The sequence below is a fragment of the Sceloporus occidentalis genome, unplaced genomic scaffold (genome assembly GCF_023333645.1).
Source record: "Sceloporus occidentalis isolate IW3139 unplaced genomic scaffold, rSceOcc1.0.p SCAF_171, whole genome shotgun sequence".
Lineage (NCBI taxonomy): Eukaryota > Metazoa > Chordata > Lepidosauria > Squamata > Phrynosomatidae > Sceloporus > Sceloporus occidentalis.
The window spans coordinates 5,001-62,330 of record NW_028317151.1 but is presented as its reverse complement, the minus strand read 5'-3'; the positions used below and the strand labels follow the sequence as shown (position 1 = coordinate 62,330).

At 44.7% G+C, this 57,330-nt stretch overlaps 1 non-coding gene across 1 annotated transcript; it reads right to left on the bottom strand.

Moving 5' to 3' along the window:
• Nucleotides 1-24,032: 24,032 nt before the first annotated feature.
• Nucleotides 24,033-24,162, bottom strand: LOC149279315 (small nucleolar RNA SNORA35). The gene has a single exon (XR_016278589.1). It is a non-coding gene; the product is annotated as a small nucleolar RNA SNORA35 (small nucleolar RNA).
• Between the last annotated feature and the right edge of the window lie 33,168 nt (nucleotides 24,163-57,330).

Here is a 57,330-nt window from a genome sequence, read left to right as displayed (position 1 = left end):
TTTCTCAACATTTGGCATTCCAAAAGTAGTCAAAACGGATAATGGGCCTCCATTTAACAGCCATACGTTTGTACAATTTTTGTAATATCTTGGATTCACTCACAGGAAGATAACACCCTGCTGGCCACAAGCAAATGGAATCGTAGAAAGATTTATGCTCACGTTAGGGAAGAGAATTAAAGCAGCTCATTTGGAGCATATACCATTGAAACAGGCACTGTACAGATTCCTGCGCAACTACAGAAATGTACCACATTCAACAACTAATGCTGCTCCTGCGCAACTACTTTTTAACAGAACCCGTCGCATTCGTATCCCTGATGTGGCTACACATACACTACCAGACAAATCTACTGTAAGATCAACAGATATGCATAACAAGGAGAAAATGAAACGGTATGCAGACAAGAGACGTCATGCCCAGCCATCATCTCTACACAGGGGTGATAAAGTTGTTGTACGTCAAAGGCAGCATAATAAGACTACTCTGTATGACCCAGCAGAATACTATGTAACTGCCAGGAAAGGAAGCATGGTTACAGCGGAGCGAGATGGACACTCTATAACAAGAAATGCTTCACACTTCAAAGCTATACTTACAGCAAATGTTGATGAACCATATCAGACCGGCGAAGCTATTACTGCACACAGTAATGCTCAAAAGGACATAAATAGTTCATTGGAAAACGATGGGCTCAGCCATACAAGACGCTATCCTGTGAGGGAAAGAAGAGCCCCATCAAGATTAATTGAGGAGGCATAGTCATGATAATTTAAATCCTACTTGGGGATTATTAACCTTCCAATAATCGTAATGTTGTAATGTTCATGTTTCAAAAGGGTGATGTAACATACAGTAAGCATCCCTTTAAGGGAAGAGGACTCTGGACAGGAAACAGGAAGTGGGGAATTGGCTTGCTGGGAGCTGGGACATGGAAGGAGGAATATGGTGATGTTAAGAAAATAAAGAAAGTTGCTGTTAAAAGTCATCTCTGAGTGTCTGCAGTTTATGACAATATTACACACACCCAAAATGACTTTTGGAATCATTAAAAAAGTGTTTGGAAGCCTTTGTCTTTTTGTTGGTATTGCTGTCTACCAAATGGCTTTTCAGGTTAGGCGCTCTCTTAAAATTACAGAGGGAGTGGGGGAGATTATTTGTTGTACACTCAAGTTGAGTCAAAGGATTTTAAGGTAGGTAGACTGCAATAGAGCAGCAGAAAATGCTAGCAGAATGCTTGGTTATACAGTAAGTGAGTACACTCCTCACATTTTTGTAAATATTTTATTATATCTTTTCATGTGACAAAACTGAAGAAATTAGGTAAAGTGATGGAAAATCCCCTCCAAATTTATCAATTCAGGTGTCCTGATTTCAGAAATACCTAATTTATATAGATTTTCCAGACTTTCCCAGCACCAGGGAGCATACTATTAGGTGTACAATTTTGTATAATTTTTATGCCTATGGCTTAACGGGTTTGGAGGTTGTGAACGGGGGCAGGAGGGTTATATTGGCTAGATGTTATGCTAGGGCAATGGGATGTAAGGTTTTTTTTAAGAATTTTTTTTATTATATATATTTTTTTAAAAAAAAATATTTTCATTTTTTTACATTTTTTTGTATTTTTTATATATATTTTTTTTACACAGTAATGGTTAGAGGTCCTCCTAGGGACCTCCTGAACATGCCAGTGATGTCACAATGACATCACAGCTCACATTATATTTTTTTTTTAGTATTGTTTATATTATTATTTTAATGATGTATTTAACCCCTTCGCGACCTTTGCCGGTTCAGGACCGTCATAACAAGAAGGTCACTAAATGACCTTTGACGGTCCTGAACCGTCAAAAAATTAAATAAGCTTAGAAAGTGATAAAGGATCACTTTCTTCGCTTAAACGGCCTTGCTGCAATGCCTCGATGTCGAGGCATTCAGCAAGGCCGAGATCGGCATCGGGGGCCATGTCTGGCCCCTTCCCGGGGCGTCAACAGCCGCCATACATTGTATGGCGGCGGACGCCCGTTTTAAAAGCGTTTAGGAGGCGATCAACGATCGCCTCCTAAACTTAAATGGTGTCGCTGGAATGCCTCGATCAGGAGGCATCCAGCGACACCAAACACTTACCGCTGCCGGTGATCTTCGCCATCAAGCAAGATGGCGGCGGCCCGGGAAATAAAACAATAAAGACGAAAAAGTTCGCTAGAGGGTCTCCAGACCCTCTAGAGAACTGGCTCCACTTGCTGGTTGAATACAGGTACTGCATTCAACCATGCAAGTCAATGGAGCCCAGCTTTCTAATCACTATGTGATTAGTAAAATATTAAAAAAAAATAAAAATAAATAAAAAAATGGAAAAAAAATTTTTAAAAAAATGTGCTAACATTTAAAAATAATTATGCAGTGATGTCACTAGATGAACCATCCAGTACCAGCAAAATGTGTAAAAAAAAAATATAAAAAAAGTATTAAAAAAATAAAATAAAATTAAAAAATAAAGTTTATTATTTTGAGCAAGTGCTAAAATTTCTCAAAAATCTCAACAAAGAGTTAAAATAAAAGCACTTCAAATACCCAAGGGGTGTCTAATATATAAAAAAAATGGCTGATGGGGTAAATTGGAGTGGCCTAGCTCAAAGATAGGGCATAGGTACAGACTGACCAAAATGGCGAAAAAAAGCGCACTTCCCAAATGTGGCATTTTAAATCTGAAACAACCCGACAAACCCATGCATGTCGGGTATCACTGCACTCAGGAGATGTTCCTGAACACACATTGGCGTGTTGTTTGACAGTGGCATATACCAGGACCTGTATATCTATAACTAAAGTACAATTTGTGTGAAAAAAAAATAAAAAAAATTACTATTACAAAGTTTGACAAAGTGTAGTTCTATAATTGGTGCATGGAAAGGGTTAAAATAACAGCATTTGGAATACCCTGGGGTGTCTAGTTTTCAAAAATATATGGTTTGAATGGGTTAAATTGAGTTAACCGGCTTCAAAGATATTCCAAAGAGGAGAGGGAGGCACAATGACCAAATGACCACCTGAATTACGCATGCCCCAAAAGTAGCCTTTTATCAGCCAAACAATCTGACAAACCCATGCATGTGGGGTATCGCTGTACTCAGGAGATGTTGCTGAACACATATTGGGGTGTTGTTTGACAGTGACATATACCAGCACCTGTATATCTATAACTAAAGTACAATTTGTGTGGAAAAAAAAATAAAAAAAATTACTATTACAAAGTTTGACAAAGTGTAGTTGTATAATTGGTGCATGGAAAGGGTTAAAATAACAGCATTTGGAATACCCTGGGGTGTCTTGTTTTCAAAAATATATGGTTTGAATGGGTTAAATTGAGTTAACCGGCTTCAAAGATGTTCCAAAGAGGAGATGGAGGCAGACTGACCAGATTTGTTAAAAAAGATTTGGAAATCATAAAACGCTGCTTGTACTTATTGCCCTATAACTTACAAAAAACAGCAAAAAAACATAAAAACATTGGGTATTTCTAAACTCAGGACAAGTAGTAGAATCTATTTAGCTAGTTTTTTTACTTGCTTTTTTAGGTGAGTAAAAGATTTTTCAAATAAAAGTCATAAAATGTGTTTTTTTTTCAATTTTTCACCATGTTTTTTTATTTTTTTTTATAGTAAATAAGATGATACGATCAAAATAATGGTATCTGAAGAAAGCCCATCTTGTCCTGAAAAAAACAATATATAACTTATGTGGGTACACTAAATGGGTGAGGAGAAAATTACAGCTGAACACAAGCACCACAAAAGTGTCAAAACAGCCTCGGTCCCACAGGGTACAAAACGAAAAATGAGCCCGGTCCTTAAGGGGTTAATATTATTTTTAAATGACTAACCGTTTTTTTTCCAGCTTTTCTGTTACAGGACGGGAGGGGGAGTGAGAGAGATGGTTTCTCATTCCCCTCTCCGCGATCCCCCTGCACCGATCACACTGTGATCTCTATGCAGGTCCTCACAGACCTGCATGGAGATCGCAGCGTCTCTGTGCCCCATCGGAAGGCAGGATATCCCTGCAGGGGTTACGTCAGCAGTGACGGAACCCGTGTTACAGTGTAACAGCTTACCGGCTTTCATGCCGGAAGCTGTTGCAGGAGAACGGACAGCAGAAAACCGGCAAAGCCGGCTTCTGCTGGCAGTGGGGAGTCCAGGCTGTCAAACGACAGCCTGGTCTCCCGTTCAGCGGCAGGGATGTGTCCCTGACGCTGCACGAAGGGCTGGGCGTTTTTTGGACGTCCCGGTACGTCTATAGGGGATTGAAGGGGTTAATGTCTAAACCTTCCCTTAGGCTAGGTTTCCACTTGGTTTTTTTTTTGCTAAAAACGCCCATAAAAACGCCAATAGCGCCACCTGGCGTTTTTTTTGTGAAAAAACGTTGCAGCCAGATGTTAGCTGTTCTTCAATAGGAAATCGCAGAATGCCATATCCACTTGGCGTTTTTCTGTTCGGCGTTTTTTCAGTCCTCTTTGGCGTTTTTCTGCTTTTTTGGGCTCTGTGGCAGTTTTTCAAAATCGCAGCATGTTGACACTCTGGCGTTTTTTGCAAGGAAATCTTGGCGTTTTTCTCCAATAGAAGTCTATGGGAGAGAAAAAACGCCATGAAAAAGCCATGTGGGTTTATTGCCTTGGCGTTTTTTATGGCGTTTTTTCCACAGTTACAATGCAGAGGATGGACCCAGTATCTGTGTGAACTACGAGAAATAGGCTGGAAACAAACAGTTTCACACAAAACAAAGTTCATATTGAATTCTACACCATTTGGAACAAACATGCCATTACAAACAAACATACGCAATGCATCAACTGGATCCTGCGTGCCAAAAGCAACAGCAAACAATTTGCACCATCATTTGGGGCCAATCTTCCTAGAGGAGCAGACATTCGGAATAAAGCACGCCTTACAAACCACAGAAAAGTGACAAAAGGGTCCGCCGGGGCGTTTAAGTAGAACTCTACCATGGAAATGACATCAGGGGGCAGATACTTGCCATTTATCCTAATCCCTTTTAGCTGGGTGAAACTTCTAACTTGTAAAGGCTGGAAAAACTGCCTAAGGTCAAAAAAAGCAATTTCCACAGAAAGGCTAAAACGCCAGAAAAAAATCCAGAAAAAAACGCCAAAACGCAGGAAAATGCAATGGCAGTTTTCTTGGCGTTTTTCATCAAGAAAAAAAACGCAGGACAAAAACCCAAGTGGAAACCTAGCCTTACGAAAAATTACTGCAGTTTTTTTCTGAAGCAATACTGCAGTTTGTTTGTAGAACAATGCAGTTTTTTGGACACTTTTAGGCTAGGTTTCCACTTGGGTTTTTGTTAGACTTGTGCATTCGTCTTCGGGCGAACATGAAAACGAGCACGAAGAGGCCGTTTTTTTGTTCGTTCCGAAGGAACGTAGAACAGAATACAGTGCCGGCAAACCGTAGGCGAAGACGAAGACTCACAATCACGAAGAATCGAAGATTCTTCGTGATCGTCTTCGTTTTTGCCGCGCAACCGCCAAAATTTCAAACAGGAGTGAGCTGATCCTCGTCTGTCCAATCAGCTCACTCTTGTGACGTAACGCTAAGGGTCTCGTCCAATGCCTGTGCTGCTGTTTTTTGAATTCTGAAGGCGCCTTTATAAGACCAGAGCTTGCCTGAGAGATCCATTCATTTTTCGCTGTGACTGCTTTGGCAACACTGCTGTGCTGCATCCGAGCGTTACAGAGAGAGATTGTTCTGTTCTGTGTGAGACTGGTAAGCCTTAGCCTGCCATTTCTCACTGTGTACTTCATCCTCACTTCAGTGCTACTTAATTAATATATTTAATAATAATAATTTGATTAATTTAATTTTTTTAAAATTAATTTGTCATCAACTTTAGTGTAAGTGCTGTTGAGTTGACAGTGCACCCAGTGCCTCAGTGGCACTGGGGTGCCCTTGCCCTGGGCTGGCACTAGTGCCTATTGCCTGTCCTGCTTAAATAAATTAAATAGAATTTATAAATTACAATTTAATAGAATCTATAATTTAATAGTTCATTATAATATTATATATATATATATATTTGTCAGTCATATATATATATATACTATAGTATACTAGTGTAGAGTGTACTGTAGACATTCATCTACTAGTGTCTAATTTAAAATCAGTAATATTAATTAATATAATTAATAATTGAATTCATTATAAAATTATATATATATTTGTCAGTTATAGTTAGTAATAGTATACTAGTGTAGAGTGTACTGTAGACATTCAGAACATCTACTAGTGTCTAATCTAAAATCAGTAATATCAATAATTCTCTAATTCTTTCTTATCTTAATAGTTAATTAAATTAGCTATAAATAAAAGTAATAATATTAATTAATTACTACTAGCGTATAGTTCAGCTAATCTTATTAGTACTGGTGCTGCAGCTCTATAGTTTGTGCTTTGTTTTAGCAACAGTAAGAGACCAAGTCAATTTTTCTTAATTAATCTTTCATTTTATTTCATTTGTTTTGCTCACCTCAGTCCATCAGTGAAGTGAACTTGTTGGGCTAGTGAGTGCAGCCGCATAAGTGCTGTGTTTTTTTTTGATCAGCAAGCAGTGACGTTAACTGTTTTGCAAAGATTTTCTCATTTATTTTACATTTTATTTCAATTTTATTAAAAGTACCCTTAGTGTTTTGCTCACCTCAGTCCATCAGTGAAGTGAACTTGTTGGGCTAGTGAGTGCAGCAAGCAGTGAAGATAACTGTTTTGCTGTGACATTTTATTTTATTTCTAATTCTTTTCAAGAAAAATTGACTGTGACGAGCTGTACTAAGCAAAGCTTCAAGCTACTAGCTGTAGTACTAAAATAATTCTAATCTTCTTTAATCTTAATCTATAATATATTATAAATAATAATATTCTAATTCATAATCTATAATATAAGTAATTCTAATTCTAAATTCTAATTCATAATCTATATTCTTCTATCTATAATACATAATATATAAGTAAATTAGTTCTAATCTATTAATATTATATAACTTAATATTAATTAATAAATCATATACTGAATCTGATTTAACCTCACTTTAGCTTAGTGGGTTTGAGAGCGTCTGCCTAGAGGTAGACTTATAGTAAGGAAATATAGCTTTAGGCTAGCATAGTGGTAGGCTAAGCTCTTAGGCCCGTGTAAATTCAAATTAAAAATAAAATACTGCTAGTTATTAAATAGTTAATCTTGAGTTAATAATTTCAATAACTTTAGGATTTTGGCAGATTGCACACAGCACAGTGCAGTAGTGCATAGTTTTACTTTTTAAGCAGTAGCACTGAAGAGAACTTCCTCTAATTTTTTTGTCTTTAATTCGTTTTTCCTTTTTTTTATTTTTTTATTTTTTTTTTTATAGTTTTTTAAACACTACACTACACTACACTACACTACACTACACACACAACACAAAATTTGAAATGGATCCTCCTTTTGGGACTAAGGAGGGACAAGCTCCATCTACCACCACCACCACCACCAGCACCACCACCAGCACCACCACCAGCTCTAAGATGCAGCCTTTGCGTCAGTCTAGTCGGCCAAGTAGGCCAAGCTCTCGCTTATCATTTGGGGAAGCATTGCTTGAAGGATCATCAAGTAAAGGAAAGGCACCAAAAGCAGGCAGTAGTAGTGCGGCTAGGCCCACAAGCTCTATGGTTTTTTACGGAAAGCCTAAAGCACCAGAAGCACGTTCAAAGTTAAAGGGTAGCACAAGTAGTACCAGCCCAGTGACTAAAAAGAAGTGCCTTTTGCCCCAAGCAGCATCTTCCCCATCCACCAGCAGCATGCAAGGTACCAAGCAGAGCCAAATTAGCAGCAAGACTCAGAGGGGTCCCAAACCAAAGCGATCTCATTCCTTTGTAGGGAAAACCACCACCACCACCACCCCCGCCTCTACCACCACTAGTGCTGCGCCTACTGTTCCCACTGGTACCGCCACGCCATGTCCTCCTAGTACCTCTAGCAAGCCACCAAGTCCTTACAAAATTTTTGTAAAGACAGTTAGAGAGAGGGCTACACATAGTGGAACTCCACCTAGCGAGGTAGCAGAGGAGCCTGAGACTGAGAGGCCAAGTGCAGAGTCTATTCTTCCTGCTCGCACTACTACTAGTCACGAGTCTCACGACGATATCAGTCTTAGCTCCAGCCTAGCAGGAATTCCATTCGATCTGGCTAATGAAGAGCTAGACTATGAGCCAGAGGAAGTAGAGGAGATGAGTGGTCAGGAATCAGATTCCTCAGGGAGCAGTGTCCAAATGACTAGTGCACAATTTTCCCCTGAGCCTCCACCTTCTCCGCTACGATCATCACCATCACCACCACCAGCAGCAGCAGCAAAACCTAGCAAATCTAAAGCAATTAGCAGTCCCACTATGGCCAGTACTGTTACCACCAGTCCCACCACCACTAGTTCTGCCTCTGTTCATCCACCCCGAGCAGTAAGAGCAGCACCCAAGGCACACTCCAAGGCTATGCGCGCCCCAATTTGGGAGCACTTTGAAAATGTTGAAGAAGGGCGCTATGGAAAGTGCAAACATTGTGGGAAGCTAATAAGCAGAGGGAAAGTGTCTGGCCATTTTACCAGTGCTAGCATGAAGCATCACCTCAGCACTCAACACAACGCTGTGCTATTGGGGAAAGATGCAGAGGTAAAACTTAGTGCAGGCAGCATAGCTGGTGGCCGTGGAAAAACCCCAACAGCTTCTTCTTCTGAGCCAATAGCAGCAGCAGCAGCAGCAGCAACTAGTGCTGGCAGCCAGAGACCAAGGCAGGTTGGAGCACTGCATGCCCAGCCCACCCTGGAAGAATTTGGGGCATTCCACTCCAAGAGAACGATGCCCAAACAGCAGGCCAATAAAGTAACGCGACTTATTGGTCAGTTCATTGCTGTTGGAGGGGCATCCTTCTCCATGATTGAAGGGGAGCCTTTCAAACAATTGATGGCGGCTGTGGCTCCACAATACACAGTTCCGTCACGTTCCACTTTCAGCAGGAACATTGTCCCCTCGCTGTATCGGTCCTGTGTTGCAGCAGTGAAAGAGGAGCTTTCCAAGGCTGCTGGTCAGTGTGTTCATTTCACTACAGATTTGTGGAGTGCACCTAGCGCCCAGCATGCCTTTCTTTCTTTGACAGCACACTGGTGGCAGCCCGGTGTGTCTAAGGAAGTTGCTGCAGCAGGCTACCGATCATTCCTTCTCCATGCAGAAGTGATGGATGAAAAGCACACTTCCCAAAATATTCTGCATGCGATTAGGAAAATGTTTAGCCTTTGGGTGGGAGCAGAGGCGGGCACCAATGTTGAAGTTGGTTTTGTGGTAACTGACGGAGGTGCCAATATGGTGAAAGCGCTGCGAGATGGTCATATTGTTGGTGTGCGCTGTGCAGCCCACATCATCCATCTTGTAGTGAAGGCAGCAATGTCAGAAGGAACTAATGTGGCAGCAGTAGTTCTGTCCCGCTGCAGAAAGATCGCTGGGCACTTTCACCATAGTGTTAAGGCTAGCCAACTTTTGAGGGAAGAGCAAGAGAGGTCAGGTCTTCCCGTACACTGCCTACGTCAGGATGTCAGTACACGGTGGAACTCCACGTTAGACATGCTAGAGAGGATTTTGGAGCAGCAGAGGGCAATCCATAATCTTGCCTCAGAGCACAATATTGGGATTACCTCTCCATTGAATAGGGAGGATTGGACAGTGATCGCCCAGCTAGTGGCAGTCCTTAAACCATTCAGGGATGCCACAGAAAATTTAAGCTCAAACACTGCCAGTCTGGCCCAGGTAATCCCAGTGTTCTCCCATCTAGGCAGCAAGATGGATGTGTTCCTTGGAAACCGTGAGGCTGTTCAAGGTGGCACTCTACATCCTGACGTAGCAGCCATAGTCAGGAAGCTGAAGGATCTGCTAAAAGTACACCTTCGCAAGCGAATGGAAGAGAGTCCCGAAATGATGCTAGCGTGCCTTTGTGATCCAAGAATTAAGGGAAAGCTAGCTTTGAAATTCAATGTTCTCAGTAGCTACCGGGAGCAATTGGTCAAAATGGTGCGTGACTGGCAGCGTAAAATGGGAATGCTGTCCGAGGAGGGTGAGGTGCAGGAGGAGGAAGAGATGATGTGGTCTGCTACCCCTAGCAGCAGCATCAGCAGCAGTGCCACAAGCAGCACAACACAGCTGAGTGGAGCAGCTGCGTTTTGGGAAGAGGCACTTGGCAGTATAGTTGGACCATCTGACAGAGCTAGCAGCAGAAAGGAGAGTAGTGCTGCTGAAATGGTCAAACTTTACCTCTGTGAAGTTCCTTCTGCTCCTAATGTTGATCCTCTTAGCTACTGGGATGAAAAGAAGAGTGTGTGGCCTGCACTCTCATGGGTTGCGCAGCAGCTTCTATCATGTCCGCCAACCACTGTTCAAAGTGAGCGCGTGTTTTCTATGACTGGAAACATACTGAGTCCACAGCGCTCACGCATGGCACCTCATCTGATGGAGCAGATTGCCTTTCTTAAATTCAATCTGCCCAAATTGGGTTACCCAGCTCTTAGCTTGGAAAGTTAAATTTTTTCTCTCTAATGTTTAAGGTAGTTTCTCCCCCTGGTTGCACTTGCTGCGGTGTGGCAATGCCTGCTACCTCCGCTGGTGTAGCCAATTTACGCTAGGGCCTAGTGTCTGAGCTCTGTAAGTCCGCTCCCAAACGCCTAGGACTGACAGTCTTTGGATGCTTTGCCCTGGGGTGAAACAGGTGAGTGGGTCGTCAATTGCCCACTCATTCACCTTTTTCCGTTTCCAACGCTGCTGCTGGTGGTGGTGCCAGTATCTTTTGCCAGTTCGCTTCCTGGCTGAAATCATGCCTCAGATGTCCCTAATGGAAAGGGTAGTTTCTCCCCCCTGGTTGCACTTGCTGCGGTGTGGCAACGCCTGCTACCTCCGCCGGTGTAGCTAGCTTATGCTAGGGCCTTGTGTCTGAGTTCTGTAGGTCTGCTCCCAAACGCCAAGGACTGACAGTGCTTGGATGCTTTGCCCTGGGGTGAAACAGGTGAGCGGGTCGTCAATTGCCCACTCATTCGCCTTTCCCAATTCTGCTGCTGCTGGTGGTGGTGCCAGTGTCTCTCTTCAATGCCAGTTCGCTTCCTGGCTAGTGTCATGCCTCGAATGTCCCTGATGGTAAGGGTAGTTTCTCCCCCCTGGTTGCACTTGCTGCGGTGTGGCAACGCCTGCTACCTCCGCCGGTGTAGCCAGCTTACGCTAGGGCCTTGTGTCTGAGTTCTGTAGGTCTGCTCCCAAACGCCAAGGACTGACAGTGCTTGGATGCTTTGCCCTGGGGTGAAACAGGTGAGCGGGTCGTCAATTGCCCACTCATTCGCCTTTCCCAATTCTGCTGCTGCTGGTGGTGGTGCCAGTGTCTCTCTTCAATGCCAGTTCGCTTCCTGGCTAGTGTCATGCCTCGAATGTCCCTGATGGTAAGGGTAGTTTCTCCCCCCTGGTTGCACTTGTTGCGGTGTGGCAACGCCTGCTACCTCCGCCGGTGTAGCCAGCTTACGCTAGGGCCTTGTGTCTGAGTTCTGGAAGTCCGCTCCCAAACGCCAAGGACTGACAGTTTTTGGATGCTTTGCCCTGGGGTGAAACAGGTGAGCGGGTCGTCAATTGCCCACTCATTCGCCTTTTCCAATGCTGCTGCTGCTGCTGCTGCTGCTGGTGGTGGTGCCAGTGTCTCTTCTCTGCCAGTTCGCTTCCTGGCTAGTGTCATGCCTCAAATGTCCCTTATGGTAAGGGCAGTTTCTCCCCCCTGGTTGCACTTGCTGCGGTGTGGCAACGCCTGCTACCTCCGCCAATGTAGCCAGCTTACGCTAGGGCCTTGTGTCTGAGCTCTGGAAGTCCGCTCCCAAACGCCAAGGACTGACAGTGTTTGGATGCTTTGCCCTGGGGTGAAACAGGTGAGCGGGTCGTCAATTGCCCACTCATTCGCCTTTCCCAATTCTGCTGCTGCTGCTGGTGGTGGTGCCAGTGTCTCTTCGATGCCAGTTCGCTTCCTGGCTAGTGTCATGAATCAAATGTCCCTAATGGTAAGGGCAGTTTCTCCCCCCTGGCTGCCTCTGTCTGCGGTGTGGCAACGCCTGCTACCTCCGCCGGAGTGGCCAGCTTACGCTAGGGCCTTGTGTCTGAGCTCTGGAAGTCTGCTGCCAAACGTTTAAGACTGACAGTGTTTGGGTGCTTTGCCCTGGGGTGAAACAGGTGAGTGGGTCGCCAATTGCCCACTCATTCGCCTTTCCCATTTTTCAATGCTGCTGCTGGTGGTGGTGGTGGTGCCAGCATCTCTTCTCTGCCAGTTCGCTTCCTGGCTAGAGTCATGCCCAAAATGTCCCTAATTGTAAGGGCAGTTTCTCCTCCCTGGCTGCCTCTGTCTGCGGTGTGGCAACGCCTGCTACCTCCGCCGGAGTGGCCAGCTTACGCTAGGGCCTTGTGTCTGAGCTCTGGAAGTCTGCTGCCAAACGTCTAAGACTGACAGTGTTTGGGTGCTTTGCCCTGGGGTGACACAGGTGAGCGGGTCGCCAATTGCCCTCTCATTCACCTTTCCAATTTTTCAATGCTGCTGGTGGTGGTGGTGGTGGTGGTGGTGGTGCCAGCATCTCTTCTCTGCCAGTTCGCTTCCTGGCTAGAGTCATGCCCAAAATGTCCCTAATTGTAAGGGCAGTTTCTCCCCCCTGGCTGCCTCTGTCTGCGGTGTGGCAACGCCTGCTACCTCCGCCGGAGTGGCCAGCTTACGCTAGGGCCTTGTGTCTGAGCTCTGGAAGTCTGCTGCCAAACGTCTAAGACTGACAGTGTTTGGGTGCTTTGCCCTGGGGTGAAACAGGTGAGTGGGTCGCCAATTGCCCACTCATTCGCCTTTTCAATGCTGCTGCTGGTGGTGGTGCCAGCATCTCTTCTCTGCCAGTTCGCTTCCTGGCTAGAGTCATGCCCAAAATGTCCCTAATGGTAAGGGCAGTTTCTCCCCCCTGGCTGCCTCTGTTTGCGGTGTGGCAACGCCTGCTACCTCCGCCGGAGTGGCCAGCTTACGCTAGGGCCTTGTGTCTGAGCTCTGGAAGTCTGCTGCCAAACGTCTAAGACTGACAGTGTTTGGGTGCTTTGCCCTGGGGTGAAACAGGTGAGTGGGTCGCCAATTGCCCACTCATTCGCCTTTTCAATGCTGCTGCTGGTGGTGGTGCCAGCATCTCTTCTCTGCCAGTTCGCTTCCTGGCTAGTGTCATGCCTCAAATGTCCCTAATTGTAAGGGCAGTTTCTCCCCCCTGGCTGCCTCTGTCTGCGGTGTGGCAACGCCTGCTACCTCCGCCGGAGTGGCCAGCTTACGCTAGGGCCTTGTGTCTGAGCTCTGGAAGTCTGCTGCCAAACGTCTAAGACTGACAGTGTTTGGGTGCTTTGCCCTGGGGTGAAACAGGTGAGCGGGTCGCCAATTGCCCTCTCATTCGCCTTTCCAATTTTTCAATGCTGCTGGTGGTGGTGGTGGTGGTGGTGGTGGTGCCAGCATCTCTTCTCTGCCAGTTCGCTTCCTGGCTAGAGTCATGCCCAAAATGTCCCTAATTGTAAGGGCAGTTTCTCCCCCCTGGCTGCCTCTGTCTGCGGTGTGGCAACGCCTGCTACCTCCGCCGGAGTGGCCAGCTTACGCTAGGGCCTTGTGTCTGAGCTCTGGAAGTCTGCTGCCAAACGTCTAAGACTGACAGTGTTTGGGTGCTTTGCCCTGGGGTGAAACAGGTGAGTGGGTCGCCAATTGCCCACTCATTCGCCTTTTCAATGCTGCTGCTGGTGGTGGTGCCAGCATCTCTTCTCTGCCAGTTCGCTTCCTGGCTAGAGTCATGCCCAAAATGTCCCTAATGGTAAGGGCAGTTTCTCCCCCCTGGCTGCCTCTGTTTGCGGTGTGGCAACGCCTGCTACCTCCGCCGGAGTGGCCAGCTTACGCTAGGGCCTTGTGTCTGAGCTCTGGAAGTCTGCTGCCAAACGTCTAAGACTGACAGTGTTTGGGTGCTTTGCCCTGGGGTGAAACAGGTGAGCGGGTCGCCAATTGCCCACTCATTTGCCTTTCCCATTTCCTTTTCCATTTCATTATTTTCCTTCTGATACACAACCAACCAAACATAACACACACAATAACACATATAACACATATAACACACAGTGACATCACACATAACACACATACACACACACTTACAATGCACAAAACACAAGGACCTTTTCCTTGTTATTTGCCCTGGCCTTCACTCACTAATAGCATTACATTAACACTATAACTCACACTTCACCCTATAACATTTTTCCATCCACATACCTGCCAACAGACCCAACTTTTTCAGGGACAGTCCTGCTTTTTTCCAGTCCTGTCCCATCTAATTTAGCTAAACTAGGTATGCAAAATGCAAATACACATAGGTAGTTATAGCTCGGTAGGTAACGCTACTATAAACATTTAATAAATATAATCAAGTACTAAATAATAAATCTAACTTTAAAATACATTTAAATAAACCCCTATTTTTTTTAAAAAAAAAACATTAAAATTAAATTATTATTATTTAGACATAATCCATCTTTAACCAAACCAGTGCACTGCTACTAATCTTAAACATAACCGTACATTAACCCTAAGCTATTTTTTAGTTCTTGTCCAACATTTTTCCATCAGCATACCTGCCAACACACCCAAGATTTTGGTGGACAGTCCTGCTATTTTCCAGTCCTGTCCAATAAGTAAGTTGGGTTGTTGCAAAGTATGCCATTGTAAATAGGTAGCAAATGTTAGGCATGTAAAGTGGTCCAAAATCAATTTAAAAATGTAAAATATTCCCTATTCTTTTATTAAACATCTATGGACAGTACACCTCGGTATGTGTGTGCAACTCTATTGGTCGTTTCGGCAGGGGGCTCGCCTGCCATCAACGAATGAAGTGCATTCTGCAGTTCTGCAATTCACTCGTTGATGCCAGACCAGCCCCCTGCCGAAACGACCAATAGAGCTGCACACACGTACCTTCACGGCAGCTGCTGCTGCTGTGATGTGTTATTAACCCCGTATTAACCCCTGCTAGGCAACCAGGAGGAAAACGAAGATTAAACGAGCACGAAGAATGTCCGCGAATATTCGCCCGAAGAGAAGACAGGAACGGGCGAATATTCGCGGAATACGAAGATTTTTTTTTCCCCGAAGACGAGCACGAAGACGAACACGAAGAGCCCCCTGGTGCCCAAGTCTAGTTTTTGTCCTGCGTTTTTTTTCTTGATGAAAAACGCCAAGAAAACTGCCACTGCATTTTCCTGCGTTTTGGCGTTTTTTTCTGGAGTTTTTTCTGGCGTTTTAGCCTTTCTGTGGAAATTGCTTTTTTTGACCTTAGGCAGTTTTTCCAGCCTTTACAAGTTAGAAGTTTCACCCAGCTAAAAAAGGGATTAGGATAAATGGCAAGTATCTGCCCCCTGATGTAATTTACTTGGTAGAGTTCTACTTAAACGCCCCGGCGGACCCTTTTGTCACTTTTCTGTGGTTTGTAAGGCATGCTTTATTCCGAATGTCTGCTCCTCTAGGAAGATTGGCCCCAAATGATGGTGCAAATTGTTTGCTGTTGCTTTTGGCACGCAGGATCCAGTTGATGGGTCGCGTATGTTTGTTTGTAATGGCATGTTTGTTCCAAATGGTGTAGAATTCAATATGAACTTTGTTTTGTGTGAAACTGTTTGTTTCCAGCCTATTTCTCGTAGGACACACAGATACTGGGTCCATCCTCTGCATTGTAACTGTGGAAAAAATGCCATAAAAAACGCCAAGGCAATAAACCCACATGGCTTTTTCATGGCGTTTTTTCTCTCCCATAGACTTCTATTGGAGAAAAACGCCAAGATTTCCTTGCAAAAAACGCCAGAGTGTCAACATGCTGCGATTTTGAAAAACTGCCACAGAGCCCAAAAAAGCAGAAAAACGCCAAAGAGGACTGAAAAAACGCCAAACAGAAAAACGCCAAGTGGATATGGCATTGTGCGATTTCCTATTGAAGAACAGCTAACATCTGGCTGCAGCGTTTTTTCACTAAAAAAACGGCAGGTGGCGCTATTGGCGTTTTTATGGGCGTTTTTAGCAAAAAAAAACCCAAGTGGAAACCTAGCCTCACTGCAGTATTAGGCTAGGTTTCCACTTGTTTTTTTTTTGCTAAAAACGCAGAGGATGGACCCAGTATCTGTGTGTCCTACGAGAAATAGGCTGGAAGCAAACAGTTTCACACAAAACAAAGTTCATATTGAATTTTACACCATTGGGACCAAACATGCCATTACAAACAAACATACCCAACTGGATCCTGCGTGCCAAAAGCAACAGCAAACAATTTGCACCATCATTTGGGGCCAATCTTCCTAGAGTTTTGGCGTTTTTTTTCTGGAGTTTTTTCTGGCGTTTTAGCCTTTCTGTGGAAATTGCTTTTTTTGACCTTAGGCAGTTTTTCCAGCCTTTACAAGTTAGAAGTTTCACCCAGCTGAAAGGGATTAGGATAAATGGCAAGTATCTGCCCCCTGATGTCATTTACTTGGTAGAGTTCTACTTAAACGCCCCGGCGGACCCTTTTGTCACTTTTCTGTGCCCCAAATGATGGTGCAAATTGTTTGCTGTTGCTTTTGGCACGCAGGATCCAGTTGATGCGTCGCGTATGTTTGTTTGTAATGGCATGTTTGTTCCAAATTGTAACTGTGGAAAAAATGCCATAAAAAACGCCAAGGCAATAAACCCACATGGCTTTTTCATGGCGTTTTTTCTCTCCCATAGACTTCTATTGGAGAAAAACGCCAAGGTTTCCTTGCAAAAAACGCCAGAGTGTCAACATGCTGCGATTTTGAAAAACTGCCACAGAGCCCAAAAAAGCAGAAAAACGCCAAAGAGGACTGAAAAAACGCCAAACAGAAAAACGCCAAGTGGATATGGCATTGTGCGATTTCCTATTGAAGAACAGCTAACATCTGGCTGCAGCGTTTTTTCACTAAAAAAACGGCAGGTGGCGCTATTGGCGTTTTTATGGGCGTTTTTAGCAAAAAAAACCCAAGTGGAAACCTAGCCTCACTGCAGTATTAGGCTAGGTTTCCACTTGTTTTTTTTTTGCTAAAAACGCAGAGGATGGACCCAGTATCTGTGTGTCCTACGAGAAATAGGCTGGAAGCAAACAGTTTCACACAAAACAAAGTTCATATTGAATTTTACACCATTGGGACCAAACATGCCATTACAAACAAACATACCCAACTGGATCCTGCGTGCCAAAAGCAACAGCAAACAATTTGCACCATCATTTGGGGCCAATCTTCCTAGAGTTTTGGCGTTTTTTTTCTGGAGTTTTTTCTGGCGTTTTAGCCTTTCTGTGGAAATTGCTTTTTTTGACCTTAGGCAGTTTTTCCAGCCTTTACAAGTTAGAAGTTTCACCCAGCTGAAAGGGATTAGGATAAATGGCAAGTATCTGCCCCCTGATGTCATTTACTTGGTAGAGTTCTACTTAAACGCCCCGGCGGACCCTTTTGTCACTTTTCTGTGCCCCAAATGATGGTGCAAATTGTTTGCTGTTGCTTTTGGCACGCAGGATCCAGTTGATGCGTCGCGTATGTTTGTTTGTAATGGCATGTTTGTTCCAAATTGTAACTGTGGAAAAAACGCCATAAAAAACGCCAAGGCAATAAACCCACATGGCTTTTTCATGGCGTTTTTTCTCTCCCATAGACTTCTATTGGAGAAAAACGCCAAGATTTCCTTGCAAAAAACGCCAGAGTGTCAACATGCTGCGATTTTTAAAAACTGCCACAGAGCCCAAAAAAGCAGAAGAACGCCAAAGAGGACTGAAAAAACGCCAAACAGAAAAACGCCAAGTGGATATGGCATTGTGCGATTTCCTATTGAAGAACAGCTAACATCTGGCTGCAGCGTTTTTTCACAAAAAAAACGGCAGGTGGCGCTATTGGCGTTTTTATGGGCATTTTTAGCAAAAAAAAAACAAGTGGAAACCTAGCCTAATGGAGGCGGCCGCACTGCTGGAGAATACCAGCAGGCGTGCCGCGGAATAGAGAAAAAAAGCCGCACAGAGAAAACAAAAAACCGCACGGACAAACAAGCACACGCGGGACAGCCTAGATAGTTGGCTGCCCGCGTGGAGGCATAGGAGGAGAAGAGCGCACCGCGCTGCCGGCAAAAGTCGGCACGTGACGCACAAGAGTGAAAAGCCAATAGGGGAGACACACCACGTGGGAAAAGGAACAGCTATAACGGACAGGTATAGTAAAAGGAGGAGGATCTTAAAATAAAGGAAGAAAAAACTCAGAGGCAACGTAGCAAGGTTTTAGGGAATAAAACCAAAAGGCAAAGATAGCAGAGGGAGGAAAAAACCCAATGAAATAAAATAATGACTGACATAAAAAATCCTAAGGGTAGCAATGCAGATACTAAAATAAAACCAAAATCAATGCAGATACTAAAATAAAACCAAAATCAATAAGGCAAATGAAAGACCATAAATACCAAATTTAGGGTAAACCAGATTATGTATAATAAAATGGAAGGTTCTAACCTGGAGGCTAAGCAGCAAACCGAAATACAAAGCCTTTAACACCCAATCACGTGTCAAAGTAGAAGTGAAAAAATAAAAGGAAAATACTTCCCTACTATAACACTGCCGCTGCCCAACAAAACACTCCTCTCAGTGTTCAAATACTGTCAGGATCAAGGTGAGGAACCCGATATGCAGGAAAACCCAGCAAGTCCAAATCAAACCAAAGGTTTAGCAGCGTAGCCGGTAACAATAGCCAGAGGGTCAGGATAGGAGACAGCAACGTAGTCGGTAACGATAGCCAAAGGGTCAGGGTTGGAGATAGCAGCGTAGTCGGTATCAATAGCCAAAGGGTCAGGATTGGAGATAGCAGCGTAGTCGGTATCAATAGCCAAAGGGTTAATAACAGAAATCAGGAGAGAACAACAATGTAGCTCTTAACAGCACAATAACTGAGGACTGAATGATTCTCAGTGCTCATTTTAAAATGTACCACCAGAGGTCGCCCTTCCCCCTGTACGTGCTGACGGTGGTGTGTGTTCCCCGCCCTCTCCATTCAGGAGTGAATAAGGAGAGGTGGGGGCGCGTGCGCGCGCTCTTTGAGACCGGCATCGTGGCTGGAGCGGTGAGAGCGGCGGCGTGGGAGCTGGTACCCGGGTCAGTCAGTCAGCGGGTACTCAGGTGAGTGACTGCGGTGGGGGGTTTTCCGTGGACCCTGACAAATACGTACACAACAGCAATCGGGGCGCATTTGTATATAGGGAAAAAAGAAAAATGTATATGATAGTGTGATACCGTTTTATAAAATGAAAAATATGAAAAATATTAAGATGCCCTCACAAACAGTGCCAGTACAAGAGGCTCTTCAGAAGTAAAGTCTGTTCTTTATTCTTTAAAATTCTACAGATATAAAACAGAGAACAACCACATGGTGCAGTAACTTCCTATGCTGTGTATAAGCAAGTAGAAATGCACTTACAAGATGGTTGAGTTCAAATAAATGATATATTTAAACGTAAAAATCCGGGGTCCGGTAAAGTTGATCAGGAAATGCAGATTGATTTCTTCTGTATCTCAACGCGTTTCGCCGCTATCTGGCCTTCCTCAGGAGAATAAAAAGAAGTTGAAGTAATCCGCAATAGTAATCAGTAATCGTAGCGTGTGAGTGATGATTGTGAAGGTAGCTTTAAATGTCGTCCGAATCAGTCTCAATGCCGGTGTGTGTGGAGAAAGCGTCATTCCGTTCGTGCGTGTGACGCGGCGTATCCAGGCGACGTGGACGCTTGTGTGTCTCTCGGCTCCTCCTTCCTGGATGGACGTGATCCTAATCTTAACCAGTCTTGATGCCGGTACGTGTGGGAGAGGCGTCATTCTGTTTGTGCGTGTGACGCGGCGTATCTAGGCGACGCGGACGCTTGTATGTCTCTCGGCTCCTCCTCGCTGGATAAACGTGATCCTACCCCTTGTAGAGGTATTGGGTTCTCGTAGAAATGAAGTTTTACAAGCTACAGGAGTGAACCTGAGCTTATTGAACGTATAAAAAATTGGGGGAGGTGAAAGAAGCGAGAAACAAGTTATGTATATATTAGACTTGTGCATTCGTCTTCGGGCGAACATGAAAACGAACACGAAGAGTGCGTTTTCGTGTTCGTTCCGAAGACATGAAGAAGAGAAGGCAGTGCCGGTAAAGCGAAGACGAAGACTCACACACGAAGAATCTTCACCTTCGTCTACTATTCTCCCCGGTCCCTTCCCCATCTAACTTACCTTATCTTCACAGCATCGCGGGAGTTGACTGAAGTGGAAATCCACAGGTTCGTCGTCAGGGGTTACAGGGCAGTGTGAGTGAGCCTATTGGTCACCTGCAGGGTCTTCCTCTGGCATCAACCAATTGGTTGATGCCAGAGGAAGACCCTGCAAGTGACCAATAGGGCTCACTCGCACGGCCCCTTACCACTAGTTGCTAGGCAGAAAAAAAAAATAAAGCAACCTGAGACCCTGCTGCAACAGTTAAAAGTCCGTGCCAGCGACCAACAAAGTCGCTGGTACGGACATTTAACTGACACAGCGGGGAGACCATTGGTGTCAGTTAAATGTCAGTGCCAGCGACCAACAAAGTGGCTGGTACGGACATCTAACTTAGCATAAATAACTTACTATAACTTTGGACACAATGCTGCCCTCTGTTGGTTTTACATTAAGTAGCATATGCTTGAAATCCAAAGTTATTATGCTACTCAATGTAAAACCAACAGAGGGCAGCATTCTGTCAGAAGATATATTAGCCATATGTGGTAGTGTGTTCATTTTCATCTATTAATTATTTAAATAAAATATATCCCCATGATCTGCTGGTCTCCCCGCTGCAAGAGTTAATATGTTCGGACAGAATGCTGCCCTCTGTTGGTTTTACATTAAGTAGAATTGTTCCATATGCTTGAAAGAAATCCAGTTATTATGCTACTTAATGTAAAACCAACAGAGGGCAGCATTCTGTCCGAACATATATTAGCCATATGTGGCAGTGTGCTCATTTACATTTATTCAAATAAAATATATTCCCATGATCCTTTCGTGTAATGGTTTAATACAAAAAAAACCCAAAATAAATAGAAAAAAAGAGTTTGCAAGTTCGACAGAATTAATGTCTGCGAGTGTGGACATTTAACTGTTGCAGCGGGGAGACCAGCGGATCATGGGACTATATTTTATTTAAATAATTAATAAATGAAAATGAACACACTGCCACATATGGCTAATATATCTTCGGACAGAATGCTGCCCTCTGTTGGTTTTACACTGAGTAGCATAATATTCTGCCCGAGAATATATTAGTTATATATATGGTAGTGAGCTCATTGGTCACCAGCAGGAGGCTGGTGACGACCAATAGAGTTGCTGATACGCACATTTAAACTACTGGCGCCAGAGCTGCTGCGGTACGCGTTAACCCCGTATTAACCCCTTAACCGGAAAAAACGAAGAAAAAACGAATATTCGCCCGAAGAGAAGACAGGAACGGGCGAATATTCGCGGAATACGAAGATTTTTTTTTTGACGAAGACGAGCACGAAGACGAAGAGCCCCCTGGTGCCCAAGTCTAGTATATATCGGGTAAGTGTGTAAATCATATATTGAGGGTGGACTGTATACGGAACTCTTGAGACAATTAAAGGTAAGTATTATGATATTAGAGAGAGATGGATAGGAGAGATGAGAGAACATATAAATATGCACAAATTATAAAGGCAGAAGCTATTAGCTTCTTCTTTAGAAGCTTCTAATAAGTGTGTCTAGATATGCCTGAATAGAAAAACTAGGTATTATTACTAATATGCCTGTATCGTAAAAAATATGAATTAAAAAGTATATAAAAAGAATATATATATAAAATATATATAAAAAATATATATATATATAAAAAATATATGTATATAATAGGTATATACCGTATTTGCTCGATTATAAGACGAGGTTTTTTCCAGAGCAAATGCTCTGAAAAATACCCCTCGTCTTATAATCGGGGTCGTCTTGTATAAGGCATTTCTGGGGCAGAGTGGCAAGCCTGGGGGCAGATGTGCATAACTGGGGGGGCAGGTTGAAAAAAAAAAGGAAATAAAAACAAAATATTTTTCTCAATCATAGCTTTTATTAACAAACAATTGTTCACATAGTTTACATGAACTAACATTTACTGGTAAAACTTTTTTCCTACAGGGTCGTCTTATATTCAGGCTTTTTCTTTTTTTTCATAAGTTAATATTCAGATTTTGGGGGGTTGTCTCATAATCAGGGTCGTCTTATAATCGAGCAAATACGGTATATATGTGTATAAAAAATATATGTAAAAATGGATTAATATAAAATGATCTCAAAAATATTTTAATTGTAATTATTAAGATGGAATAAATTAATTGATTTTTTAAAATTTTATTTAAAAGATGAATTTATCTTTATTTATTTAAAAATTAGTTTATTTCCTTATTTTAAAATTATTTTATTTTTTATTTTATATTATATTGTTCGTTGTTTTTCTGGAATGTTAATGATAATATGGGTCATATAAAAGTGAGAATGTCCAAATCTGTATTGAGGCCCCCTTTTTTATATGTTTGGAAATTAAAAATCCATTGGGTTTCTTTTCTTGATAAAGTGGAGATGATATTGCCTCCTCTCCAGTGGGCTGTTACTGAATCTATCCCTATAATTTGAAATTCTGATAATGAAAAAGAGTTACATGTATAACAGTGTCTGGGGACATTGTGTTTGATATTATTGTTGCAAATCCCTCCCAAGTGTTCAAGTGCTCTAACTTTAAGTTCTCTTGTGGTCCTGCCTATATATTGTATTCCACACTTACATTGTAGCAAGTATATGACATTTTTGGTGTTGGAGTGTATGAAGTTTTTGATAATGTATTCCTTACCAGTATTCGTACAAATGAAAGATGTTATTTTCTTTTTTTGTATGTTGCAGGTTTTGCAAACTTTACATTTGCCACAATGATGGAACCCTGGAGATTTAATGGCCAGGAAATGATTGTCTACTTTTTCTATAGGTGGGAGAGCACTAGGAGCCAGTATTGTTTTTAAATTAGCTAGTTTTTTAACCCCTTCGTGACAAAGGCTGATTTTACTTTTTGTACCCTTCGTGACAATGGTGTTTGTGTTTAGCTGTAATTTTCTCTTAACCCATTTACTAAACCCACACAAGTTATATATTGTTTTTTTCAGGACAAGAAGGGCTTTCTTCAGACACCAAAATTTTTTTCATATGATGTAATTTCCTATAATAAAAATAATAAAATATGACGAAAAATTGAAAAAAAAACAAATGTTCTCACTTTTATTTGAAAAATCTTTTATTCATCATAAAAAACTACTGAAAAAACCTGCTAAATAGATTCTACTATTTGTCCCGAGTTTAGAAATACCCAATGTTTTTATATTTTTTTGCTTTCTTCTACACGTTATGGGGCAATAAGTACAAGTAGCGTTTTGCTAATTCAAAACCATTTTTCTCTGAATCTGGTAATTCTGTCTCTATGTGGTATTTGGGGCATCTTTGAAGCCAGCAAATTAAATTTACCCCACCAAACCATATATTTTTGAAAACTAGACACCCCAGGGTATTTTAGATGCTGATAGTTTAACCCTTTCCATGCACTAATCCTACCACCAACCCTTGTCAAAGTTTGGGATAGTAATTGTTTTTGGTGTTTTTTTCACATACTTTGTACTTCAGGTGTGAAATTACAGCTCCTGGTATATGTTGCGGTCACACAACACCCAGATATGTGTCCAGCAACATCTCCTGAGTACATTGATACCCCACATGCATGGGTTTGTCAGATTGTTTGGGGGCAAAAGGGCCACGTTTGGAACATGAGCAATTCAAATTCAGTAGGAATTTTACATCTGGGTAAAGAAAAATGCTTGTACCCAACTATCAGTAGGGACAGGTTACAAGAAAGCCTGGCCTATCTCCAAGAAGGGATTTGATCTAGCACCTTAAGTGGTCCCTCATGCCACGGAATGGACACAGGGGTCACTTGACAGTGCAAATAAAAACGCTTAAAAATGGTGGAGCAAATAAAAGCTAAAAAACAGTAAATGTAACAAAAAATTAAAAAAAAATACAAAAATGGAGCAGGAACAAAAAAAAAATTAAAAATGGGAAACTGTGTGATACAGCTTGAAGCAGTCACCGACACAGAGTGCAGGTTTTCCAGGGCAATCTGGACAGTAAAATGTGGTGTCCTTTCTTTGCCCCCTGCTGTAGCATACCCTGCATCTCTTTTGGGGATTCTGCTTCTTTGCTGTAGGGGGGATTTTAAAAATAAAATGGGTAGCCCCAATTCTGTTGGTTCCCATCACTACTTGGGGACCAGGTGCATCACGGTACAAGATACCTGAAATTACTTCGAGCTGAAACTGCAAAAAAGACAGCTTCAGCCCAGTGTCTGCTTTTTTGTGCAGCAAAAAAGCGTTATAGGTTGCAATTTGCATTAGATAAATTGCAACCTTCTTGTACCAGGCCTTTGTCTTCCTCATCATGAGGTAGGGCTGTAGGAGTTGATCTGACAGATCAACTCCACCCATGTGCTTGTTATAGGCCCTGATGCACACTGGCTTTGTAGTGACCCCAGCTCTGCCACGGACAGAAACCTCCACGGTTCTCTCATCGTGGATGGTGCTCAGCATGCACACCTCTTTTCTGTCCTTGAACTTCAATGCCAAAAGCTCCTCTTGGCGTAGAGCTGAGGTCTCCCCCTTTCCTAGCCGGGTTCGTACCAGGCGTTGTGGGAAACCCAAGCGGTTCTTTTTTATAGAACCGCAAGCTACCGTATCGAAACAATACAGCAGCTTGAACAAAGGGACGCTTGTATAGAAGTTATCTACATACAAGTGGTAGCCTTTGTTCATAAGGGGGAATATTAGGTCCCAAACAATCTTGGCACTGGTGCCCAGATGATCTGGGCAACCTGGAGGGTCAAGGTAGCTATCCTTACCCTCGTATACCCGGAAGGCATGAGTATATCCTGTCTCGCTCTCGCAGAGCTTATACACCTTCACTCCATACCTGGAGCGCTTGGAAGGAATATACTGCTTGAATCCCAACCTTCCTTTATATTTCATTAGGGATTCATCCACGCAGATATTCTTTCCAGGTGTATAAACCTCTGGAAACCTGGCAGCGAGATGGGTAATCAGGGGGCGGATTTTGTACAGCCTATCAAACTGGGGGTCCTCCTTAGGGGGGCACAGGCTGTTGTCGCTAAAATGCATGAAACGAAGAATCATTTCATACCTTTGCCTAGTTATAGTTTGGGCAAAAATGGGGGTACTAAAGATGGGGCTGGTGCTCCAGTAGGAGCGGATGGAGGGCTTTTTTATAATGCCCATTAACATTGTGAGTGCCCAGAATTTAAGAAATTCTGGCACGTCAATGGGAGTCCATGGCTGTTTTGCCCAAAAAGAATTAGGGCTAGCAGCACGGTGCTGCTGGGCATAAATGTTTGTTTGTGTGACAATGTCTCCCAAGACATCGTCTCCCAAAAAAACCTGCACAAATTGCAGTGGAGTGAATCCTGTAACATCAATATTGATGCCAGGAATTCCAGAAAAAGGAGGGATAACTGGCTTGTACCTATTAGGCGCTACCCATGCCTCTGGTGCACTGCCACGACTACGTGTGGTAGGCGTCCTAACAGCCACAGATACATCACTAGATGTATCTGTGAACTGACCAACGTCAAAATCTGACGCTGTATCAGTGGCCTCAGAATCTGTGGCCAAAAAGGCATACGCCTCCTCAGCCGTATACCGCTGCATGGTAAGAATTGCAGCAAAAATAGTGGGGAAGGAAAGGGTTAATGGCTATAATAAAAAATAAAAAAAAACCTAAAAAAAAGTAAAAAAAAGTAAAAAAAGTAAAAAAACATGTAAAAAAAAAAAAAAAACCAAAAACAATTGCCACTATGCAAGATCACTGTTTATGCAGTGATCAATGGCAATGAAGGGGTTAATATTATATGGGTGGCTCTTATAAGAGCCTTTGGATCAATATATATATATTTTTATTAGGGAATACCTGAAATACCAGAACACACCGATCTGTCTCTCTCCATCACTAGAAGCAAGTGAAGGAGGGGGGCAGATCCAATACTGATCAAAGGCAATGTTTAGAAAACATTGCCTTTGATTTATCAAATCATGATCACTCTTATGAGTGATCTGACCACTAGGGGTGTTATTCACTGGATGTCCATGACATCCAGCAACACCCCCCCGATGATGTCAGCAGGCTCCGCCCCCCGGCTTGATGGGCGCCGCCATCTTGAAACACCGCGTGTGTTTCGAAGACACCGGCACCGGGAAGGTAAGTTGAGCATTTAGGAAGCGATCGCGAGTCGCTTCCTTTGCTAAACAGGTGTTGCAAAGATGCCTCGATACTGAGGCATCTTAGCAACACCAGCTAAGCAAAGGAAGCGACTCGCGATCGCTTCCTAAACCCGTTTTTCGGCGGCGGGCGCCGCCATGTTTGAAAGACGTGCAGTCTTTCAAACATGTTTTTTTTTTGCTCCTAGGAGCGATCGGGGGGGGGCGGGAATGTTTTTTTTGGTGTTGCTCAATGCCTCGATGTCGAGGCATTAGAGCAACACCGTTTGAGTGAAAAAATCGATCACGGATCGATTTTTTCACCCGTTTAAAGACGTGCCGGTCCTGGCACGTCAATTGTCATAATCGTCACGATTTTCAGTGACGTGCCCGGACCGGCAATTGTCACGAAGGGGTTAAAGATAATTTTTGGTTTATCTGGGAGATGTTTACGTAAAACTACATCTTCCATAAGGATAGGCCAACATTTATTGATGGCCTTTTTGATTAGAGTGGCCTGGTCGTTAAATTGGGTAAGGAAAGAGAAATCAAATCCTTCCCTATTTTTCTGTTTTTTATTGTTAAGGAAAGAGAAATCAAATCCTTCCCTATTTTTCTGTTTTTTATTGTTAAGGAGATCCTCTGGTCATTAAATTGGGTAAGGAAAGAGAAATCAAATTGCTAAGCAGCAAAGAAAGAGGAGGAGTGACCAGATGTGGAGACTTATATAGACCGTTATGTTTTTTCTGGTTATTTCTTGAATTTTTTGTTAACTGTTTTGCTGCTGGAGGTTAACAGTAAAGAAGGTTTATGCAAAATATGAAGCCTCCTGTCTTGCCATAAAATTACAGCTAAACAGCAACACTGAAAATTGTCAAAATAGCCTTTCTCCCAAAGTGTACTACGAATAAGAAACAGCCTTGTCATTAAGGGGTTAATGGTCTTAGAATAATGGCAGAGTTATAACAAAAGCATGCTCCTAAAGTTACAAAGTGAAAAAACATGACAGGGCCAATGAGCTGGATGACTTGAGGAATTGTTAAAGAAATAATCTACAACTGATAGGCCTTCCAGAAACAATGAAAGCACTGGACCTCATAACAACAATATAGAACTGGCCACAAGAAGCATTGGGGATTTCCAATGACTACACCACAGCCATTGCAGCTCAAAAGGGCTCACGTGTAATGTTATCTATGATCTAAAAAATTTTTTCACCTTGCTGATGGACATGGCCAAGACAACTTGCTGAAGCTCAAACTGAGCATCCGAATGGGAAAGTAAGAGGATTTAAGTGACTTTGAATGTGGCATGGTTGCCAGATGTTAGAGAGGATAATGTGCGAGTGCTGGAGCACAGGTGGAAATTTCGCTTATTTGATATTGATATTTTGCCCATTATTTTGCCCATTAAAGCCATATACTGATGGCTGATGATACCAACACTCCTCATCCCTCTCTGCCATGGGCGTAGGAACCGGGGGGGGGACAGATCCCCCCAGTAACTCATGCGGGGGGACCGATAATGAAGAAATCCCCCTCAGGGCCGTAGGAACCCCCCCAATAGAAACGCCGCAAATGCGGCCCGCGTAAGATCGGCAGCCAGGGCACCCGATCTTACGCGGTCCGCACCTCGAGCCCTGCTACAACAAGAGCCCTGCTACTTACCTGTGGGAGGGTCTTCTGTACTGCACAGAGGAAGCGGAACCCAGCAGAGTTCACGTGACATCACATCACATCCTGCTTCCTCTGTGCAGTACCAGAGAACGCAGAGGGAGGCCGCGCCCCCTGCTGAAGTCTGTGAGCGGCATCGAGGAGCTGGAGTGCAGGTAAGGGGATGGGGAGGGTGTTTGAATCAGTATGCGTGATTGAGGGAATTAATCTGTGAATGAATGAGTATATGAATGAATGAGCGTGTGTGTGATAGCATGGATGTGTAAGTGCTGGAACCTAGGCATGATGGGACTATGATTGCTGTTAGCAATCACACTCCTATCATGCCAAGTCAGCCAGTACATGCTGAAACCTAGCTAGCTGCCCCCCTTGTGTATTGATGCTGCCAGCAGTATGGGGTCTGCACATCACTTACAGCCACCCTGTACCAGCATGTACTGGCTGACTTGGCATGATAGGAGTGTGATTGCTAACAGCAATCACAGTCTCATCATGCCTAGGTTCCTGCTGTCACGAGCACTAACACGATAGCGCACACCGCAGGAGTTATTCTGCCCGGAACCCAATCACCAAAGGCAACCCTTAGTGACAGGGAGCTGGGACTTAGATGATCCCAACAGTGAGGAGGCTAGGTGTAAGCGGATAATATGGGAATGAGTTGGGTGCAAGGGTATGAACAGCTGATACGGAAGAAGGAGCCAAAACAGCAACACAAGATAGGAACGGACGAGATAATCAGAGAAGCCGGGTCAGCAATGGAGCGGGTAGTCCAACAAGCCGGGTCAGCAACGGAGCGGGTAGTCCAACAAGCCGGGTCAACAACGGAGCGGGTAGTCCAACAAGCCGGGTCAGCAACGGAGCGGGTACGGTACAAAATCGTCAGGCAAAGGATGGTCAGGCAAGCAAAAGGTCAAAAATCCAGAGATATCAAAAGTACAAACGTCAGGAATCAAAACTGCAACAAAGACCACAACAGGGTACCAGACAAAGCATATCCGTATTTAAAACCGGCGCCAAAATTACAAGCTCCACCTCCCAGCCCGTGAGCCAATTGCAGTGGAGGATCTCCCAGAACCCCCCCTTTGAGGCAGACTGGCCGTTCCCCCTACAGGAGAAGCAGGAGAAAAGGCAGAAGACCGAGCACGGGTAAGTACCAGATGCTGGGAGTCACTGCTTCGTCGGGCAATACGATGCCCGGCAGAAGCAAGACTCCCAGCTCCGGACCTCCGTCCCAGATGCCGGTGGACAGACGCTCGACCACCCGCATCGGAGGGGTTAACGGGATCTCCAGAAGACCGCCGCGTGCGAGCAGTTTTCTGCACGCGTGCGTGCGGCACAGAAGGGGTACTAGCAAGCCGCCGCCACGTGCGAGCAGTCTTCTGCTCGCGTGTGTGCGGCAACGAAGGGGTGCAGGGAAGCAGCCGCCGCGCGTGTGCAGTTTTCTGCACGCGCGTGTGCAGCACAGAAGGGGTACTAGCAAGCCGCCGCACGCGAGCAGTCTTCTGCTCACGTGCGTGCGGCAACGAAGGGGTGATTGTGACACCAGCATTTACTGGTTGGATGTGTAAGTGCTGGAACCTAGGCATGATGGGACTGTGATTGCTGTTAGCTGGCTCAGATCCCCAACCCTTGATTGAAGGGGCCCCCGCCACCCTGGCGCCTCCCAGCGGCTGAGAAGACTCCAGAGAGAACGTGGAGTTGGCAATTCTCTGCAGCGGCAGTTATATTGTCTGGGAGAGGCAGAGGTCAGGCGGGTGAGTACTGCTCTTGGAAGGGCAGATTGTTTAGGGCACCAGTTTTGGGAGGGCATTGATGGGCCAAATGAACTGACTGACTATGGAGTCAACCTGTTTGGGGTCTTCTCCTGTGTCAGTCCAATTCGGAGGGGGGAGAATTGTGACGGAAGCCTCCATCACTGGGACCACTGGAGAAGCCTAATGCCAGCCTCCTCCCTATTGACTATGGGCCCTGGGTTTGTAAAGGCTTCTGTGGCTACCCCCAGCAGTATCATCTCATCACTGGCTGAGGGGATTATCTCCGGTAGACAGCCAGGATCTGTCACCCGGGAGTGACCATCATTGTTTCAGTTTAATGTTGTATAAATCAGCCCCCCCCATTGTATTGTTAATCCCGTTACTGCCCCTGTTGTCTCTGGGAGGCAGATTAAGGGGGCGGTTTGTATGCCAATATCTTGTTTTATGTTAATGTGTGTTTTGCTGGATATATCCAGCCCTGTGTGTGAGAAATAAACCAGTCTTCGTTTGGTTTTACCCTACACTGAGTCTCGGCTAGTGACTGGGGAACCGGGGAAAGTGTGTTGTCCCAGGCTAAGGGATCGTAAAACAGCAGAGGTAGTCGGTCTGACTATCCAGCATCCTTGATATGGAGTTTCAATGATGGACAAGGGCACCAATGGACTACGGAATGCTTTAAATGGGGCAGTGATCGGACAGTCAGGACAGGACGTACAGTAATGTGTTATTCCTGCAATTACCCCTGGCCAAAAAAATCTCCTGAGTATCCGTTCTCTTGTTTTTTCCACTCATAGATGACCCCCTAAGACATGGCTGTGTGCGAGATTTAATACTGTGCGCCCATAACTTTGTGGCACCAACAACTGTTTTGTCGCCTCTTTTTTATCAATTCGATATAAGTCATTATCAACTTCAAAATACGGATAGTGGTTTTCCTGGGTCAGTGGGGATCCGTTTCTTACTGCAATAGTGTTTCTGGCCACTAATAGTAGGATCTGACCATTGTGCACTATGGAAGTTACCTGAGCTAACTTCTAAATCAATTAACCCCATGTCTTGTTTCTGACTATTCAAGGCATCATTCTGTTCTGGATTGTCGCCAACTAGTATTTTAATGGGGCATGACAGCTTATTTTCAGGCTTCTCATTGCTATTCAGCTCATCTACCAATATATCTGCAAAAGGATGATGCAGTATTTTCAGAGGAATTCCACAACCCTAAAAATGTGGGAAATCTCTACCGATTATCATATCGTGTGCTAAATTTGGTACCAGGCCAACTTGACAGTTTACTGTGCCACAACGCATCTCAACCCATACCATAGTAGTAGGATAATTGTGTATGTCCCCATGTATACATGCGATAGCCACTTTATTACAGTTATCATTACAAATGTCGGGAACCAAAGACTTGTCAAGCAGAGACACCATACTTCCGGAGTCTAGTGCTTAGGGGACAGCTAACTTATACAGCCTGTACAATCACTACTTTACATTGTAGTAGATTTCTTCAGTGTTGTCACATGAAATGATATAATAATATTTACAAAAATGTGAGGGGTGTACTCACTTTTGTGAGATACTGTACATATAGTGTATATAGTGTATATGTAGCGTTTTAGAATTGCCCCCCTACTTAAATAATCTTAAATACCCTGCTTGAGCCATCTTTGCCTTTCCAAAAATCAATTATACATCTATGATACACACAGATGCTTTTATAGTCACTTACTAATTCACACTTTCATTCACAATTCATTCACGTAATCATTCTTACAAATTCATTAATTCTCTCACTCATTCACACAATTCTTCCACACATTAATTCATACTCTCACTCATTCACACAATTCATACACACATTAATTGATTCTCTCACTCATTCACACAATTCATACACACATTAATTCATTCTCTCACTCATTCTGACTCTTTATTTCAATATTCTTATTACCCTCCTTTTCTCACCATCTACCATCTTCCTCCTATCTACCCCCTCTCTCCCCTTCTCACTATCTACCCCCTCTCCCCTATCTACCCCTCTTTTTACTATCTACCCCCTCTCCCCCTTCTCACTATCTACCCCCTCTCCCCTTCTCATTATCTACCTTCTCCCTCTTCCCCTTTTGTAGTTCACTTACCTTGCAGACGTCCTGTGGTGGGAGTGCGAGTCCTTTGTCTCGCTGCTGTGCCACGCTGCTTCACTGCTGAGCATGAAATGCCAGCACCGCGACCAAGACAGAGGCCTCGCGGAGGAGAGTGAGGGGCATCGAGCGGTTGCTGAAACTTATTCCTGAGCTTGGCGCCCCTCTCTCTCCTCCGTGGCTGCAAAAAAACGGTGTTTCAATTGGGAGGCACATGGTGGGGCCCAGCCCCCTCTGGCCCCCCCCATGTCGACGCCACTGCATGCCCTCTGTCATCCTTATTCAGGTTAACACACCTGTGGCTCATCTAGTAATCAGGGGCTTCCATAGCCTTGCTGGAGCATTGTTTGCAGAGCTTGGGTGGTGGTGTGCCTACCTTGTATATCCTCTGGGTATTACCACAGACCATGACCCTGTTTACCTGTTTACCTGCTTACCTTGCATGCTTGATTTTAATTATCTGGAATTTGACCTTTGGCCTGGACTTTGATTATTCATACTGGATACTAATGAACTTAGATAGATAGACTTGTGAACTTTAAAAAAGGGTTGACCCTGAGAATCCTGAGTCACCTGTATTCCCGCAAGGAAATAAACCATAACAACACACACCAGGACAGGCCCTGCCACACCGGCAGCCAAACACACACACCAGGACAGGCTCTACCACACCGACACCCAAACACACACACACGCACCAGGACATGCTCTGACACCCAAACACGCACACACCAGGACAGGCCCTGTCACACTGACACCCAGACACACACCAGGACAGGCTCTGCCACACCGACACACACACACACACACACGCACCAGGACAGGCTCTGACACCCAAACACACACACACACACACACCAGGGCAGGCCATGTCACACTGACACCCAGACACACACCAGGACAGATTCTGACACCCACCAGACAGGTTAAGCTTCAACAATAATAAAAAAAAGAAATTTTCCACACTGCTTTGTTGTTGACCCCCCTTTAGTGTTTCTTAGTGTAATGGCCCCAGTTGCTACCCTTATGTATTGATGCTGCCAGCATAGATAAAATGCTGCTCTAGAGTATGGGGGGGGTGTATATCTGACAAGTTTGTTCCTTCCATGAGTCTATAAGTCCCCCATACTGCAGGGCAGCATTTTATCTGGGCTGGTCAGCAGAATGTAAAAGCTATATGTGTCCTGGAAAACATGGCCAATGCAGTCACCCTAATGCGCCCACACCCTTGTGTATTGCCCCCAGCTACCCCCACATTGTATGAAATGGAATGGAAGCATAGGACCTTTCCCCCCAAACACCCTGCCTGTGGTATCCTCAAACAGCCTCCCTGTGCAATGCTTTCCTCCCACTTACACATCCATGCAATCACACACATACAGTGGGGCAAAAAAGTATTTAGTCAGCCACCAATTGTGCAAGTTCTCCCACTTAAAAAGATGAGAGAGGCCTGTAATTTTCACCATAGGTACACTTCAACTATGAGAGACAGAATGGGGGAAAAGAATACAGGAAATCACATTGTAGGATTTCTAATTAATTCATTGGTAAAATTGGTAAAATAAGTATTTGGTCACCTACAAACAAGCAAGATATCTGGCGCTCACAGACCTGTAACATCTTCTTTAAGAGTCTCCTCTGTCCTCCACTCGTTACCTGTATTAATGGCACCTGTTTGAACTTGTTATCAGTATAAAAGACACCTGTCCACAACCTCAAACACTCCAAACCCCACTATGGCCAAGACCAAAGAGCTGCCGAAGGACACCAGAAACAAAATTGTAGACCTGCACCAGGCTGGGAAGACTAAATCTGCAATAGGCAAGCAGGTTGGGAGCTGCCATCAACTGTGGGAGCAATTATTCGAAAATGGAAGACATACAGGACCACTGATAATCTCCCTCGATCTGGGGCTCCACGCAAGATCTCACCCCGTGGTGTCAAAATGATCACAAGAACGGTGAGCAAACATCCCAAAACCACACGGGGGTCCTAGTGAATGACCTGCAGAGAGCTGGGACCAAAGTAACAAAGGCTACCATTAGTAACACACTACGCCGCCAGGGACTCAAATCATGCAGTGCCAGACGTGTCCCCCTGCTTAAGCCAGTACATGTCCGGGCCCGTCTGAAGTTTGCTAGAGAGCATTTGGATGATCCAGAAGAGGACTGGGCAAATGTCATATGGTCAGATGAAACCAAGGTAGAACTTTTTGGTAGAAACTTTTTGGAGGAGAAAGAATGCTGAGTTGCATCCAAAGAACACCATACCTACAGTGAAGCATGGGGGAGGAAACCAGGATGACTAATCCGTGTAAAGGAAAGAATGAATGGGGCCATGTATCGGGACATTTTGAGTGAAAACCTCCTTCCATCAGCAAGGGCATTGAAGATGAAACGTGGCTGGGTCTTTCAGCATAACAATGATCCCAAACACACCGCCCGGGGAACGAAGGAGTGGCTTTGTAAGAAGCATTTCAAGGTCCTGGAGTGGCCTAGCCAGTCTCCAGATCTCAACCCCATAGAAAACCTTTGGAGGGAGTTGAAAGTCTGTGTTGCCCAGCGACAGCCCCAAAACATCAATGCTCTAGAGGAGATCTGCATGGAGGAATGGTCCAAAATACCAGCAACAGTGTGTGAAAACCTTGTGAAGACTTACAGAAAACGTTTGACCTCTGTCATTGCCAACAAAGGGTATATAACAAAGTATTGATATGAACTTTTGTTATTGACCAAATACTTATTTTCCACCATAATTTGCAAATAAATTCTTTAAAAATCAGACAATGTGATTTATGGACTTTGTTGTCTCATTCTGTCTCTCATAGTTGAAGTGTACCTATGGTGAAAATTACAGGCCTCTCTCATCTTTGTAAGTGGGAGAACTTGCACAATTGGTGGCTGACTAAATACTTTTTTGCCCCACTATATTAGTTCATTCATTTATTATTAACAAACATTCATTCACTCATTCATATATTAATTTCCTCATTTACAGATACTAATCATTTACAGATACTCATTTATTCACTCATTGACAGATACTCATTCATTTCCTCAATCACACATACCACCTCCCCCACCCCCTTACCTGAACTGCAGATCACTCTGTGCCACTCGCAGACTTCTGCAGGAGCCACTGCATCCCTCTGCGTTCTTCTCTTCGGAAAGCAGGAACGGAGCGGAGTCATGTGACGTAAAGTCACGTGACTCCACGGGTTTCTGGCTTTTCCTGGGTGGAACAAGAGACACAGAGATCACGGTTAATGCAGGATTTTGTCCTGCATTAAAGATGGCCATGGTGGTCGTGGGGCCGCATCAGCCACTCGGACGGCCGTTTTATTAACATTAAGGTGACCTGGGGGGCAATTTCCCTCGGCCCAGCCCTGTTACCTTTCGCCGGCGGGTCTGTCCAGGGAGCTCCTCTGCTGCCGTCCTCGGTGCTATGGAAGTGCACACACGTGCACGCTGTCATGGCGGCCAGGAATCCTTACCCAGCAACTGCGTACGTCACGCTAGGGGGCGGGTCCTCCCGCTTTTTATCTGATTGGCTGATTATTGCCTGCAGCTGTTTGGCACCAAATTTAAGCCCACTGCTCACTCTAATCTGAGCCCTTGTGTGGTACATTCGTTATCACTGTCTCAGTGTGCTATATATCTGATATTCTGGTTTTCTGACTCCTGCTTTGTTCCTGACTACTCTTTGATCGCCGCCTGGATTGACTTCGGATTGCTTTTTGAACTTTGCCTGTTTGCTGCCTGCCTTGACCTTGGACTGTGACCTGTTTTTGCTATTTGTACTGTTCCGCTGCTGTCCCACTATTCCTCCTACAACTACTTGTCCGGATAGCTCACCACTCTGCATACGGGACCCGTCCCTTGTCGGATTGTTACAGTACACAAGGGCCATTTAATGGATCCCGCAGAAATGGATCAGCTGTTTCGGTCACAGGAGGCAAGAATGCAAGGACTGGATCATCGTATGGATCAATTGGCGCAAGCCCTGCAGACTCTCCTCACACGCACTGATCCAGTGTCAGGTACCGCTGCACCTCCTGTTAACCCCCAAGTTACCACACCGCCCGCTGCGACTATACCGTTACGCCTACCGTCTCCACCTCGTTATGGAGGGGATCCCACCACCTGTAGAGGTTTCCTCAATCAATGTGCGATCCAGTTTGAGCTGATGCCTTCTATGTTCCCGTCTGACCGAGCCCGTGTCGGCTATATGATTTCACTCCTAACCGACCGAGCCCTAGCCTGGGCGTCACCTCTTTGGCAAAAAGAGTCGCCTTTAATCAATGACTACCGTGACTTTGTGGCTACCATGCAAAGAATCTTCGACATGCCGGGCCGTGAGGCTACAGCCTCTGCATCGCTCATGTCCCTCCAACAAGGCTCCCGTTCCTTATCGGACTATGCCATAGAATTCAGAACGATAGCAGCTGAACTTGGTTGGAACAACGAAGCCCTAGTGGCTGCATTCATGCATGGCCTATCTGATAAGTTAAAAGATGAATTAGCAGCCAGAGAAATGCCTGAGGACCTAGAGGATCTAATATTATTCATATCACGCATAGATCTCCGCCTCAGACAGCGACAATCACAAAAGGAGAAACAAAGGAAACCCCCTATACGGCTAGCTCCCCGATTCTCCAACTCCACACCCCAGAGCCTAGATCCGGAGGAACCTATGCAATTGGGTGCTACCTCCTTAACTGAGCAAGAAAAGTCTCACCGCCGTAGTGAAGGCCTCTGTTTGTACTGCGGAGGTAGGGGACATTTCGCTAGGTATTGCCCGAACAAGCCGGGAAACGCCCGCACCTAGGTAGGATCAGGGGACCTACTCTGGGTGTTCTTTGTATCTCCCCTGAGCACCAGATCAAACGCATGACTGTTCCTGCCTCGTTATGTTGGGAAAACACCAGGGTTAACGTAGAGGTACTCATCGATTCCGGTGCTGCCGGTAATTTCATCGATTCCAAGTTTGTCACCCGGTATGACATACCTCAGGTCAAGAAACATACACCATTGACATTGGAGGCAATTGATGGCAGACCTCTAAGCCCTTCCACAGTGACACATGAGACAGAGGCCGTTACCTTTCAAGTAGGAGCACTGCATCAAGAAGTCTTGAACTTCAACATAATCACATCTCCTTCCTGTCCTGTTGTGATCGGATTTCCTTGGCTCCAGAAACACAATCCGGTGATAGACTGGAGAACTGCTCAAATCGTGTCTTGGGGTGAGGAGTGTAAAAATTGCTGTCTTTGTAAAATCACGCCCGTACACAGTGTCACTATGTCTCCTCTCTCCACCAGAATTCCGAAACCGTATCAAGCATTTGCGGATGTGTTCAGTAAGAAGGAAGCGGATCGCCTTCCACCCCATCGTCCCTACGACTACCCGATCGACTTATTACCTGGAACCACACCTCCTAGGGGCAGGGTGTACCCTCTTTCGAAACCAGAGAATGAGGCCATGGAAGCCTACATCAAGGAGAATTTGGAGAAAGGCTTCATCAGACGGTCCTCCTCCCCGGCAGGAGCGGGATTCTTCTTTGTCAAAAAGAAAGAGGGGGATTTAAGACCATGTATTGATTACCGTGGTTTGAACCAGATAACAATAAAGAACAAGTATCCCATACCTCTGATTCCTGAATTATTTGACCGACTAAAGGGGGCTAAAATCTTCACAAAGCTCGATCTCAGAGGGGCCTATAACCTTGTACGGATTCGTGAAGGACATGAGTGGAAGACCGCCTTCAATACCAGGTCAGGTCACTATGAATACCTGGTCATGCCATTTGGGCTCTGCAATGCCCCAGCGGTCTTCCAAGACTTTATTAATGATTGCCTCAGAGACTACCTCTCCCAATTCGTCATAGTATATCTTGACGATATCCTGATATATTCACCTGATCTCCATACCCATCGCCGGCATACTACCCTCGTTCTTCAAAGATTAAGGGAGAATGGACTCTATGCTAAGCTTGAAAAATGTCTGTTTGAGGTTTCCAAAGTTGCATTTCTGGGCTACATCATCAGTCCGTCTGGTTTTGAAATGGATCCTACCAAATTGAACGCCATCCTTCACTGGCCTAAACCAGTAGGCTTAAAACCTCTTCAGCGATTCTTGGGTTTTGCAAATTATTACAGGCGATTTATCCGGAATTTCTCACGGGTCGCAGCTCCTCTCACAGCCCTTACGAAGAAGGGAGCCGACGTACACAATTGGCCCAAAGAAGCATACCAAGCCTTTCAGAAACTCAAAAAGGCATTTACCTCTGCTCCGGTCCTGGTTCACCCTGACCCGTCTCTTCCATTCACCCTTGAGGTCGATGCTTCAGAATGTGGAGCGGGAGCTGTACTTTCCCAAAGGAAAACGTATTCCAGTCCGTTACACCCATGTGGCTTCTTTTCTAAGAAATTCAGTTCATCCGAAAGGAACTATGATGTGGGAAACCGGGAACTCCTAGCCATTATTCTTGCGTTGGAAGAGTGGAGACACCTCTTGGAAGGAACCACCATTCCGATAACCATCATTACTGATCACAAGAATCTATCCTATCTGAGCACCGCTAAACGCTTAAACCCTCGACAGGCCCGCTGGGCACTCTTTTTGTCTCGCTTTCAATATGTCATTACTTACAGACCCGGCTCCAAAAATACCAAGGCTGATGCTTTATCTCGTCAACATACTACTATCAAGGAGGAGGAGGAGATCGAAAAAGAACCCATTATTCCAAGGAATAGGATACTGGCCATGGTTAAAACCACACTGGAGTCTCCTCTAATAACCAGAATCAAGGCTATGCAACACCATCTTCCTACCGACCTACCACAGGGGAAATTGTTTGTACCCATGCGGGAGAGGATTCCCATCATGTCAATCCATCATAATACTTTACCTACTGGACATCCAGGTGTTTCTCGAACCATTTCATTGATCAAAAGATCATACTGGTGGCCTACCATGAATAAGGACATCAAGGAATACGTGTTAGCCTGTCAAGCTTGCGCCAGGGTGAAGACACCTCGCTCACTACCTTCTGGTCTGCTACAACCACTTCCTCTACCCGAACAACCTTGGACTCATTTATCGATGGATTTTATCGTGGATTTGCCACCTTCCAACAAGTATACTACTATTCTGGTTGTGGTCGATAGATACTCAAAAATGGCTCATTTCGTTCCGCTTCTTGCTTTACCTACAGCAGCAGCACTTTCTACCATCTTCATCAGAGAGATCTTCCGATTGCATGGACTGCCTAAGGAAATAGTCTCAGACAGGGGGAGCCAATTCGTGTCGAGATTCTGGAGAACATTCTGCTCTGAGATGGGAATCAAATTATCGTTTTCATCTGCCTACCATCCCCAATCCAATGGGGCAGCAGAGAGGACCAACCAATCACTGGAACAGTACCTTCGCCTTTTCGTTTCAGACCATCAGGACAATTGGTCCAATCTTCTTCCCTGGGCAGAATTTGCCTTCAACAATGCTACACATGAATCCACTAAAACCTCTCCGTTCTTCTGTTGTTCCGGTGTACATCCACGTTTCCTGCCCGACTCCTTTCAAGTCAGTAACATTCCTACTCTGGATGACAGACTGGCAGAATTAAGAAGAATCTGGAATACAGTTCGGGAATCGCTAAAATTGGCTACCGAGAAACAAAAGAAATACGCAGACAAAAGAAGAGGGGGAACACCCTCCTATCTCCCTGGAGATCGTGTGTGGTTATCCACGAAGAACATAAAATTACGTGTTCCGACACCCAAACTTGCCCCTAGATACATCGGCCCTTACAAGATCCTCAGACGCATCAACCCAGTGGCTTACGAGTTGCAACTGCCTCCAACTCTTAGGATACCCCGGGTATTTCATGTGTCCCTCCTGAAACCCCTTCACTGTAACCGGTACACCACTCTGGATCCTGTTCCGGATAAGGTCCAGGGTGATGGTCACGAAGAGTATGAGGTGCGTTCTATACTGGACTCCCGTTTCCACAGGGGCTCTTTACAGTATTTGGTCCATTGGAAGGGTTATGGACCCGAAGAACGTTCCTGGGTGTCGGCCAAGGATCTTCATGCCCCACATCTGGTGAAAGGTTACCATCGCCGCTTTCCTTCCCGTCCTGGTTGTGCCCGTCCGGAGTCCGGCCCTTGCGGAGGGGGTTCTGTTACCTTTCGCCGGCGGGTCTGTCCAGGGAGCTCCTCTGCTGCCGTCCTCGGTGCTATGGAAGTGCACACACGTGCACGCTGTCATGGCGGCCAGGAATCCTTACCCAGCAACTGCGTACGTCACGCTAGGGGGCGGGTCCTCCCGCTTTTTATCTGATTGGCTGATTATTGCCTGCAGCTGTTTGGCACCAAATTTAAGCCCACTGCTCACTCTAATCTGAGCCCTTGTGTGGTACATTCGTTATCACTGTCTCAGTGTGCTATATATCTGATATTCTGGTTTTCTGACTCCTGCTTTGTTCCTGACTACTCTTTGATCGCCGCCTGGATTGACTTCGGATTGCTTTTTGAACTTTGCCTGTTTGCTGCCTGCCTTGACCTTGGACTGTGACCTGTTTTTGCTATTTGTACTGTTCCGCTGCTGTCCCACTATTCCTCCTACAACTACTTGTCCGGATAGCTCACCACTCTGCATACGGGACCCTTCCCTTGTCGGATTGTTACAAGCCCGCCCCTGTGGAGAGGTTGTCAAGGGGAAAGAAATATGTTTAGTGAGTAGGGGAAAAGAAATGAAGAGTAAAAACATCTAGGGGTTCATGGTAAGTATTAGGGTGATTGGGACAAGAGATTAGGTGGGTTACCTGCTGATTGCACAGGGTAATGGTGTAGCAGTTTCCCTCCAGGGTAACTCTTATCTGTCCACTTTGAGAAAGGCCTCTGCAGCTTCATTTCCAAGCAAGCAGGCTTGCAAACTGAGGGCTAGGAATTTTAAGTATGATTTAAAAAGAAACAGGAGTTGAAAAGAGAAAAAGGGGTTACACAAGGTACTGTTATTTATACTGTTATATATTTATTGGACTGTTTTTGTTGAACTTTAGTTCTGTACTTTTGACTGTTTATTTTTGACGGGTGTTTAACTGTTATTTTGTAGAGTTCTCATTTATTTCTTTTCTACCTATAACTTGGACACAAAAGTTGTAAGAGGAAGGGGGTGTGGCCTAACAGAGAGCCATAAGGAGGAAAGCCAGTACAGGTAGGCCGAAACCCTGACAGTACCCCTCCCCGTGGGGAGGGACCGGGTTTAGAGGGGAAGTGCGTATGAAAGGCTCGTACCAGTCTAGGGGCATGAACATCCTGGGCAGGCACCCAAGATCGTTCCTCAGGTCCGTATCCTTTCCAATGAACTAAATACTGCAGACGACCCCTGGACACACAAGAATCGATGATAGAGTGAACTTCATATTCATCATGACCATTAACCGGAATCGGGCGAGGAGCTGAAGCAGTGAATCGGTTGCAAACAAGTGGTTTCAGCAGCGAGACATGGAAGCCATTCGGAATACACATGTTGGGAGGAAGATCTAAGGCATAAACCACTGGATTAACCTTGCGCAGAATATGGTAGGGACCCACAAAACGAAGGGCCAGTTTGTGAGAGGGAACCCGGAGGTTCAGATTGCGAGAGGATAACCAAACCCTCTCCCCGACCTGGTAGGAAGGAGCCGGAAGCCGTTTGCGGTCAGCCTGGAGCTTGTACCGCCATGCTGATAACAGGAGTGAGTCCTTGACCCGTGCCCACATGGATCGGAGTTTACGTAGACGGTCCTCGAGAGCAGGAATGCTCTAGGGTGGAAAACTATCGGGTAGCATGGCAGGTTGCATCCCATAGTTTACCAGGAAAGGGGAGAGACCAGAGGCGGTGGATACATGAGCAAACTCCGCCCAAGGCAACAGGTCAGACCAGTTGTTCTGATGATCCGAAACGTAACAACGAAGGTACTGCTCCAAGCCCTGGTTCGAGCGCTCTGTGGCTCCGTTAGATTGTGGGTGGTATCCCCAACTGGAGACAAAAGGCACGCCAAAAGCGAGACACAAACTGACTCCCTCTATCCGAGACTATTTCTTTAGGTATTCCGTGCAGCCTAAAGATCTCCCTAGTAAAGACGTTTGACAATTCTTGTGCAGACGGGAGTTTCTTAAGTGGGATACAGTGGCACATCTTGGAGAACCGATCCACTACCATCAGAATGACAGTATTGTTCTGGGAGGGAGGAAGTTCCACAATGAAGTCCATGGAAATGTGTGTCCAGGGTCTTTTGCCATTGGGAATAGGTTGCAGTAAGCCCACAGGAAGATGCCTCAGATCTTTACTTTGAGCACAGGTCTGGCAGGAGGCAACAAAATCCTTAATATCATTATGGCTGTTGGGCCACCAGAACTGATGGGTCATACCCAAAATCATTTGATTCTTACCAGGGTGGCCCGCGGCCTTAGTGGTAAGTGCGCAACAAGGAATGTCGGAGGGGAACAGGTACGTAGCACTTGCCAGGTGGTGTGCACGGTGGAGCCTGATTTTGTGCAGCCAGGATTTTCTCCCCCAATGGGGAGGGCAGACTGGTACCGATGCTTGCCAGGATGCGATCGGGAGGAATAATCGGTGTCAGAGGCACTTCTTCTCTGGAAGAGGAAGTGAATTGTCGAGATAAAGCATCCACGCGTACGTTTTTCGAGGCCGGGAGATAAGATACCAAACAATTAAACCTGTCAATCTTTTGGCCTCAGAGAGGTAGGTCAAATTCTTGTGATCCGTTAGAATCAAAACAGGTGTCAGGGTCCCCTCAAGGAGATGACGCCATTCCTTGAGTGCCACAATTATAGCCAGAAGTTCCCTATCACCAATCTCGTAGTTGCATTCGGCTGGGGTGAGTTTTTTAGAGAAGCCACACGGGTGTAGCGGGCCTTCAGGTTTAGGACGTTGAGACAGAAGGGCGCCTACTCCTGTCTCAGACGCATCTACCTCCAGGATGAATGGTAGTGTCGGATCAGGGTGGGCCAAGACGGGAGCAGACGCAAATGCTTTTTTCAAATCCTCAAGCACCTGAATCGCAACCAGAGGCCATCATAAAGGATCACCATCTTTTCGGGTGAGATCAGTGATGGGTTTGACTAAATCAGAGAAGTTGTGTATGAATTTGCGGTAATAATTAGCAAAACCGAGGAAGCGTAGGACAGACCGAAGGCCAACAGGACGAGGCCAATTAAGTACCGCAGAAACCTTTTCAGGGTCCATAGAAAAGCCTTTATCAGAAATAATATAGCCCAAAAACGCAACCTGGTCTTTATGGAACTCGCATTTCTCCAACTTACAGTATAAGCCATTCTCTAGGAGGCGTTGGAGGACACGTTTGACGTCTCTGATATGGGTCTCGAGAGAAGGCGAGTGTATGAGTATATCGTCTAGGTATACAACAACACACTCCTGTAGCATATCTCTGAGTACGTCATTGATAAACTCCTGGAAGACAGCAGGAGCATTGCATAAGCCAAAAGGCATAACCAGATATTCATAGTGCCCACTTCTGGTATTTAACCCCTTCGTGACAAAGGCTGATTTTACTTTTTGTACTCTTCGTGACAATGGCCGTTTTAACATTTCTGCGCTGCTCGTGTTTAGCTGTAATTTTCTTCTTTCCCGTTTACTGAACCCACACACATTAGATATTGTTTTTTTCAGGACAAGAAGGGCTTTCTTTAGATGACATTGTTTTGATTGTATCATATTATTTACTATTAAAAAAAGTATAAAATATGGTGAAAAATTTCGAAAAAAATGACTGTTTCTAACTTTTAGTTGAAAAATCTTTTACTCATCTATAAAAGGTAATAAAAAAACCTGCTAAATAGATTCTACTACTTGTCCTGAGTTTAGAAATACCCAATGTTTTTATGTTTTTTTGCTTTTTTCTGCACGTTATGGAGCAATAAGTACAGGTAGCGTTTTGCTATTTCAAAGCCATTTTTTCCAAATCTGGTAATTCTTCCCCCCATGTGCCATTTTGGGTATCTTTGAAGCCGGCCAATGCAATTTACCCCATCAAATCATATATTTTTGAAAACTAGACAGCCCAGGGTATTCCAAATGCTGGTATTTTAACCCTTTCCAAGCACTTATTCTACCATCAGCCTTTGTCAAACTTTATGGTAGTAATTTTTTTGCATTTGTTTTTTCACACACATTTTACTTTAGGTATGAATAAACAGGTTCTGGTATATGTCACTATCATAAAACACCCCAATATGTGTTTAGCAACATCTCCTGAGTACAGCGATACCTCACATGAATGATTTTGCCTGGCTGTTTGGGGGCAAAAGGGCCACATTTGGGGCATGCACATTTTTCAATGTTGAACTTTGGCATTTGGGGATCCACTGCCCATGCCCTATTTGGTACATCTTTGAGCCGGGCCATTTCAGTGTGCCCAATAAAGCTATATATTTTTGAAAACTAGACACCCCAGGGTATTTTAAATGCTGGTATTTTAACTCTTTGCATGCACACATTTTACCACCAGCATTTTTTCAAAGTTTGCAGTAGTATTTTTGTGTGTGTATTTTTCCCACACACTCCTACTTTATGTATGAATTTACAGCTCCTGGTATATGCCGCTGTCACACGACACCCCAATATGTGTTCAGCAACATCTCCTGAGTACAGTGATACCCCACATGCATGGGTTTGTCATTTTTGGCGGGAACTAAAAGGCCACATTTGGTACGTGTGCATTTTTCTAATTGGAAATTAGATGTGTGGCCATCCTTCCCCCCGTGTTAATTGGGACCTTGTTGAACCCGGCCAATTCAATTTACCCCATCAAATCATACATTTTTTAAAAGTAGACACCCCATGGGCATTTAATATGCCAGTATTTTAACTCTTTCCATGCGAGAATTGTTTTAAGCTAATATGCTGATTTTAGGACTTGCTCACAAAAATATATTTTTTATATATATATATTTTTTTTTTTTTGCCTTTTTTTTTTTTTAACATTTTTTTTCAACTTGAAGGTTCCCCTGATAGTGACATCAGTGGGAAATTATTTTTACATTTTACTGGTTTTTTACTATTTTTTTTCTAATTATTATTAATTTTATTTTATTTTTAATTTTTTTTGTCTAATCACACTGTGATTAGAAAACTGAGCTCCATTGACTTGCATGGTTGAATGCAGTACCTATATTCAACCTGCAAGTGGAGCCAGAGTTCTCTAGAGGGTCTGGAGACCGTCTAGCGAACTTTTTAGACTTTATTGTTTTTCCCGGGCCGCCGCCATCTTGCTGATGGCGAAGATCACTGGCAGCTGCGGCTGTGACCGCTCTCCGGAGCGGTCACAGTCCATCCCCAGGTAAGTGTTTGGTGTCGCTGGATGCCTCCTGATCGAGGCATTCCAGCGACACCATTTAAGTTTAGGAGGCGATCGTTGATCGCCTCCTAAACGCTTTTAAAACGGGCGTCCGCAGATTTGCCTGCTTGAGTGTAGATGTTGGGTGCATCAGCTCAGGAGTATCTGTACTGGAGGAAGGTGTTCCTTCTTACAGCCGAGGGAACAGCCCCTCTAGTATGAGTGGTGTTGAGAGCATAAGAAAGGATAGACAGGTTGTCGTGGTAGGGGACTCTATTATTAAGAGAGTAGATAGGGTAACCTGCCGCTCTGATAGGCTCAACTAGACAGTTTGCTGTCTCCCGGGTGCTCGGGTCCGGCATGTTGCTGACAGAGTGGATGGATTATTGGGAGGGGCTAGGGAAGACCCAGCTGTCATGGTCCATATTGGTACAATGACAAAGTCAGTGGAAAATGGAAGGTCCTAAAAAATGATTTCAGGGAATTAGTAGGTAAACTGAAGAAAAGGACCTCCAAGGTAGTTCCTCAGTATATACCGTATTTGCTCGATTATAAGACGACCCTGATTATAAGACGACCCCCCAAAATCTGAATATTAACTTAGGAAAAAAAGAAAAAGCCTGAATATAAGATGACCCTAAAGGAAAAAAGTTTTACCAGTAAATGTTAATTCATGTAAACAATTTTTTTAAATAAAAGCTATGATTGAGAAAAATATTTTTTTTGTTTTTATTTCCTTGTATTTTCCAACCTGTCCCCCAGTTACGCACATCTGCCCCCAGGCTTGCCACACCAATATGGCACTGTGGCCCATGATATGCCTTTTAACCCTCTATATGTCACTGTGCTCCATGGTATGCCTTTTGACCCCCTATGTGCCACTCTGCCTCCAGAAATGCCTTATACCTCTATATCCCATTCTGGCATTTAGGGGTTTAAAAGGCATATTATGGGGCAAAGTGGCATATAGGGAGGTATAAGGCATTCCAGGAGGCAGAGTGCTCTATTAAATGCCCCCTTAACGCCACTCTGCCTCCTGAAATGCCTTATACCTCCCTATATGCCACTCTGCCCCATAATATGCCTTTTAACCCCCTAAATGCCAGAGTGGCATATAGGGGTATAAGGCATTCCAGAAATGCCCTATGCCCCCATTTAACACACACACACACACTTACCGGTGCTTCCAATTTCCTGCTGTATTGCCGGGGCAGCGGGTTGACGTCTCCTTCCGCTGCAGCCGGAAGGAGGTGGAGTTGGCAGCGGGGGTTTGTCTGCGTCCGTCGCGGATACCTTCCCCGGCTGTCAGAGATCAGAGTTCCCCGCACCGGTGCGGGGAACTCTGATCTTTGACAGTCGGGGAAGGTATCCGCGACGGACTCAGACAACCCCCGCTGCTAGCCACACCTCCTTCCGGCTGCAGCGCACGTTGTCTACGCGGATCGCGTAGACGTCAACCCGCTGCCCCGGCAATACAGCAGGAAGCACCGGTAAGTGTGTGTGTGGGGGGGGAGACAGGAGGATCCAGGTCCTGTGAGCTTAACTTCTGTAGTTGGGAAAGTATTTGAAGGCTTATTAAGGGATAATATTCCGGAATTCATTGGGAAGAACAGTATTATTAGCAAAAATCAGCATGGTTTTATGAAACCTGTCAAACTAATTTAATTGCATTCTACGAAGAAATAGAAGTGTAGATCAGGGTGTTGCTGTGGGTGTCATCTACTTTGATTTGATTTTCCCAAGGTGTTTGACACGGTTCCACACAATAGGTTAGTATTGAAACTGAAGGAAATTGGTCTAGATGCAAATTCTTGTTCTTGGGTAGAACATTCCTTTTATTTGCCAACCTGCCCCCCCCCAGTTATGCACATCTGCCCCAGGCTTGCCACTCTGCCCCCTGATATGCCTTTTAACCCCCTATATGCCCCTCTGTCTCCAGAAATGCCTTATACCCCTATACGCCACTCTGCCATATAGGGGGTTAAAAGGCATTTCATGGGACAGAGTGGCATATAGAGGGGTATAAGGCATTTATAGAGACAGAGTGGTATATAGGGGGTTAAAAGGCATTTATAGAGGCAGAGTGCCCCATGATATGCCTTTTAACCTGGATGGATACTTGGAAAAACATAATACTGGGGGGGATATAATCTTTAATTATGGGGAATCAGTTTATTGATCCAAGGAGAAATCTGACTGCCATTTTGGGGTCAAGAAGGATTTTTTTCCCTGGTTAGTGCAAAATTGGAAAGAGCCAAACTGGGGGTTTTTGCCTTCTTTTGGATCAACAGCAACAAATTAACAGATATAGGAAAGGCTGAACTTGATGGACGCATGTCTTTTTTCAGCCTATATAACTATGTAACTATGTACCTCACAATTGGTCAGATAAGGCGATTGCATAAAGGATATAGATGTTTCGTACTAAAACAACTGCAATTAAGCTAGACAAGAGGGCACCAAAGTTAACCCTTTGAAATCAGCAGGGTATGGAGACAGGCAGGATAGAGACATATTATCTGAATACAAGGGGTTACAGAAGGAGATGAGGGATTCAGGGTGGATCAGATGCAATGAGATAACTATACAAGGTAAAAACAAGGGATTACATCATGAGATAAGGGGTTCAGGGCAGGGCTGGACCAGCCCACCTGGAAACCAGTAGATTTGCGGCAGGCGTGGCTGTGATTTTTTAAAGCGGCCGTAAGACTGCCGGCCACTTGATGATATTAAAATGGCCGGTGTGCCTGCACGATGCCGGCCAATGCCTTAGTGAGGCTCTTCTTCCTGCCCTTTTTAAGATGCTCAAGGGGGCAGAACAGTTCTTTGTGACGGGGAGAACAGCAGTCTGCAGGGAAAGGAAGCCAGCAAGTAAGTATTCCAAAAGTTGGGGAGATACATGGAAGGGGACCCATATTCAAGGGGGGGCGCTGCCTTGGGACAACAATTAACCCCTTAAGGACAATGGGCGGTCCCTAAACCCATTGAAAATAATGCATTTTGAGCCCGTACATGTATGGGCTTTGTCATTAAGGGGTTAAATAATACATGACATAAATCAATACAAAAAGGGGAGTGGCAATACACATGGGTACAGGGCATTATATTAACCAGTACAATCAATACACAATGGAGGGAGGCTGGCTGGGGCAACACATAAATCAATTTACAAGGGTGTAGGGGCATAAAGGGGTCTGGCTGGGGGGGGATACACAAGGGTGTTGGGGGATACATTAATACTAAAGGGGGGCTGGGGGGCATCAATACACAAGGAGGCAAACACACAAACAAAAAAGCAGGGTGCTTTGTGTAGCTTAACCGTCCTGATGCGGGTGTCGGTGTGGCAGAGGCTGTCCTGGTGTGTATGTTTGGGTGTCAGTGTGGCAAAGCCGGACCTGGTGTGTGTGTGTTTGAGTGACAGTGTGGCAAAGCCTGTCCTGGTGTGTCTGTTTGGGTGTCAGCGTGGCAGAGAATGTCCTGGTGTGTTTATATGTTAAGCTCTGTCAGTGTGGCAGAGCCTGTCCTGGTATGTCTGTGTTGGTGTCAGTGTGGCAGAGCCAGTCCTGGTGTGTGTCAGAGCCTCCCCTGGTGTGTTTTGGTGTCTGAGTGGTAGAGCCTGTCCTGGTGTGTGTGTTTGGGCGTCAGTGTGGCAGAGCCTGTCCTGGTGTGTGGGCATCAGTGTGGCAGAGCCTGTCCTGGGTGTGTGTTTGGGTGTTGGTGTGGCAAAACCTGTCCTGGTGTGTGTGGGCATCAGTGTGGCAGAGACTGTTTGTGTGGTATTATTGGCGAAAGGTTTTGTTAAAGTTTCTTATTTACTTTTGAAGAATATTGTGAAGAAAAATGCTATCAGTTTTGTTGCACTGAACAAAATGTAACTTTTTCATCCAACGTTTTTGCTATAGCAAATGCTTTGATTCCATTATGTTTTAATGCTTTTGATTTCTGGGATTTGAGTAGGCTTGAATTTAAACAAGATATTAAATTCCAAAAGATAAAGATGCAATCAGTGACAGTATTAGCTCTTGCCAGTAATTTTTTTTTTATTAAGATCGAGTTTTGTAAAATAAGGTTGTTAAGGGATCATATTTGCTACTGTCACTGAGCAACCAACAAAATTCGGCAATTAAAAGTCTTCTAATCACCACACTATTTCAAAACCTGTTCCCAATGACTCCAATAAAGGAGTGAAGCAGCTCCTCCTCCGCCTAGCATGTAGGAGAGAGAATGTAAAGTGATGTAGGGGAGGAGCGCGCGTGTAAAGCTTTACTTAAAAATAAATATCACCGATGCTCATCTGCTCTTAACGACAGAACATTAATTTAGCATATATATATATATATATATCACCTGTCAAGATTGGACAGACACTTAAGCTTAAAAATGTGTACTACCGCTAAAATATTTTACGTTGCTCACAATATTAATTTTCCAGTTACGGGCTGCAGGAATCCTCTATATCGTGGCTTTAACATTTAACCACAAACAATAACTCCACAAATTTACAGTTGAACGATTTCACTTGCAGTGACGATACGGGACATTGGCTGACACCCCCTCACTCCCAGCCAGTAATAGCGTCCCTCTCTTCGTATGTTATGGTTAAGACATGTAAGAGGTGTTCTTCCATTGGTTATTTTTATGCAGGTCAGCAATTGGTTTTAATTGAGAAAAGTAGAGGGGGTTTGAAAGGAACTGGTGCTGGTGATTACATCACATGTAGAAGGCTTTAGGGGGGCACGGTAATTTATTTTTCTCTGCTAGACGACTGGTAGTTGCTCAGCACTATGGACGAGCTTATTTTGTGTGACATATTTCAGCGTTCGTTCTTCTGCGGTAGGCGCCTGAAAAATTTCCCCTGGCGGGTAAGTTTTGTACTGTTTATAAATGAACGCAGGTGTGGCTTGTATACTGAAGTCCAGTTATCAGACGGGTTTTGTTTTAGATTAGCATTAGGTGTATAATTGCAACAGTAGTAATAGGGTATGATACATAAAGTTATGACTGGGTTTGTCACACTAATATATTTTCCTACGAAGTTATATGACTTTTTATAAAAAAAAAATGAATAGTATAAAACTCTAAATATCAGCCGTTCATAATATCTTCCAATATGTTATGATTTTACAGTGGACATATAAAGATATAGCACAACAAGTATCAAACATTTCTGCATATAATACAAATATCTCCGGTTCATTCAATATATTTACACTGCTTATAACACCCCCTCCTCTATAATATCTTAAAATATGGCATGATTTTACTCTGGAAATGTAAAGATATGGTTGCGACTAGTTCCTATCCGGTAGAAGGACCATGTCCTTTACAGGGATAGGAAATAGCTTGCTCAGTGTGTGTGAGCTATTTTCTATCCAGCAAAATTACCTTTTGCCCCCTAGTGGTCAGGTCCTGTACAGGGATAGGAACTATCCAACTCATGTAAAGAGAGCTAGTTTCTATCCCTGTAAAGGACTTTTTCTCAATCGTGGCCAGGTCCTGTTAAAGGATAGGAACTAGATGGTTCATGGTGAGAAATCTAGTTACCATCCAGCTTAAGGACCCTTATCTCTCCAGCTCACACAGGTCCCTTACAGGGATAGGAACTAGACGCTTCATACTGAAAAATCTAGTTTCCATCCAGCTAAAGGACTTTTATACCTTCAGGTAACAATGGTCCTTTACAAGGATAACAATCCCTAGTTCTTATACGGCAAAGGGACTCACATCTCTTGCTCACACAGGTCCCTTACAGGGATAGAAACCAGACGGTTTACGGTGAGAAATCTAGTTTCTATCCAGCTAAAGGACTTTCATACCTCCAGCTCACACAGATCCCTTACAGGAATAGGAACTAGACAGTTCATAGTGAGAAATCTTGTTTCCATAGTCTTGCCCGTAGATATTCCTAATAATTGTTGTGTTAATGGGTACAGATGTGTCCTTTTTAGGACTCCAATTGTCTTCCATCTGTCCTGGATTCACACCTTAACGCTGTGTGGTCCCTAATCATCTGAGCAGGAGAAAGGCTCCCTTGGCTGTGTCTTTCTTGGATATTCTCCCATGTGTACGTCTGACGCACACAGCTGAGCGGTTCCCACTGCCTTTGCACTTGTCCACTGCACGATACTCTGTGGGCAACAGCTTATGCCTGGCTCCTATTCCAAAAAGCCGCCACCGTGAGGACGTAATCTATTAATCTACCCATTTCACTAAAAAGTTAATGTTTTGTGAGTGGTTGAGATAGACTGTAGAAGAAGAAAACAGTATAAACATCTAGTTATGTTCATTTAATTATTCGTGAACATTTATTATTATTACTATTATTTTGAAACATATACAGCTGTTGCTTTATTTTATCACATTCTCATATACATTGTGAAGGTCTCAATTACAGACATGGCATTTAGTCTATAACAAATGAGTCTATTCACTAAAAAATCTCCCTCTCCCACGCGCTTGCTCTCTCTCTCGGTGCCAGTGAGTGTGTCTCTCTCTGTGCCAGTTAGTGTGTCTCTCTCTCGGTGCCAGTGAGTGTGTGTATCTCTCTCTCTCTCTCTCTCTCTCGGTGCCAGTGAGTGTGTGTCTCTCTCTCTCTCTCTCTCGGTGCCAGTGTGTGTGTGTCTCTCTGTGCCAGTGAGTGTGTGTGTGTGTGTCTCTCTGTGCCAGTGAGAGAGACACACCCAGTGAGTATGTGTGTCTCTCTCTCTGTGTCAGTGAGTGTGTGTGTGTGTCTCTCTCTCTCTCTGTGTCATTGTGTGTGTCTCTCTGTGTCAGTGTGTGTGTCTCTCTCACTGGCACAGATAGACACACACACACTCACTGGCACAGGGAGACACACACACAATGACACAGAGAGAGAGAGAGACACACACACACTCACTGACACAGAGAGAGACACACACACACTCACTGGCACAGAGAGAGAGACACACATACTCACTGGCACAGAGAGAGAGAGAGAGAGACACACACATACTCACTGGCATAGAGACACACACACTCACTGGCACAGAGTGAGAGACACACTGACACAGAGAGACACACACACTCACTGACACAGAGAGAGACACACACACACACACACACACACACTCACTGGCGCAGAGAGAGACACACATACTCACTGGCATCGAGAGACACACACTCACTGGCACCGAGAGAGACTCACTGGCACTGAGAGAGAGAAAGAGACACACACTGGCACAGAGAGAGACAGAGACACTCACTAGCACAGAGAGAGACAGAGACACTCACTGGCACAGAGAGAGAGAATCACTGGCACACAAGAGAGCCAGACTCACTGGCACAGAGACAGAGAAAGAGAGACTCACTGTGAATTATTTCACAGATTCAAGTTTCCTTCTGCCTCCATAATATTCTTTATTTTCAGTAGTTCTGTTAAAACTTCATCCTCACATCCCACGTTATTGAAAAAGAAACAGCAGCCCAGCACAGCCCATTTGCGCGTCCCGCACTGCTGCTTCTTCTTCTTCCTGTAGTTCTTTGTACCAGTAGCGTACCTAGCGGGGGGGGGGGGCGGTCCGCATCGGGTGCCGCTGATCAGGGGGGTGCCAACTTGCCAGCACCCGGCACCCCTCCAGAGACGGACAGTAATGTCCGCCGCTGGAGGAGAAGGCTCGCGAGGGAGTGGTATCGGAGGTCTTTAACAGACCTCCGGCTCCCTTGAGTGATTTTAAGCCGGTTCCCTTGAACCGGCTTAAAATCACTCAAGGGAGCCGGAGGTCTGTTAAAGACCTCCGATACCACTCCCTCGCGATCCACGCGGCAACTGCTGCTGTGCACCGGGGTTTGTTGTCAGATCCCGGCGCACAACACTGAAGCCGCGCCCACCGCCGTCCGTGCCCTCTGAACCGGAAGAAGACAGAAGAAGAGGAGCAAAGAAGACAGAAGAAAAGGAAGAAAAGGAGCTTACTGCTGTAAGAAGAAAAAGAGGAAAGGTAGGAAATCATTCAGTGAGAGTGGATTGGTATGTGTGGAATCTGTGGATTGGTATGTGTGGAATCTGTGGATTGGTATGTGTGGATTGGTATGTGTGGAATCTGTGGATTGGTATGTGTGGAATCTGTGGATTGGTAAATGTGGATTGGTAAATGTGTGAGAGTGATGGGTGTTATGCTGTACCATTTCCAATGTCTTTTTCATTATATAATTATGCTCTAAAGTACATCATAACTCCCATCACTCTATACTAGGGCTGCAACTAACGATTATTTTCATAATCGATTAGTTGGCCGATTATTTTTTCGATTAATCGGATAAAAAAATGAATGTACATTTTTCATTTATTTAAAATAATTGAATAAACAAATTATGTTAAATACAAACGCAGAATAAAAAAAAAAAACTGATAAAATGCATTTCTTGTCTTTATTTCCCAACCAGCCCCCCCAATTTATGCACATTTGAGCACAGGCTTGCCACGCTGCCTCCCAGACATGCCACTCCACGCTGCCTCCCAGACATGCCACTCCACGCTGCCTCCCAGACATGCCACTCCACGCTGCCTCCCAGACATGCCACTCCACGCTGCCTCCCACATATACCACTCCACGCTGCCTCCCACATATACCACTCCACGCTGCCTCCCACATATACCACTCCACCCTGCCTCCCACATATGCCACGCTGCCTCCCACATGCACATTTGAGCCCAGGCTTGCCACGCTGCCTCCGAGACATGCCACGCTGCCTCCCACATATACCACTCCACGCTGCCTCCCACATATACCACTCCACGCTGCCTCCCACATGTGCCACGCTGCCTCCCACATGTGCCACGCTGCCTCCCACATGTGCCACGCTGCCTCCCACATGTGCCACGCTGCCTCCCACATGTGCCACGCTGCCTCCCACATGTGCCACTCCACGCTGCCTCCCACATGTGCCACTCCACGCTGCCTCCCACATGTGCCACTCCACGCTGCCTCCCACATGTGCCACGCTGCCTCCCACATGTGCCACGCTGCCTCCCACATGTGCCACGCTGCCTCCCACATGTGCCACGCTGCCTCCCACATGTGCCACGCTGCCTCCCACATATGCCATGCTGCCTCCCACATATACCACTCCACGCTGCCTCCCACATATACCACGCTGCCTCTCACATATTCCACTCCACTCTACCCCCACATATGCCACTGTGCCTGATACGCCTTATACACCCTGATACACCACTCCATCCTCCCAGACATGCCACACTGCCTCCCAGACATGCCACGCTGCCCTCCCCACATATGCCTTATACCCCCAGATATGTCTCTCCATCCTCCCCAGATATGCCTTATACCCCCAGATATCTCATAGTCCCCTCAGAGTCACAGACCTGTTCGCATCACACTGACACCATACTTTTATAAATAAGTACTGGGTTAATCTTCACTGCCCCCAGGATTTAGATTCCCCTTATTCTGCCCCCCTTTACCTCTAACTGCGCCTTAAGTTAACTTTATTAAATTAACCCTCAGTCCTCATCATTAAATTAACACTAAACACCCCATTAACCATAACTACCCCTAAATTAACTCTAAATACCCCATCAAACACAACTACCCTAAATTAACCCTAAACACCCCATTAACCGCAGCATCACCTAAATTAACCCTAAAGACCCCCATCAACCACAACAGCCCCTAATTAACCCTAAACACCCCATTAACCACAACTGCCTCAAATTAACCCCAAACACCCCATTAACCACAGCTGCTCCTATATTAACCCTAAACACCCCATTAACCATAACTGCCCCTAAATTAAACCCCACCTCCCCTAACTTTCAGCAGCCCAAATATTAATTTTATACTTACAGTTAGATGAGTGTCACAGCCATGTGGTTCTGGCCTTCTGGGAGAAGGAAGGGGCGGGGCCAGTTGTCACAGTGATTACAGGGAGGGGCTGGTAAGTAGGAGCTGCTGCTGTGAGTCACTGAAACGGTTTATATAATGAGGGGTATTTTTCAGAGCGTTTGCTCTGAAAAAACCCTCATTTTATAATCGATACAAATCGATTCAACTAATCGATAATGAAATTCGTTGGCAACGATTTTCATTATCGATTATTATTGATTTTATCGATTAGTTGTTGCAGCCCTACTCTATACTGTTCCATACAGTGGCAGAGCTGGGAGACAGAGGCCTTGCACCCCCACCGCAGGACTCCTGAAAGGTAAGTGAACTTCAAAGGGGGGAGAGGGTAGATAGGAGGGGGTAGATAGGGAAAAGGGAGTGAGATGGGGGGATAGGGAGAAGTGAGTGAGAAGGGGTAGATAGGGCAGAAGGGGGTGAGAATGGGTAGATAGGGAGAAAGGAGGGTAGCAAGAATATTGAAATAAAGAGTCAGAATGAGAGAGCGAAAATTAATGGATTAATGTGTGGATGAATTGTTTGAATGAGTGAGAGAATTGAAGAATTTGTTAGAATGCATCAATGAATATGTGTAAATAATTTGTGTGAAAGAATAAATGATTGTGTGAATGAAAGTGAATTAGTGAGTGACTGTAAAAGTGTTTGTGTTAATCATAGGTGTATAGTTGCTTTGTCAAAAAGGCAAAGATGGTATAAGCAGGGTGTTTATGGGACAAAAATGGCACAGGCAGGGTGTTTATGGGACAAAAATGGCACAGGCAGGGTGTTTATGGGACAAAGATGGCACAGGTAGCGTGTTCATGGGACAAAGATGGCGTACACTCGGCTGTTTGGGAACAATGCTGACTCATGCTGGGCTGTTTGGGGGCAAAGATGGCACGTCCTATGTGTGTGTAATTTGGGTGCTGGTCAGGTTCTATGTGGGCAATGTGGACGCTGTTTTTTTTGGAGGGTTATTAAAGAAAGCACTATTATATGTTCAGTAAATGTAAGTAAGTTATTCAGATTTCTTGTTGTTTAAAAACAGTTGAAATACAGTTTACAAATTGGAGCAAAAAATATTCTTAACATAATTTTGTAGATGTCTTTACATTTGGGGGGGGGGGTGCCACTTACAGGATCCGCCCCGGGTGCCAAATACTCTAGGTATGCCCCTGCTTTGTACCATGTGACCAAACAGTCACATGGTCTGCTGACATCACCAGAGTCCTTCTACTGGGTAGGAAGTAGCCGCTACCGTAAAGATATAGCTCCCCAAATATCAGCCCATTGGTTACGGTGTTTTTTGTTTTTTTTTTAAAAAAAAAGGTCTATATGGGGTTAAAAAGAATTCCCCCGTTGGACAGATATATTTATATTTAATTTACCTCACATGCAGCCCATCTATAATATCTTGCGCTATGCTATGATTTTACTGTGGAAATGTAAAGATATAGATCCCCCAAATATCTGCCTATCGGTTAGACGCTGACATTTTTCAATATTCTACAAGGTGCTTCAAATAAAACTCCCATTGGACTACTATATTTACACTGCTTGTATCTCACATACATGCCCCTCTGTAATTTCTTATACGTTATGAATTTACAGAGGAAATATAAAGATATAGCACACTAAATATCAGCCTGTTGGTTGTACATGGGTTTTTTTTTGAGACATACTAAAACAAATGACTAAATGGAAAGCCTATAAATTATAATGGAAGGGAGAATAAAAAGTCATTTTTAAAAAAAAAAACATGACATTTCATATACATCTTTGGTACATATACTCTCCTAGTAACAGTAAGATTAAGTGGAATTATAGATGTTTTCTATGGAATGACATGTGAATGACAGTATTGAGTGAATGCCCATTGATTATATTAGGAGAAAAAATAAACATGTTTTTTAGGCAAAATCATCAGACATATATCATATAGATCTTTGGGACACGTACTCCCCTAGTACAGGCACAGCTTCCAAGCATCCAATTTTGTTGGATTATAGCTGTGTTCTATGGAATGGCAAGGGAATGACAGTATTGAGTAAATGCCTG